The following is a 72089-nucleotide window of genomic DNA, read 5'->3' as shown; positions in this document are numbered from 1 at the left end:
CTTTTCAATTCATGGTACAGTGTTTCAGTGCTTCAGCACATTTTTATTCCATCAAGTTTTAAACTCTGAATCTCTTTGCCAGGGAGCACAGAGAATAATCTGAGGCTTAAAAATTGCTGTAGCCGTGACATGACTCAGTGGATCATTTCTCAAGAAGCTGGAAATCACACACTTTCTCTCTTCTTGTCTTCTAAGACCTACTGGTTTGAATAGCCCCGATGACAACAAAAGCAGCAGCAAAGACAATAAGCTTGACAGTTCCTCAGATTTGACTGGAGTTTTGAGTGTTTGGCCCACACATGTAAGTTATCACAGTTACAGGTGGAAAGAATATGAATTCCTAGACAGCACTTCTGGATTCTGTTTCTCTTTAATAAGAGAATAATTTTTGTTCCATGAGAAATGAAGTTTGTGTAGTAATCGCATCATCAGTTAAAGTCAGGTATCAAGTTACTTGCAGTGAACATTTAATTCTGTGAACTTGTGTTTCATTATTAAAAAGAAGCATCTACAGATTTCTATTAGCATATTTTAAATTATTAAGACATTCTGCGTGGATGTTAGAAAGTGTAAGAAAGTGGAAATTAGGGCTACTCTGGAAATATATAGAGATGGATTTGAGTAAGTAGTGGTGAATGCTGAAGAAGTGTAACTCTTAGGAATTTTTATTTTAAAATAAATTTTAAAATAAATCTCCTAGATTAGATGTTATCTTTCAGTCTTCTCTTAGTTCAAAATACTAACATATATTCCTGCAGAAAAATTATATCTTGAAAACATACACCTGCAAACAAACCAAATAATTCATCAACACAATCCTCATCAGGTTTATCTTAAAAACACGAGACTAATTTGTTTGTTTGCAGACACCATCTTCTAGCCTCCATCACTAATGGGCAACTAGTAGAACTGTTTGTCCTCCTCTTCCTTCTGCACACTAGAGCTTTTAGGTGAAAGACACATTTTAGAACTACTTCCTTCATATCACGTTTATTTCATATAGTGAAAGCCTGAAGTAAAGCCATAGAAGAATTAGCCAGTTAAGGCCACTATAGGTGTTCCTATGAATGTCAGAAAATGTTCATGGTTATGTCAGCCTTTGGGCATGATGCTTTGAAAAATACAGTTCATGAGAAGCATAAGAAGATTGGTGTGCTAAGGTGTAAGTGGCATAAAAACTTAATTGAACTGAGTTGTGCCAAACAATATGTACACTTCACTACAAAAATGGTAAAGGAAATTAAGTCAAAAATAAAGACATCAGAGTTTTGTCATGTGATAAGCAAGATCACGGACCATGAAAATGAGGCAAAGAAATGAAGTGGGTCCTAATTTCTTCTATGAACTGCCGTTATTTTGAGATTACTTTGCACTCTCTTACTAGAAGGATCTCACTCATCATGCAGCAATAAAATGAATGGTCACAAGTATTTTATGTGTCTATTTCGTGGCAGCTGTATTTGCCACTACATATACCTGACAAGTAAATTCAAAGATTTTGGTGAATGCTTGTCAGGGTCATCAACTCAATCTAGAAAAATCTACACACAAATTATCACTTTAAGGATTGAAATAAAGTGTGAGATCATAGTTAGAAGAATTCGTGATGTTATTACCCAAAATTCATAAGCATTTGGGAGGAAAAACATAAATTTTTAGAAACTATATATTAGATACTGATTTCCATGCTACTTTAGAGTCCTATTAATAAAGTAACAATTTTTCAACTCAGAATCATTACACCCATGAGCAGAAGTAAAAATACCTGGTGTCAATTCCTCTTTAACTGTACAAAATAAATATTTTACAAATGAATAATAAAATCAGCAAAATTTAACTTCAATATTTTGAATAGTTACTGTGAATAAATGTGACTAAATACAAAATCTTAGAACTAATTAAAAGGTGTGTAGCCATGTCCCCTTAAGAAAAGTTATCTGTCATCCAACCCCATATGTCTCCAAGACAAGACAGAAACAGCAAGACTGCTAAAGTGAAATCAGCAGGCAAAGAAGACACAACTGAGTGTAATCAGCATAAATGGTGATAACTCAACCCATAACAGAGAAAAATAAAAGGGAAGGCATACAGATTTGGAAGAGCGTCAGCCCCGAGGGACATCATAACACACCTGTGTTAATAAGTCAGAGTACAAAAGATGTGCTTAAATTGACTACCATCTGACAGCTAAGAAACAACTTAAGAATGAGTGGTTTTCAGAAAGCAAAAGGGCAGACCCTGCTTTTAACATACAGGATTATAGCTGAGCCTGTCCTTAATGGAACTGGACTGGCTCTTTCCTGTAAGGAGATAGACCAAGGTGCCATGAAAACCACAGATTTTGCACAGTCAGTAAGACACTTCCTCCGGGAAGATGCAGTAACCATTGAAATGTTCACAGTAGATTCAGCAAAGTTTCAAAGCCTCAGTAAAGAACAGTCCTTTCTCTGGTGACATCTGTAAAATTACCCAAAAAAAGACAATACCAAATAGATAAAAACTCTCCCCCAGTGTAAACTGGTGAAGTTCGCTAGAGTGGAATTATTTTGCACTACAACAGCTTTGCCAAAAAGTTTTTAAAGATTTCAGGATAATCAAGCAACTTGAGTAAAACTGGGAAAAATGAATAAATAATCACAGCATTCTGCAGTTGAAGTGACAGTCTGCATGTTGATGCTTCATTCTTCTGTGGAAATTTCCACCTAATGAAAATGGCTAAAATTGCAACCAGCTAAGAAGTTTTGAAACTCTAAATCCTGAAGATCTCTTTTTATTTCACTTTGAACTGGTGTGAATGGCTATCAAAGGTACAGATATGTTAAAAATTAACCCAATAATCTTGTATATCTTAAAAAAGTAGCCTTGTCATGCAACCCTGAGAAAAAGTAAGTATGAAATGCTTCAAAGTTACAGTGAGAGTAGCAGTGATGCTATCATTTTGTTAGCACTTTGGCCCCAAAAATAATTTTGGCAGAAGTATAGTCAAGATAAATCATCTAAAAGGATGTACTAAATTGAATACTGTCAGAATTAAAGCACAGCCACAGTCCTAAATAAAGCTACGCCTGCCATCATACATCATTTTTGCAATTAGATAGCTAATTGAACTTACTCAAGAGCCAAGTTATTGAACCTCCAAAACATTACTGGGGAAACAAAAGTCATTAACATAACTAATACTTCGCCTGCACACTTTTGGGAGAAAAGGTTTTACATTTTTATCAGCTTTTATTTTCCCCTAAATTAAAGATTACTTTTATTATTTTCTACGGGACTAAAAATGTATTTAGTAACCATAGGAAGAGTTTTGAAGACTGAAATCCTCCAGCAGAGTATAGAATATGGACTGTACCAACTGTGATGGTGAATTTTTCCCCACATTGCTCTGTCACATTTTTTCAAATCCCAACCAGAAGAGATCTCTATGCAGCTCTTATTTAAAGAAAAGCTGTCACTGACTTCAGCAATAGTCTTTGCTCCTCTCCTAGCACATAGGATGTCCTTTGACAATAAAGATAATTAATGTTATGTGAAGAGTCAGTGTAATCTACGATGGAACTCATAGAACATTCCTTGACTACCATGAAAAAAACAAATTATTTTTTCAGAGCAATTAAGTATGGATATAAACAGTCCAGAATGAAAGAAGAGCAAAGCAGTGCTCATGAACTTCTAATGTACTTCTAGTGCACTTCATGCACTGCAATTTTAATCCCTCAAATTCTGGCACTGGTTGCAATCAGATAGTAGTAAAGGATTTCTTAAAACTTGAAACAGGTTAGAAAACAGGTACAGCATAAGCAGATGAAACAGTCTTGTCCAAGAAACAGTTTGCTCTACAGTTTGCTCTACAAAAAATGAAATAGATGAAGAGGCAAAATTGAAAGTGTAAATCACTTCGGTCATTGATCTCTGCTCTAGCAGTTGATTTGATTGCCAACATATTTATTCTTTTCTAATACTAGAGAAGAATCTCATATCCCTTCATAATTGAAGCGCTCAATTTTAAAATGTCATTTTCTGCCAGAACTATATTCAGACAACATATGGACACTAAGTAATCATTCCTATTTCCAAGGCAAATATTAAATGCTAAAAAAGCAAAAGGGTAACAATGATAAAAAACAGGGAATATGTGTTTAAAAGTTTGATTGAAACAAAAGGAGCTTAATATAAATTAAAATGGCATTTTGTTTTTAAAAAATCTATTAATGTCACCAGGCAAAATACAGAATAATGACCCTTAGCAAAAAAAAAAAAAAAAGGGAAAAGCTAGTATTTACTAGAGGTTGACTCCTTCATGGATCACTTCATGCCTTCATGGTTCATGCTCATATTGTCCATGGCTTGGATAATTTTAACATATTTGGATAATATTAACATGTCTTCAGTCACACAACCATGGTGTGAGCATATACTCATTTCTGCTACATACCGAAGTATGCTTTTTGGTCTTTCTCAGGACAGAGACCCAAAATGAGCTGCATCCAGAAGGCACTGTGTTCTGTTTATGATTCCCCGGTAAAGTGCACTGCTGCTGGGTAGGTCGAGGCAGACCAAAAATGTTTACAGACGTTGCGAAGGCTGCAGAGAGACACAAGGTGGTGAACAATGGACTCTTTGCCTTTGCGGCCCTAAGTGTAATCATGGCAAAGCAGAGATTCTGGCCCTAGGACATTTAAGATGGTGATGGCATCTGGCAGCCTCTTAGGGCCAGGCTGGTGGGATGGGATGCCATCCAGAGGGACGAGGACAAGATTGAGAAGTGGGCCCATGTGAATAGCATGAGGTTCAACAAGGCCAAGTAAAAGGTTCTGCACCTGGGTTGAGGCAAACCCTGGTATCAGTACAGACTGGGGGATGAAGGATTAAGAGCAGCCTTGCCGAGAAAGACTTGGGGGTACTGATGGATGAAAGATTGGACAAGAGCTGACAGTGTGTGTTCTCGGTCCAGACATGGACTGTATCAAAAGAAACATGGTCACCCTGGTCGAGGGAGGTGATTCTGCCCCTCTGTTCTGCTCTAGTGAGACCCCACCTAGAGTTCTGCATCCAGTTCTGGAGCCCTCAGTACAGGAAAGACATGGACCCGTTGAAGAGAATCCAGAGGAGGCCACCAAGATGATCAGAGGGATGGAACACTTCTCCTATGAGGACAGGCTGAGAGAGCTGGGGTTTTTCAGCCTGGAGAAGAAAAGGCTCTGGGAAGACCTTATTGTGGCCTTTCAGTACTTAAAAGGGGCCTGTAAGAAAGATGGGGACAGACTTTTTAACAGGGTCTGTTATGACAGGCCAAGGGGTAATGGTTGTACATTAAAAGAGGGGAGTTTAAGACTAGACATGAGGAAGACATTTTTTACAATGAGGGTGGTGAAACACTGGCACAAGTTTCCCAGAGAGGTGGTAGATGCCCCATCCCTGGAGACATTCAAGGCCAGGCTGGACAGGGCTCTGAGCAACCTGATCTAGTTGAAGATGTCACTGCTCATTGCAGGAGTGTTGGACTAGATGACCTTTGCAGACCACTTCCAACCCAAACCATTCCATGAATCTATGATGATTCTACGGTCAGAGCATTCCCAAAGGGGATGCGCACACTAGATTTGTGCTCCAGCAGCCCTGCCCATGCTGCGCGAAGCCTGAGAACCCCCCTTCAGTTCAGTACAATCACCAAAGCTCAGCCCAAGGGCATGACTTGGCAGTGTGACAGGGAGGAAAGTCTGGAATTTAAAGCGAGCTCAGTTCCCTGCTTAACTAGTAGGGTGGATGACCAATAAAAAATTTCTGGCATCAATACCAAGTTTAGTGCTGATAGAAATTGGTACTGGTATGGGCATATGATTCTTCCTGAAATAAATTTGGGAGACCAGACACCAAAGGAGCTTGCCATCGTTGTAAAGCTCCTCTCTTAATTTAAAACTTTTAGGGAGTTATAATTGCAAACCTCTTTTTTTTTTTTCTTTTTCTTTTTCTTTTTCTTTTTCTTTTTCTTTTTCTTTTTCTTTTTCTTTTTCTTTTTCTTTTTCTTTTTCTTTTTCTTTTTCTTTTTCTTTTTCTTTTTCTTTTTCTTTTTCTTTTTCTTTTCCTTTTTCTTTTTTTTCTTTTTTTTTCAAATTATCATTAACAAAAGCACTTTGCTGCTAAGTAGGATCCCTCTTGAGGTTTTGCTTTTTTTGGCATTTATAAAGGACTTCAGCAATACTTGTTACTAGAAACTTCCTCCTCACTAATGGCTTTGGCACTTGTCACCTCCTTATTACAGGCACTGTTTTTCCTTCTCAATCACAAAGTCCTACAGACACTATGGTCTATCTGGACCATTGGAAGTGATCAGAAGGCAAGTGTAGACTTTTAAAAATAGGCTGAATAATGTAGACTACTAATAATGAAACATCAGTCAAATATGTCATCCAGCCTGAGGCAGCTTTTGATTTTTGCATAATAATAATTGGCCCTGTACTCAGCACTGGTGAGGTCCCACGTCAAATCCTGTGTTCAGTTTTGGGCCACTTACTGCAGGAAAGACACTGAGGTGCTGGAGAGAGTTCAGAGAAGGGCAACAAAGCTGGTGAGAGGCAGCAGAGGAAACTGGGGCTGTTTAGCCTGGAGAAAAGGAGGTTGAGGGGAGACCATGTTGTTGTCTACAACTACCTGAAAGGAGGTTGTAATGAGGTCAGTTGTGGTTTCTTTTCCTAAATAACAAGTAACAGGATGAAAGGAAATGGCGTCCAGTTGTGCCAGGGGAGGTTTACATTGGATATTAGGAAAAACTTCACCAAAAGGGTTGTCAGGCATTGGAACAGGCTGCCCAGTGAGTCACCATCCCTGAAGGTGTTTAAAAGACATGTAAATGTGCTGCTTAGAGACATGGTTTATGAGTGGGCTTGGCAGTGTTATGTTAACAGTTGGACTTTATGATCTTAAAGGTCTTTTCCAATCTAAACAATTCTACGTTCTATAATTGTCCCAGAACACTGCTGTTGTATATAACTGGAGAGTGTTGCTAGTTAAAAAGTACCTGGTTAAAAAGAAAAAAACCCTCTTCTTATCTACTTTTAAGTCTCTCTTTGGATCTCACCCAGGTCATGGCTTCTGTAAAATATTAGAAAACACTTAGGCAGCCAATGTACTGTATCTACTGCCTCTTCTAATTCACTCTTCTCTGTGATTCACCTGCTCCTGTTTGCTCTAGTAAAGTAGCTGCTGGGACACAAGCTCTTGTGAGCAGGAATCACCATTGTGCTGCACACTTACACACTGCTCGGTGCAGCTGGTTCTCATGCTCGCACTGATGCAAGCTGGATGCTGGGAACAACAAACTTGGGGTATTTCTCACTGAAAGAAAAAGAAGGGAGAGGAATGGCTACCAGCTTTTATTTTGGAAGTGTGTGTCACTGTGCTGAATGTCATCATCAGAAGAACTTAATTAACAGAAGGATAGTTTGATTTGACAATAACATATATTAAACAAAGACACTGGTCCATATGTAACTAAATCACTGCCAAGACCTCTACAATACAAAAATATCATGTTGCTGAAAGGAAATACTCTTCTATACACCTTGGTAATTGCTCTCAGCTGAACTAGTTTCCATTTTAAGTTTATATCTTTTTCTTGCTCGCTATTTTAATAACAAGTTATTATCAGTCAAACTGCTTAAAAACATAGTAAGAATATTAGAACATGAGAAAAGGATCAGAATATCAGAAAAGGGTGTCACAGAGAGTGAAAGCAGATAGGGACACAATGTTATCCATACTTCGAAAAAAATGTTGTCTTTGGTAGGTCTGAACTACTCAGATCTGAACACTCCCCAAATATTGTTGGGGCTTACATCTAAAACATTAGTTTAGGCTCATCTCTAGTTAGTTGAGTTATTCAGGGTGACAAGATTTACAGACACAGCTTCTCAGCATGAACAGCATGCATGGAAAATTGTATGTTAAGGTGAAGGATTTCTGCAAAATTCATTCATTATTATGCGGACTAGTTATTGACAAAAGAGTTCAATTGTATATGAGGTTCACAATACAGCTATTAAAATAATGTGTAACATTAGATTAATGTAAAGATTCATGTGTGAGGAAACCAGCCGCCACCTGTGGCTTACATGTCATTGCTATTATTATTAATGAGTTTTCAGCTGTACATCGATCACCTCTGTTCTTCACTTAGTATTGGAGTAGTTGAACACAGGAAAGAACTGAAATTGGCAAAGCTATCCCCCCCAAAAAACCCAAAAAGGTGTTTTTCCATTTTTTTGAATGCTAAATGAGAAATTTTAATGAAAAAAGTGTAGTTCCCAGCTTACCTGTCTTCAGTGGCACACAGTTCAGTGCAATATTTAACAAATGTAACACTCCCCCAAAAACCGTAACATTAAGAGTATTACAAATCATTAATAAAGTATAAAATCTGATTATATTTTCATTTTAATTATTTTTTCTTGACTTTCTGATTGTAGTATGACTAGGATTTTCTAAATATTTTATGGAAGTAGAATGTATATGGAAATCTGGAATTTTAAAATAAAAATCCTCTTAGTGAGATACTGAAATCAGATCATGGTGCTGATGCAGTTTAATTGAATTCTACAACTTATTCACGTTAGCTTTTACTTCAATGCATCAGATGCTAACTGTGAATTGTAATTACATAATATTAAAATGTAACAAAATTGTTTCCACAATCACGCAAAAAAGCCTGACTGTTCAAAATTAGAAAACAAGGTTTATAAGAATATGTTACACTGAAGCTGTATCAGCAACACTTCTTTTGCAAGGAATAAGTCTGAAGAAATTTTTCACTTAAGTCTTTTAAAAACCCTTCACTAACGCCATCTGATTATGGTCACTGACTATGGGAAGAGACTGAAAGGGGTGGCTTTACAGACGTATGATACTATAGAACAACACAAAAAGAAGAACATTCAAACTATAGCATATAGTAGCTATTTTCCATTGTAAATATATATATCCAGGGAACAAGTCATAAAGTAAAAAACCATACGTTGCTGGAAAACATTTTTAAATTTCATAAGGCCCACAATGTTGCTTTATAACAAATAAGGGAAAGACTTCATATAACTGAGTGGGGAAGGTATTATACTTCTAAAAAAATTGTCTCATGCTAAAGAAATTAAATATGAAAACAGTGAAAATAACAATATTGTTTACCAGGGAAATTATATTTGCACAAAACAGGTCACAATAACATCTTCTAAAACAACAGAGCAGCGATATTAATGCCACTCTATGTTTCCAGTGTTCATAGCCAATGTATTTATAATAATCTTTTCAAAGGTTTGTGAGAAATAAATCTAATCTCCCCCTTTTTTTCAAACCACGCATGGTATATGTGCTAACTTACTGAATTCATCCTTCATGCAATTCCAGTTTATTAAAGAGGTTAAAAATTTATAAAACTCTGATGGGATATGGTTTTAATGCTTCATCACACTACCCATCATTTGCTTTTCAATCTAGATCGGAATGATCTCGCCGACTTCCCTGCAATCACCTACCTGCACAGCTAATATTTTCTGAGCGTTCTCCTGAGAGGCCGCCTGGAGCCGGGCCAGCCCCGCCTGGATGGAGCGGCCGCGCCGCCTCCGCCGCGCCGCCCGCGCCCCGCGCAGCCTCCGCTGCAGCGCCCGCAGCTGCCGACGGGAACAGGGGGAAGGGGCAGGGGGGTGAGACGAGAAAGGGGGGGAGAATTAAAAACAAAAAAAAAAGAAAAGAAAAGAAAAGAAAAAATATATAAATTCCCAAGTCGGAGTAGGAGAGGAAATTAATGGCAGCGTTCAAGAAGAATGATGGAGGGGAATATAGAAAGCAGTCAATAGCCCATTCTGTGCTGTACGGACCTGACAGGAATTTCACAGTCTCTTGGTTTTTCAGCCCACTCATGTGCATTCGTCAGAAACCAGTCACATCTGGCTGCCAGGATGGGGGGTTAATTTCCTCTAAATGCCTCAGCAGTTTTGTTCTAGCTGAGGCAAACTCTGTGACTGCAAAGCTGATGAGTAAAATATTTCTACTTCACCCAGTTTAACTCAAAACCGATAGCCTCGGGACATATTGAACCTTTCTTAAAAAAATAATCTTTTGAAGCTTTTTGAACGGCACATCAGGTCAGGCCAAAGCTTAAAATGCAAGTTTAAGACTTTGATGGACACAAGGGCTTTTTTTTTTTTTTCCCTGTGTAAAGCTTATCATAGCTTGGCAATGTGTGCTTTAGTGCATGACAAAACTAAAGAGAATTAACTTAGCCATCAACTGCTCAGGGAGAACAATAACAGGAAAGAAATTTCCAGATAGAAGTTCCTATTAATCTACCTAGCCATAACCATGTGACATGAAAGCATCTAACAGCACTAAATTGCACTGAATGTGGCAGCTGAGAATGACACTACTTAAAAAAGGATTTTACGTAGATGTATAGAAAAAATAACACTTATCCTAGGAATCTCATTCAGTGCAAAGGATCCTAACTGAAATGATTCCAAGTGGGAGTGCTTACCTGATAGTTTTTTGCTATTTCCTAGCAGTAATTATTGTTAAAATCTACAGTTCAGACTAGTATCAGTTTTTCCTTAATCTGCAAGTGTTTGGAACTTATAAACACAGTGTAGCAGATCTCAGTCTAGAAAAAAAAAATGTTTTAATGAAATCTGAAAATCTACCAACACTGGATGTTTTTGAAAATGGCTGTGGGTTTTGGTAAATTCCACAAACATTGCTACATACTTTAAACCAGTCATAATTTAGAAAATGGAAATTTAAACCACCTAAATTATTGCGTAGTGGAAATACATGGTTTTGTGTTTCATCAAGTTAATTATTCCAATAAATTCCATAGCTATTGCTAGCATGAGGCCTTCAAGAGTATGCCTGTCAACCAGATTAACACAATGGATTGTACCATTCCTTTGGAAATATTACATTTCATTAAGGTCAATGCCACAGGTCAATAATTGGATCAGTTATAAAGAAGCTTTTACATGATAAGATATGACTGCTCTTTAGGAGCAAGCGCAGTGTACCAGCTGAAAAATATACTTTTTCAAAAGAATGTAGATTATAGTAATATCAAGTGAGCTATTACAGCCTAGAGAATAATTAATGCACATTTTCAAAATTAATGGCCTGATTTTCAGAGATACTGAGTTTCCACAAGTCCCATTAGATTCTATGGAAGCTGTGAGTACTCTGCATGTTTGTAAATGAGGCTGTAAAATACTAAAAAAGATCATTGTACATAATTTTTTTGAGTCCTACCAATGTATATTAAAAATAACATGAGGGAAGGTAGATAAACTCAATGGGAAAATATAAAAACATCAGTCTGAATCACAGCCAAAATCTGAACCCAAAGAGCGAAGGGATATGTTCTCCAGTTTGAAGAACCTTTCCTAAGTACCACTGCTCCTTTCCTCCTATTTTAAGATTTATTTTTTTTTCCCCTGAAATCTATCTCTTTCTGCAGGTCTGCTGTTAACTCAACTATTTTCAAATCTCATGTTGTTTGATACCATTCTGGAGTCTGAAAAAGAATGCAAGTGAGAGAAGAGAGAAACATAACTTATGACATTTTAATAAAACAACCTACTTAAACCCTAGAAAAACAAATTAACTGGAAAACTATTTTTGGATTATCAAAACTGGCATTTTTATAAAAAGGTAAAATAATTGTGAGATATATTGTCATGATGAGGAAAACGGTGATTGGGATTGACGGCTATCCAGTTCAATGGCTATCCAGTTCAGTGGCTATCCAGTTCAATGGCTACCCAGTTTTTTTGTCTTGAGAGAATCAAAAGGCATTAAAAAATTTTCAGGTTTGGTTGTTTGAAGGTTGGTCTAACATTTATTGAAAAACTGCAAGTATATAATGGCTGGTGTCCAATACGACTTTCACTATTGTTTCTCTTTCAAATAACTGAATAAACGTTTGCAAATTACAAGTCCGTGATGGTTGTTGTTACTATTGTAAGTCACCGTGCATCTAATACATCTCATATTTCGAATACATTTTATTGTGCCTAGCATTAACGGAGCCTGAACCAAATATTTATTAATTTCACAACATTAATTGCAACATGAATAACATTATGCACACAATCAGAAATACAGGTCTGTGAGAAAGTAACAGCACCATCAAATACTATTACCTAAAAACTTAAACTGATGGACCCACTAGCCTGGGAAGGGCCATACAGTGTCCTGAGTAGACTGCAGACCTTTAGCTGAGAGAACCATTTAAAACAGAAAAATTGTGAGTAACCTAGCTAAAGAGCACTTCTACTCAATGGCAGACTGTAGATCTCCTAGGTTTTGCCATGATCTCGCTATCCCTACACGCACCAACACCTTTTCTGTAGATCCTCTGCTCGGTTATATAATAGACAGATAAGTTATTTGCTTCTCCTTATCTTTTAAATTTTGATCACATGTAGAGAATTAAGAAGGCATGGCATGTGTGAGTTGCATACACGACATTATTGCTAACTCCTTCATTTTTCATGGCCTTTTTTCAGCATTTGAGAAAATTACTGTTTCCTATGAATTCTCAGCACATCCAGCCAAATGGTGAGAGAGAAGATAACAACATCTCTAGTGCTTAAGGTGTAGGAATATGTACAGCAGACAAATTTTTGTATGAGGTTTATATGAGATTCACTTTGTTTCTGGTGTTTAGTTCTCTGTGGGAGGAGAACTGAAGTAAATAGCTAAATGCAAAAGGGAAGAAAGTGGCAGGATCCTTGTTTCTGTTGTTCTTGCATGTGCCAAGGCTGCAGCTGAGACAGGTCTGCTGCTTGTCCCACAAACAACCTTTTGTTAAAGGAACTGCAGGGCTTTCTGCAAGCATCAAAATGATGGCAATCTTGCAATGGAGGAGCAATAGTTTTCAAAGAGGTGGAAGGGGTTTTTTTTGGTGGGAGGGGACAATTTTTGCAGCGATTTCTCCCAGTCCTCATCCTACAAACAAGGAATCATAGAATCATAGAATGTCCTGAGTTGGAAGGGACCCATATCTGAAAATAACTGTTCCTGTTTTCCACCTGAGAATGCAAAAGAGAATCAGGCCCTCTGTGAATAAAATTCCATTTTATTTTCCAAAATTGTAATTATTCATAATGTAAATGTATTCTGCATTTAGAATTCATACTTACATCTAATATGTCCAGCAAAACTACAAGGTTCTGGATCACACAAAAGAGAGTAGTTATTATTATTGGGAGAACTAGTATGCTACTTGTCTCAAAATAAGATTCTCTTTAAATACTGCCAAACTTCAAACATTTGATGTAAAAATGTACCTGGCAAGTGTTTGCCTTAGGCTGAATTTGTTTGAATAGCCCAAGCAGTTTACTTTTTTTTTTTTTTTTTTTAAGTATTCTAGGCAAAATACATTATTCTGCTCCTGTTACAAAATTATACTGATGTTTCCTTTTCCTTTCCTGAAGTTTCCTTCAGGAACAACCTGAAAATTAGGAAGCACACTCAGCCACACAGCTCAAAGAATGGAAGTTTCTCTGATGACAGGGACTTAAGAACATAGGTATTCTGAGCAAAGGTTGATTTCGGACTGAAAACAATCTAAGGAAATACAAACTGAGACACTTAAAAAGAGTAGCAGCTGATGGTGATGTTGCAGCTGCAGTAGGTAGTTAGAGCTACTTACCAAGTGACTAACCCTATTGTAGATATTAAAATTAAGAAGAATTGGACTAAGTGGCAGCAAGAAAGGAAAATACACGTAGTTGAGGCAGATGAGAGAAACAGATGGGCAGAACACTTCCAAGAAGTCTCACCAGACTCAGCCCACCATCAATACCATATTTTGATGAAATATTATGAACATAAAGCATTTAACATTAACAATAACCGATTGAGATGTCATCAATACACACAGCAATCCAGAACCTAAAAAATGTCAAGGCAGACAGCAATGACCATATCACAGATAAATGATCCCACCATTTAAACAAAACTCAGAATTTTTCAAAGCAAAAAGATCTCTCCCCTTCCTTCTGCAAGAGAAATCATTTACAATGTAGTATCATACAGGATGTAAGATGAAGTTGGGCAGAAATCTTAGTAAACAATGGGCTGCATTCAGCTCAGGTGAACATGAATGAAATAGAGATAGTCATAGTAAGGACCATCATAAAATAATACATCATCAATTCTTAAAAACACTTGGAAAGCTTACATACATCTGCAATCATATACTGAGCATGAGTCATGTTGACACTGTGAACAAGCCAGAGAATAATGGAAGACAAAGTATGTTCTAATCTCAAGGCTTCTGAATGTAACCCTGCAGAAATGTATTATATCTCTGCTACACTGACGTGTTAACCAAATCATTTAAGCTCAGCTTTTCAGAGACAACTGGGAATTTTGTGCTCTTTTTTGAGGGGCATCCAATTGAAGTCTTTAATATCTAGAGCTGATTAGCAATGAAATATTCAACTGAAGACAGTGAGGAGACTTGAAATCGTAGTGTGCCATGAAGAAAGTTGTATTTCTGACATCACTGTACCAGGGCTAGATCTGCAAAAGGCTCTAGGTATCTAATTGCCATGTTAGGCAGCTGGAACCATAGTCATTCTATGGTGTTGACAGTACAAGAAAGTAAGATTATTTCACTGAATTCTTTTATTAAAACATGACTCTGTTTTAAATTCAGTGAATATAACTGTTGCAACACCACTCTTGCCTGACTCTGATACAGTAGGTACCTGACATTCTGGATTCAACATAACATTATTTTGTAATTCTTCAGTAGTCCCTCCTGAGACATCAGTTTATTTCAAAACGTAGCAAACCAAAATGAAACTAACACAAGTATTAACTACTAGTCACTGCTGTCAGTACTAACCTACGATTTTCAGACCTAAGCAAATTACCATTACATGTTGAACAGAGACTAACCTGTCATTTCTAAATCTACACTTTCTTTATTTTCAAACGATGCTAATCTTATATCAGAGGACCCAATGTGTGTGTCATATTAATTCAACAGTGCTCTGTGAATGCTAAATTCTATGTAAATGACATAAGCCTTATCAGTTCCATTCATTGTTACAACTCAAACAACAGCAATTACAACAACTCTACAGATTTTGGTGCTGTAAGAATGGCAGATTTATTAGCAAAATCCAGTTAATATTTATCTTTTTATACTATTCAACTACCAAGTTACACCTGTACAATATACAAAGCTCCTAGGTAATGAGATATTTCTTTATTGTCAAATCTGCTCCACAGACTGCTGGTAAAGATTACATAGCTCATTTAAATAAAGCTCTTTTGTCAACACACTGGATATACTTTAAAAATGAGTAAAAGCCTCATGAAAAAAACAAATCTCAGCTGACGTGCAAGTATACATGAAAAGACGCACTTGTTTTTTGACCTGATTCCAGTTGTCAATGCTTTGGTAAGCAGATTAGCAACATCATGTTTGAAAAAAAGGAAAACTGCATTTCAAGATCCACTGAAAAACAAAGGAAGAAAATTCTACTAAAAATATTGGTGAATACAAACAAAAACATTGGTCTATGGAGGAAATAAAAAAAAATACTGGTATTATTATTTTTAACTTCTGTCAGGAAAAAATAAGAAAAAGAGACAATAGCATAAGATCAGGATGTCTTTCTTCTTATTGTGGCTACTAACTGTAGACATTTTTAATATTAATCTGAAAATGAAAAGTATGCTTTTTCTATTAGGTTCTTGAAAATGCAACCTAGAGTTTGATACTGAGTAGATATAGAATACATGTGATGTTATTTTTTCCTCAAAGGTTTTTAAACTTGCCAATTTCTCCTGCTATACAAGGGAAATATATCTGTACTTATCCAGATGGCTCCCTCTATATCATTTAGTAACACTGATAATCAAATACTGCTATTTCATCCCCTAGAGCCTGAAGCAATGAATGGAAACATCTTGAAAAGGTACAGATAATTCCACTTACTCCAAACCAAAGCTGGTTTTGTTTTATTTTGTTTTGCCTTCGAAGCTGTCATCTGTGGAAGCCTACAGCTTTTCCCAACTCTTATTTGGTATTTGCACAAGGCTGTCAGAGGAACATGTCAGACAGCACAAACTGAAGCATCAAAACCCTGCAAGTAAACAAGATTGCTCCAAAGAAATTCCTGACCTTGCCATTAATTTCTCCTGCTAAAGCAGCCATAATCTCTAATCATTCCTTTTACAGACTCTACTGCTTACTCTGAAAAGAAGAAATTGCACAATAAAATACCATATCTCATCCTCTGTCCCCTCCTAAAGGATTTCTGGAGTATAATTGTTAACACATATTTCAGAAAGTATACTAACATTTTTTTGACATTTAGTGTCGAGAATTTTTTTCATGAACTTGCACTCTTAAAAATAAAACTAATAAACTAACATTAATATGAATATGTTACACTACTTTCCCAAACAATTTAATAGTGAGGTCTTAGATAAGCTCCATCTTTGTGAAGGGTGAATTCATGCCTTTTTTTGCTACCTTTAAATACACTAAGATTAATTTCCAAGAAGTGCTTCAGTTGTAGACCTAGCACAATACAGAGACAGTACCCTGCCTGTCTTGACTACGGAACTTCAAATAGTATGATGATAAAACATTTATATTAAGCAGTTGCTTCTTATTTATATAGAGTATCTCCTGTTTATTGCAAAACAGTAAAATGAAATTCTAAGGAAGACATTTTATTTTTTTTTCTAGATGACGCATTTATCAATTACTCTCTATCACTTCATGAGAACTCAAGAATCATAAATCTTGCTCTCTGGCCAGAAACCAGCCTGTTGTGATGAGGCAGTACTGCCATTTCCTTTGCATTTCCAGGCTTTTGGTACCTTCCTATGATCTCACCAGGACTGTTAGTCACCAGCATATTCCTAGGCTTTGTTCAGCACGACTGCATGACGTGATAGCCCAAGTCGTACAACAGGCACCTCCACAGTCATACACACTACTGGATGCTTGGCTGAATACTCACCAGCATCCCTTTAGCCGTGACAGAAACTTGACTTTCAGCTAACCATTTGAGGAAAAACATGGTCTTCACCTGAGCCATGTCAGACTTCACACAGGAGTTTCCCACGTGGGTTTGCACAATATACTGCCTGAACAGTGAAAGCAGCCCAAAGGCTGGATGTTCTGCAGAGCCAACCTGAGCACAGAGAGGTAAGTGTGCTTCCTGGAAGGCAATGAATCAATCAGAAGAACAGCTGGCCAATTAAGATGTGCATAACTTCTTGCCAGATGTTACCCCTGCGATGATGGCTGACTGCATTTTAGAGATGCACATTGTTTCTCAACCCCCGGGGCTACTTTCATATTGTTAAATAAACAGAACTATGAACTATTCTCTGGCTGTAAAGCTGACACAGGCTGGCTTTGTCTATACTGTGCAGTCCACTAACACTTCTCAATCTTGTGCAATAGCCTCACTGTCCAAAGGCACAAACAGCATTTTAGTGGGAGGAGGTGTTAATGACTGAATGACTGAAATAAAGTGTGGGCTGTGTTTCAGCCTAGGAAGATGAAAGTAAGCGTTGCATACCCTTCGGTATGGTAAGACTTCTTGGGATAGTGGTAGAATTATATTGTGCTGAGGGAACTAAACTAAAGCTGGTGCTGTGCCATCCACATTTCCTGCTTGAAGGAGTCCCTAGTGCATGTTATTCCTTGATTCCTGCTAGACCTTCTCTTGGTAAGTGCTAGCTAGCACAAGGCAAACCAGGACACGCTACCATAAATATACAGCATGGAGGACTACAGAGCTGGTCAAACTAGGTCCCTAACCCTCTTTTATTTTGCAGACTAGATGTCACCTTCATGGCCTGAGCTTCCTGTTGAAAGTGTCTTGGAAAGAGCCAGATGCACATATGGTCTTCATAAACAATAAGTATTGAATTAATAAATTGTAAGAATTCATGGGCAGGATGGGATTAGGAAGGGAACATGAAGTTTGGCGGGAGTCCAACTTCAACAAGTATGAGTAGACAGGCAAAAAATATATGGTTAGAGAGTATTACGATAGGCCAGTTTAAGAGCTACAGTGTGAAGGAAAAAAGGGATATCTTGAAACTCATAAACTGAAGTCTTTAAGTCATCAGCTAACTTGAATTTGACATCCTTAGTCTAACCAAACAGCCTTTTCTTCTTATCTAGCACCAGACATTAGATTTCATAAATCTTATGAGAATTCTTCAACCTCATCAGCCCTTCCTGACTTTGGCTCTTGCTCTGATTTACATCTTTAGGTCAGACAGCAGTTTTACTTCTTGCTTGACCCAGGGGATAACATAAGGTGACAGAATGCTCTTTCTCGCTTACTAAACATAAGCATTTTTTGAGGTTTACAAAGGTAGATTCCCATACCCACCACATGTACACATCAGCTTCTCAGTACGGTCATCCTGTATGATTCTTGGTAGCATTTTAACGGACACCTCTAGAGAGTTACTTAATTCTCTGACCTGAGAACATAGCACTCAAACAGACAGTCCTTGTTAGGATTTGACTGTATTTTCCCACCACCATTACCCACCTGTCTTCAGACAGGATGGACATCGTATTGCAAAAACTAATATTGCAGGGAAGGCAAAAATTAAAATGTTGTTCACAGAATGGATTTAGTTAGATACTTAGCTTCAGTCTGTCATAATATGCATTGTATTAGCTAGCCATTAAGACACTAGGAATAAAATATTGCAGGCCTTGCCAGTACCCTTTGTCCTCAGAATGGCCTAGGGATTCAGCCACATTTCTGTAGGAAGCACAATGTGAGCAGAAGGAAAAGGTGAAATAAAGTCACACACTGTCAGTAATTAAATCACTTAGGAAGTACTATAAGTCCTTCCCGTAAAAGTCTGAAATTATAAGAAATAGCAGAGGTGCCATGTAGACTCAGATATTGTGATGTGGGTTAGGAGCTCATGTAAAGGAGAAGTCTGAATGATATTCCAAAAGCAGTGATTCATTGCACTTTCTTTAGAAATAAATAAAGTGACTGGAATGTTCCTACTTTATCAGGAAACGAAAATTTATTTAGCTTTCGGATTACATTTTTAAGTGGCAAGCAGAATATGATCCTGTGATTAGAGTTTTTATCAGACACTATACCAGACACTTTGGCTAAAGAAATAAAAAAATTACTTGTAGGCATTCCTGTTTTCTGAAGTAACAACTATAAGATTCACACTACTCATTTTTTATTTGCAGGCTATGGGTGCTACTTGGTACAGAGCACAGACAAAGCCTGAAACAACCACAGCTGAATCTTCTATTTCACACCCTGCTTTCAGTAAAAGGTGAAGAGCCAAATTGAACAGTGAAGGCAGTCAAAGAAGACAAACATATTTTCGATTTATGAGAAAATTAAAAACCCAAAAGCAACAATGCTGGTGAAATTAACAGCAATTAAATTCAAATTCACTCAGCAACTGCGATAGCCTCTAGGATTTGTCATTTTTATGTTGCAACAAGGAAACTGGAAGTCCTAGGAGGCCAGGCTCTAGCCCAGATAGATCCATGTCTCATCCCTTAGCACCACAACAGGAAGCCTATTAACACTGACAAGGCTGACTGCCCTGAAATTGCACACTTTTAAAACGCTGACATTCTTGGCCCCAAGGGCACAAGGCCTCAGGACCTGTGCCCCAGATTTTGGGGAACACCTCCTGACCTCCAGGTGTCAAGTGTCTGGCTCTGGTGTAAGCCAACAGAGTCCTCGCTGGGACTGGGACAGCAGTCTCTCTTACAGGGGGACACGCAGATGCAGACAAGCTACCCAGACCTCAGGCAGTGTGCCGGGAGGAACCATGCCGGAGTCACAGACCTCAGCCCAGTAAGAGGAATTCAGCATCTCTCTTCAACTTTGAGCAATTTACTTTCTATTAATGATGAATTAATCAAACACAAGATTTTAAATGAATTGTCAGCTCATTCTTTTTTGTTTCTTTAATGTTGCTGGCAGATTTTCGCTTACTTGTTGCTATCAGGTGTGTTTCTCAAAAAAATAATTACACACATCTTAAGTATGACGTGATCAAAAGGGTTTTATATATACCAATTACAATCCTTATTATAAAGGTATTGTATTCACAAGGTAAATACATTAAATAGAAAGCATGAAGATAAAAAGATATGACAAAAATTGTTGAACACTGCTTCCAAAGATGTATGGATTTAAAGGACTCCAGCTTAAAATTGGTGACTATGTTCACTTTTCTTCTTAGCAAGGATTACGACTGTGTAGTCGTCTTTTCTTAACTCATGAAAAATTCTTCAGAACTGATGAAAATTCAACCTTGTATGAAAACAAGGAAGTCATTACTAGCATGTAAGCTTCAGATTGATTTTCACTGTTTGTCAAGAAGTTTTGGCTTTTTAATCCTTCTTTGAAATGCAGTCTGTATAAACCCTTTAAAATAGCAGTTTTCGTAGGTAAGAGCTGACGGCAGTAATAAACAGGACAGAAAACACATCTTTGGTTAAACTATTTTAATGAGGAGGTACTTAAATCATTAATGACCTGAGTCAGGGACTTTGGTAACCATGAGTTAGTTGGCAGGTTCCACCTATCTTGATTTCCAAGAGTAACAATTACACAAATAGATTCAGTATTATGTTCCTGATTACCAGATAAATGAAAGATGCAAAAAGGAATCTAGTTAATGCCTTTATAATCACACACAATTACCTTAAAAGGATAATAAAAAGGAAAGAGAAATGTTCAGAAGTTAAGCAATGCTAGACTTACAGTTGCTTTTGCAATGTTCATTTAAGACCCTATGTATTATGACACAGTCTTAGTCATATGGCTGATAGTCTTTTTCATATCTTTTTCAAAGCAGTGGGTGGACTCACATTGTGAACAGATCAACAACTGCAGTAGAAGACTGTATTTCTGGGGGAAAATATTTCTGCGAAATATAACAATATTCCATGTGAGACAGAGCTAAAAGAGGGTAAAGCACTACCCCGAAGATTTTCACAGATGTTGTTGAGAGTCAATGACAGTTGAGATTTAGGAATCTTTAATTTCTTCTCAGTCTCTGAAAGGAGAGTGACCTTAGTAGACAGAGGTTTGTCCAGCTCTCCATGGACTGACTCAGACTTACTGGAAAATTCCAGTATCTCCCTGCAGCACTTTTTTTTTTCCAAATCACAGCTTGTCTATCCTTAGTCTGTTTCCCTGTCCTGCCACTGCCATTCTCCAGTCCACAAATGTTTAATCTAATTCTAGAAAGTCTTAATCTCACATTCCCAGTACTCCCTAAGAGAAAATAAAAACTATGTCTTAAGTAGCATGGAACTGTGAATTAATAGAGCACTGAGGGGAGTTTTATGCATGCTACAAGCATGTGTCAACATTGCAAAATAAAGGACAACTATGGAGCAAACGAACAAACTCTACCGCTAGACATCTGATCATCAACACTGTTAGTTCACTCTCTGGTTTTATTTCAGGCCAACTAATGTGCTCTCTTACAAACAAAGCCTGCATATGATTCACTCCAGGGACAGCTCCCAGAAAGCTTTATATATCTGGACAGCCTGCATGTTATCATGTCACATCTCAGGCACATTATACATAATTTCACTTTAATACTATTAAAAAAACCAAACAAAACCAACCACAAAAACTACTGTAGTGGATGCACATGATTCCGAATGAGCAAAACTGAAACAAAGCGGTACATATTAAAGTATTAACCACCAGCTGAGGCTGCAAGGTCCCTCCTGAGGTCCAGAGGACAGAAATCCGCAGCCAGGTACTATGTAGAGTGGGCAAGTCAGTGGTACTGACAAAGTCAGCCTTGGTGCTGTGGAAAACAAGAAGAAACACCATTTGGGCTTGAGCCCAAGGAGGTCTTCTTGGCCTCCTTTTTTATGTATCAGAAGTGCCTGAAAAGCAATTCTGCCAGTCTTTGTCACAATGACTATGCTGAGAAATGAAAACTATAAATGTCAGAACTGAATTTTCTGTTCTTGGAGATCTTTTTTTCCTTCACTGTTGCGTGTGTTTCTCTTCTACATTTCAGGGCAGAGGTTCAGCTTCTAACAGCAGAAGTAAGAATACTTACACCTCATCTTAATAACTTTTTCCTTTCTGCAAAAAGGAAAAAGCAAGCAAAAAAACCTCTGCACTCCACATGCACCTTGCTTTCTTCCAAAAGAAAATTTGGATGCATAAACAAGGAGGAAAACATTGTGCTTCCAACACTTCCCAGTTTGGATGATCCGGAGGGCAGGACTGCAGAGCACACAGGAGACACAGCTACTGTATCCTAGATAACAAAATTAGTAAGTCTTTTTCAGATTAAAAACTAGGTTCACGAGTCTACCGTTTTTCACTCCTCTAGTGCAAAATAAGTGCTTATTTGGATGCTTTACACTATTCCAGAGTTTGGAAATGCAGTAAAGCATATATCAATAAGTTAAGCTTTGCAAATTGAATTTATTAAAAAACAAAACAAAACAACAACAACCAAAACAAACAAAAAACACCAAAACAAAACAAAAAAAACCCACAAACCAACATACAGCCCCCATAAGCCCAGACTGAGATCACTTTTCTTTAACATATCTTTAAGTATTTCATTCAAAAGCTGTAAAGGCCTCTTAACCCTGACCCCTTCTGAGGTCAATCATATGTGCTATATAGAATATTTTTTTACAATGTGAAACATATGCATAAAATAAATCCACCACAAGTCCAAATCATGCAGAAAAATACATCTTCAGTGCCAAAATTACCTCATGTAGAGGCAACCACTTCAGTATAAATACAAAGCTTTTATCTTGTATGGAGGCTAGACAACAGAAGATAACATTTGTCTGCAAAGCCAGCTATCATGCTGCAAAGAAATGCAGAAATTTTAAAGATATGCTGAAAATCCATATAAGTACAAAGCTCTGAGCTTGGTCAATAGCCTAGAAAAGCCAGTTTTTGGCAACTACAAAATAGCTAAAAGGCTGATAACTAAAAAGCTGCATGTCATTGAACATAGCAAGATTTATAATATAGAGCTCGCTGAAATACATCCAGGAATGTAGAAAAAAGTAGTTTATTATATCGTATAATCTGATAAATATTTATTGTATAGTATGAGAATGCATCTTAACAAGACTTAAAGACTCTCCTAATTCAGATTCCCCAACAGAGTACGCATGTTTGTTACTAGTGCTTTTTCACTGCAGGACATGTCTCTTTAGATAAAACAAAACAAAAAAAGAAGTACCGTTTCTCCCCAAAACTGCAAGGGGACAGCCTCACAAACATTAAAATAGCTAAAATAAGTAAAAAGATTTTGGGATTGTATGTAAGATTGTGAATACAATAACTGATAGTGAACATCTGTTTATAGTACTATTACATCTACTAATTTGATTATAATACTCTATGTAGGAAACGAAACAATTGCATTTGCATGCCTGCAGCTCAAGTCTGTTTTATTTCCCGTGGATCATCTATGTATCTAGTCAGGTGTGTTGGCCTCAGGCTATTTTTACTGCAAAACATCTGAAATCACAACTGTGAACCAGTTCTGCAGGTGAGAATTTTCCTGACAGAGTATTTACATTTGAATTTGAAAAGTCATCTGCAATTGAAAGAAAGATTGTGTTACTTAATGAACCACTATGGCCATTGGTTTTAGAGTTAGCTTCCTAACTGACACCTCTCCTTATAATCCTGTCATTCAGAAAGACTGACATTTCCCAGTAAATACCAGGCTACTATTACCTAGGTGCTAAAATACAAAGATTTAGGTACCTAGCATGAGACACTGGAGTTCGAAAGCTTTGCCCAACATCTAAATTAAATAGTATTGTGCCACAAGCTGGTAAGAACAAGAACTGCAAGATCTCACATCAAAAACTGCACCCACACTGGCTGACCACCCTGAGGCTTTACTTGAAAACTCCTCTTGCACCTATTAAGAAATTACTGCTTGAGGGACAACATGAAGTTCCTACGTGTGCAATATCTAACTTCAATTCAGTATAACTTTCTGATCTGTCAGTTTTTTAACTATTCCTTTTCTTAGCTTCAGAAAACGAAACAAAGCAAAACATTTTCTAATGGGCTGATGATCAGAACTGTTATTCTGATGGTGAAATCCCAAAGGGAAACGTTTCAGATATGAAGTATTCCCTCCAGAGTCCCTGGCAGTCATGGAAAGAAGAACTTCTTGATGTATAAAGACGGTGTCACCACTGTCAAAGAATACTACAGCATGAAATGAACCACAAATAAAAGCAATGTCTTTCTTCCTTGGAATCAAAATAGTTGTTTTTTTCACCTACAATAATTTTGGAGAATAAAATCCTAGTGAAAGCTTGCACACATTATGAGAAAAATCACTTATCTCTTAGTTTTTTTAAATGTGAATATACTTAGGCGATTATTCATGCTCATAATTTATAGAACGTAAGCTCGTACACAACATACAGCAACAGTCTCCATGAAGAAATCAAAATATGATTTTATAGAAGGTGAAATAATGTACAGTTCACAGCCAACTTAACTTTTCCAACAAATGGAGCCATAAATGCAATTTTCTGTCCTTTGCTCTGAAGAATTAATTTTAAGGTATTCATATTTTTCTTCAAGTACATCTTAAGTCTCAATTAAACCACAAAAAGCTACAATAAAGTAACATTAAGAACCAACTTAAACCCACCATAGCAAGGAAATTCAGACATCGGCTAAAAATTTTGTCTCAGTCTTCATCTTTAAATCACTCTGTTGTGGTTAGGAATTGTGTGGCTTGGAGAAGTGTGTGATTTTTCATACTGCACAGTACATACGTTCCAGTACTTAGATTAAAGGAAAGTTAGAATTTTTAGACTTAACTCTGAATTTCTTTCTCCTTGAAGGCTTAACTCAAGCATCTATAATTACTTTAACACAATCTTTTTACATTTAAATCTTTTCAGTCTGGGATAGAAAGTGGAATTCTGAAATCTCCTATTTTGCTGTGTACTTCAATGGCTCTTTCTAAATTTAAAAGATTGAGCACTGCTTGCTACATGAAACTGAATATATGCATTTTTAAATGGCACTTAGACATGAGTGGATTAAATGTGGTAAAAAAGGCTTACGTATTCCCAATATAAGTTACAAATTCAAACATTCGGGCATGAAAATCCTTTGCCTAAGTTATTTTCAAGCTTCATCCTTTTTCCTGCAATAACTAAAGCAAAGCCACAGTAGCTGCAGCCATTTGCATCTAAGGAAGAGATGTTTTGCTTTGGTGATATAGTTAATGAGTCTAAAAATATTCAGTATAATAATTCTGTCAAAGCCCCCACAGTCTCCTCAATGAGCAGAAGCCTGCAGGATTCCAATGGGGAGCCAAGTAATGAGCTCTCAGCATTCGCTCCCACACCGTCCAGACGAAAAATACTCGGGCCTCGAAGGTTCCACATCATTAGCAACATGAAACAAAGACACATGCTTGACTTTAATAAGCGACTAAAGTTGCTGGCTTATTAGGCTGTCACTGCACATAAACTCTATTTCAGTGTGACAAAACAGTTGCCTGCAAACAACAACAACCAAAAAAAAAAAAAAAAAAAAAAAAGGAAAAAAGGACAGGAGCACTTTTACAAACAGAGGTCAGTATAATTTAGTGCAGTAAGTGATTGAATGGAGTTGCACGGAGGCACAGAGGAAGTGATGGGTTTCTGACACTGACTCTCACGGGCACGCTGCAGACCACAGTTTCGCTGCTGGAGACGATGGTTACGGTGGACTGCAGTGATCAGACTATGGGCATATGTGACTGAGTTTTAGTTGATATTCCTGCAAGACAGGAAGTGAGGAAGCTTATTTCCCACTGGGAAAGGGTTCAGGCATGATTAACTTGGGCATGACCAAATAGGTCAATGATATGACAATGAGTGTCTAGTGCAATAATTAAGTGGGAAAATGTGTGTGGTTTGTTTCTTCTTGTTCTTCACATACCGATAATGAATTAGCAAGGATTCATTTAATCTCTTTCATTATAGAAAAATTGATAGCAATGCTGTATGATAGCCTTCATTTGAATATATTCCTTTAAATTATATTTATCACTGATGAATACTCTTCAGTATTTAAACTCTAATGTTTGACTTGCAGAGTTACTGAGGATCTTTTTAAATGTTAATTTCTGCTAAAAGTATATGTATATAGACAGGAGAAAATACAATAATATTTACATCTAAAGAAGGGTAGAACTTGGTATTAAGGATAAGCACCAAAGAACCCTCCTGTGCCACAAGATTTTCCCAGTTTCAAACGTTCTCCTGTTTCAACTGAGCTAAGATTTTTCATGTGTGAAAAAAATAGTGAGTGAGATTAACAGATGTGTTCACTTATGCCATAAAAGTCAACCACCAGGTGGCTGTGGGACTCATCTGAATGTTGAAGATCAAAGCTCAGATTCTGTGTTCTGCATTAAGTCAGAGCAGGCATGGAGATTTTCATGCTCTACAGTCACAAGTATAGCCTCAGCAGAAGAGAACAGAAAAAAAATCTAACCATACACATTTAAAAACTCCATCTAGATTTGTTCAGACAGATGCTAAAGTCTTCAGTCCAAACTGGGCCAAAGTAACCCAAGATGACTAGAAATATTGTCCTAGGCCCCAAGAGCAGGTTCATGGTTAAAATTCCTAAATAATTCCTATGATGAATTCAGTTCTGAAAACCTGCCATTTGTTTAAGAAAAAACATTTCTTATCCAGCTACACTCGGCTTGTTTAAATATTTATTTCATCCAGAAAAAATTTCACAAAAGTAATTTGCTTTGTGAGCTCATTCTCAGACTCTTTCAACAACATTAACATGTTTTTAGGAGGCAGCCATCTTAAATTATATTATTGACATGTTTATATATACAATGGTGGGCATGTTTAGGAGAATAACATATAGATCAAAGAGTAACAAAGATCTGTATTTGGTGGGAGTTCTATTACAGTGTTTTTAATTTTTTTGTTGTTTGGAAAATGCTGTAAAAGAGGGAGGGGGTTTTGTAGGCATTAAATTAACACCTTTACACTTCTAGCTGAGGCGACACAATTTAGAAAGATCTCTGAAGACAAAAGCTCATTGTTGGTTATCTTTTGACAACATGAATTTTAATATAAAAACAGTGGTTAATCACAGCTTTTAAAAATGAGGAAGTGCAAGCATCAAAAGCCCAGGAAAAGAAGTAATGAGTTAATCTCTTCTTAGTACCTAAACAAAAAAGAGGTAATACATAAATTACGATAGGTTACATTATAGCAAAAACTTTAAACACCTACTATTTCAGACATAATCTTAGGGTACTTCACCAGCCACTGGTTTGAACAGATAGCAACCTTCGCCATCAGCACTGGTGAGGCTGCATCTTAAATATTGTGCTCTGTTTTGGGCCCCTCGTTACAAGAAACACACTGAGGTGTTGGAGCAAATTCGGAGAAGGGCAACAAAGCTGGTGAGGGGTCTGGAGCACAAGTCTGATGAGGAGCAGCTGAGGGAACTGGGGCTGTTTAGCATGGAGAAAAGGAGGCTGAGGGGAGACCTTATTGCTGTCTGCAACTGCCTGAAAGGAGGCTGTAGCATGGAGGGGGTTGGTCTGTTCTCCCAAGTAGCAAGTGAAAGACAGGCCAGCCAGGCATGGTGGTGGAGTTGCTCTTTACATGAGAGAGCAACCACAGTGTATTGAGTATTGTCCAGGCACGGATGAGGAGCAAGTTGAGAGTCTATGGGTAAGAATTAAGGGGCAGGCTGGCAGGGGTGATGCTGTTGTGGGTGTCTATTACAGGCCACCAGATCAGGGTGAGGAAGTTGATGAGGCCTTCTACAGACAGCTGGGAGCAGCCTCACAGTCACAGGCCCTGGTTGTTGTGGGGGATTTTAACTTCCCTGATGTTTGCTGGAAGGACTACTCAGCCAGCCAGCCACAGTCCAGGAGGTTCCTACAGTGCATTGATGATAACTTTCTGATGCAAATGGTGGAGGAGCTGACTAGGAGAGGAGCACTGCTGGACCTCATCCTCACTAACAAGGAGGGACTGGCTGAAGCAGTAGAAGTTGAGGGCTGCCTTGATATTAGGGAGCAAACATGAAATGGTAGAGTTCAGGATCTTGTGTGGCAGGAACAGAATAGCAAGCAGAATTGCAACCCTGGACTTCAGCAGGGCAAAATTTGGCCTTTTCAAACAATTGCTAGGGGAAATCCCATGGGCAAGGCTGCTTGAAGGTAAAGGGGCCCAAGATGGCTGGTTAGTGTTCAGGGATTGCTTCTAGCAGGCTCAAGATCAGAGCATCCTGACGTGTAGGAAGTCAAGGAAGGTTAAAAGGGGAACTGCTGGGTAAGCTCAAGTGGAAGAGGAATGTTTATAGATCATGGAAGGAGGGGCTGGCCACTTGGGAAGAGTATAAGGCTGTTGTCAGAGTGTGTAGGGAGGCAACTAGGAAAGCTAAGGCTTCCTTAGAATTAAAACTGGCGAGAGGGATCAAGGACAACAGAAAGAGCTTCTTCAAATACGTGGCAAATAAAACTAACACCAGAGGCAATGTAGGCCCTCTGATGAACGAGGTGGGTGCCCTGGTGACAGAAGATACAGAGAAGACAGAGTTACTGAATGCCTTCTTTGTCTGTGTCTACTCTGCCGGAGGCTGTCCTGAGGAGCCCCGTACCCCTGAGGCCCCAGAGGATGTCAGGACAATGGAGGGATTTGCCTCAGTTGATGAGGACTGGGTTAGGGAGAAATTAAGCAATCTGGACATCCATAAATCCATGGGTCCAGATGGGATGCACCCACGGGTGCTGAGGGAGCTGGCTGAGGTCATTGCTGGACCACTCTCCATCATCTTTGCTAAGTCTTGGGAAATGGGAGAGATGCCTGAGGACTGGAGGAAAACAAATGTCACTCCAGTCTTCAAAAAGGGTAGGAAGGAAGACCCAGGTAACTATAGACGGGTCAGCCTCACCTCCACCCCTGGAAAGGTGATGGAACAACTTATCCTTGGTGCCATTTCAATGCATTTCAAGGATAAGAGGGTCATTAGGGGCAGTCAACATGGCTTCACCAAGGAGAAGTCATGCTTAGCCAACCTCATAGCCTTTTATGATGACATGACCAGGTGGACAGATGATGGCAAAGCAGTGAATGTGGTCTACCTTGACTTCAGTAAAGCATTTGACACAGTCTCCCACAGCATCCTCGCTGCTAAACTGAGGAAGTGTGGACTGGAGGATCGGGTAGTGAGGTGGACTGTGAACTGGCTGAAGGAAAGAAACCAGAGAGTTGTGGTCAATGGGACAGAGTCAAGTTGGAGACCTGTATCTAGTGGAGCCCCTAAAGGGTTAGTACTGGAACCAGTATTATTCAATATATTCATCAGTTACTTGGATGAGGGGATAGAGTGCACTGTCAGCAAGTTTGCTGATGACACCAAGCTGGGAGGAGTGGCTGACATGCCAGAAGGCTGTGCTGCCATCCAGTGAGACCTGGACAGGCTGGAGAGTTGAACGGGGAAAAAATTTAATGAAATATAACAAGGGCAGGTGTAGAATCTTGTATCTGGGCAGAAATAACCCCAGGTTCCACTGTAAGCTGGGGAATGACCTGCTGGAGAGCAGTGTAGGGGAAAGGGACCTGGGAGTCCTGGTGGACTGCAGGATGACCATGAGCCAGCACTGTGCCCTTATGGCCAGGAAGGCCAATGGCATCCTGGGGTGTATTAGAAGGGGCGTGATTAGTAGGTCAAGAGACGTTCTCCTTCCCCTCTACTCTGCCCTGGTGAGACCGCATCTGGAACATTGTGTTCAGTTCTGGGTCCCTCAGTTCAAGAAGGACAGGGAACTGCTAGAGAGAGTCCAGTGCAGGGGAACAAAGATGATTAAGGGAGTAGAGCATCTTCCTTATGAGGAAAGGCTGAGGGAGCTGGATCTCTTTAGCTTGGAGGAGTGACCTTATTAACGTTTAGAAATATATAAAGGGTGAGTGTCACGAGGATGGAGCCAGGCTCTTCTTGGTGACAACCAACGGTAGGACACGGGGTAATGGGTTCAAACTGGAACACAAGAGGTTCCACTTAAATTTGAGAAGAAACTTATTCTCAATGAGGGTATCAGAACACTGGAACTGGCTGCTCAGGGAGGTTTTGGAGTCTCCTACTCTAGAGACATTCTAAACCCACCTGGCCACATTCCTGTGTAACCTCATCTTAGCGTTCCTGTTCTGGCAGGGGGATTGAACTAGGTGATCTTTCGAGGTCCCTTCCAATCCCTAACATTCTGTGATTCTGTGATAGGACAAGAGAAAACAGCCTCAAGTTGCACCAAGAGAGGTTTAGATTGGATATTAGGAAATATTTCTTCCAAGAAAGGGGTTTCAGGCATTGAAACAGGCTGCCCAGGCAAGTGGTTGAGTCACCATCCTTGGAGGTGTTTAAAAGACACATAGATGAGGTTCTTAGGGACATAGTTTGGAGGTGGACTTATCAGTGTTATGTTAGAGTTGGACTCAATGATCTTAAAGGTCTTTTCCAACCAAAATGATTCTATGATTTTATGAAACTCAGGCACAAAGTCTGGAACATAACCAGGTCAAACTCTGTACTTACCAATATACACAACACCACAAGAGTTTACATGCTTATGGGAACATAATCTTGGAATGCTACATGTGGCAAGGAGGACCTACATCAAGCTCTCCATCATTATATACAACTACAACTGGCTGCCTTTCCCCAGAAGGCTGAGAAAGACATCCAGTTCACCTAGAGCTTTCTCAGAGGCGTGGAAAAAGGAGGACTAAGTGTGTATGCGAAACCTGAAAACTCCTCAGTTCTGCAAGCAACTAGCTCTTGCTAACCATTTCACAAGGAACATGTGACTATGTATTCAGACACAATGAAGACAGCAGATACAACAGATACAAGTAAAGCTAACAAATTTTGGAGACATTTCAAAACTTTGAAGGGAAAATTATCTGTAGAAGAAAATGTCATTATGAAATCTTGCATCTATGTAGTTATTTTGCTCTTACCTAGATCCAGCTAGTAAATACTAAACACCAAGATACTGCTGGAGTTACCTTCGGAAGTTCAATAAAGCACAAAGCTGATCTAGGCAGGCTAGGCAGGCTCATATGTTTCTCTTAATAATCTCAGACATTTTTTCTAAATTATGTAATTCATTCTGAACACATGAAAAGTTTCTATTATTTATATGAAATTATAAAGAAGTACATGAAAGAAAAAGAAAACCTCAAAAATTTTCCTTCAGCAATAATACACTCACAATCCATAACTAACAGGAAGACAAACAATCCATATTTGGCACAAAGTACTGGAACTCTATTTATACCCTAGTTCCCAGTTGATTTAAACCTTCATTAGAAAATATACAACTGTTAGTGCAGAAAAATAGAAATATCTCATGTAATAAGAGTAAATTATGTATGAATGAGAGCCAGACACCCTTTGACACGCTGCTGATAAAACCTCTGGCTTCAGGCACACTACTGAACTGGAAACTCTGTTGGGGTAGCACCCCATACAGAATAATGTGAGAATAAAATCATACAATTTATCTTAGTGACAATTTTATGCACCATTCACTACTGTTAATTTAATAAAATACCCTTGCAGGGTAGCTGCCCCAGTGTCCCAGGTTGCATGTTCCAATATCGGACTTAAATCAGCAGCTGGACTTCACTGAACTGATTGCCAGTCACTATTCAGTGACTGACAGTACTTTTAATGATCATGGGCAACACTTTAGAAAATTACAGTATTCTAGCTGTAATTATGAACTAGAACTGTCCATTTAATTCTGGAAGGAAATTATGGCTGCAGGAATCTGGATTTCACGCAGAGGTTCAGGATAGCTTAAGATCTTTCAAGTACCATAGAGATTCTCTCAATGGCTTGTTTGCTGTACTTTGATTACCTTGCATCTAAATAGGAGAAAATGGATGAAGAAGGGAAGTGGAACATATTTTATGTTATGTACATTGGCTTAGTATCTTTAACTCCCCTTCATGTTCCTAATTGTTTCTGTGTAGGTATGTCAGAAGTGCAGCAGATGAAGCAATTTTGCAAGGAGGCATAGGCTTATCTCTTTCTTTGTGGTCTCTGTTGTTTTTCACAACACCTCCTTTCTGGGAACAAAACATGTTCACAAAATATTGAGTAAGGAAACTGAAGATAATCCCTTTTAAAGAATGGTCCCCATGGCAGTAGGGAGAAATTATTATCCTAAGCTTTTGTTCCTCCCCTATGAAAGAAAAAATACAATTTGAAGTATCTGGTGGGTATAGAACCTTCAAAATGGTAGAAAGGAATGTCAAACCTCTCAAAGAATGTCAAAATGTTAACATGAAAGAAAGCTGGTTTTCTGCATTCTGCCTGTGTGTCTCTGATCTGCTCCCTGATATCAAGGCTGTCATTGCTGCCCGGCTTCCCAGTACATTTGAGCAAACAGTACATACACACTGGCATTGGGGAGTGCACACATCCTAAGTGCTTCAGAGAACTTAAAAGGGTGTGGCTGCCTTAGTTATTCCAACATTTATTACCATATACAAAACCTGCTACTACTAAACCAGCAGGGAAGCAGGCAGACTGGATTTAAAGAGTTAAACATACATATATAACTTCAGATTGCTCAGGAAAGTTATCAAAGTAGACCAAGTTCTTGTTGAATGAGCAATTGTTTTCAAAAATGCATGTATCAATGGCATCACCATAGTATCTGGTGCAGAATGAAGCTCCGTTAGCTATTCTTCATGAAAAAGGCAGATCCATCTTTAATTCTTTCCCTGAAGTCTCAAATAAATCTAAGGAATTTCCAGAAATGTTAATTCTTCCCCAGAGGGCTTTGACACATGAAAAGGTTATCACGCATCTGCTGCTCCGTTGTTTAGTCGCTGTGCATTTTGTTACTCTGTAATAAGTATTCAATCTGAGATAATTTAAGGCAGGCATACAAATACCATGACACATCTTAAAAGCCTATATATACCTATCAATAGCATCACAAGGTATGGTATTTATGCCTCTAGTTTGATGGTTTGTATATCTGCATAACTTCTCTCTGTTTATCTATATTGCAGGTGTATCCACACCTGATGCAACTTCCTGCTTCTAACCAACTTTAGCAGATGATAATTTAGATTTTCATGGCATGGTAATATATCCTTTTCTTGACAATGTAGTGCACCAGACCAACTACAACAAACTCAGGTATACACGTCGGTACAAGAGGCTGGAATTTTCAGTCCCAGCCAAGGGGCTTCATAAAATACAGACCACTGGTGCACCTGTTGCCCAGAATAAAAGCTTAAGGACATATCTCTAACGTGGCATTTTGAAATCTGGTTTCACTGGAGCTAGATAATTTTTAAAAGTACTGCTGTTGAGTGTAAGAAAAGGAAAACACCAATTCCAAATGAAGGAGGGAGAATTCTCTGTCTTGCCAGCCCAGATGTATATAACACAAATGATCAGACTGCATCTCTTGAATGACATGTAGCTATTGAGCAGCCCAAACACATCTCCACTGCCAGAACTATACCTCATGACCAGGGCTATGCTGAGCTGGAAATTGCAGAGCAATGCAAAAGGCCAGGTGTGAGAAGAGGTGAGCCAGCAAGGACTGCAGAGGTCAATATTGCTTGGTTGTTTTGGACCCCATCTGACCACCTTGACCTGAGCTATCCTGAAATCAAAAGGTGGTAATGTGGGGAGCTTCATGTTCTCTAGCTTGCAGACATACTTCACCACAAGGGTTGCTATGGCAAAAAAGTTTGGACATGTCTGCACTAAGAGGAGAATCTCCTCTAAGAGGGAAAATATTAAAATACGTACCTTCTGCCATCTCTCTTATAAAAGTGAAATAAATAGAAATCCACAAAGACTTATTGCAACATCATCATCTAGATCAAGAATTAAGGCATTAAGCTGGTAGAGTGAAGGGAAAAGAAGGTGAGATGACTATTGACAATGCTTATTTCTATCAGCTGAGAAAGAAATACAGTGAATCCTGGTCTGGCTCCTCTTTTCTTCATTCTCTTGCCACCGCAGCTCCCTATTTTAGGCAAGGTGTTCCTGACAGGAAACCAAAAGTAATGCAATTACTTCTTAATTATTCTTTCAAGGAAAACCTAGTTACACAAGCAACTTGTAAAGATGTTAAGATTTTCTGCCTAAAATTAAAATTGCCCTGAATTTATGCAAAGCTCTCCCCTCAAATAAATGTTTCTAGTGATGTGAAGATTCAGAAAATGCTTCAACAGCAATAACTGGGATGGACGCTGTGTTGTAATAATTTGGATACACTTGACTAATGCAGTTATTCGCAATGAGGTTGGCACAGTGCCCAAAGCATTGAGCAAACAAATACAGCAAGACATTCAGTTTAGCATCTTCTAATACCACATTGAGATCTTTGTTCAGTCCAGGGGTGTTGTGGACAGTACAGTGTACTCTATCATCAAAATTGCTAAAATATATTTATGTTTCTTTGTTAAATTCACCAGTGTGTTTTATGTAAAAAATGCTGGTGAGGCACAAGCATTTTTAATCAAATTAGTATGCAACATAAGGCAGCTGTGTATTCAAATGGGTTTTTAAGCAATTTGGTTGTTTTCTTTATAATAACAGGAAAGAACATTTTGATTTTGAAGGTGACAGAGGCAATATTACCAGAATTAAACAATCTGAATTAGCTTTTTCATGAAATGTAATATGTTTTATGCTTTTAGATGGGATGCTTCACTGCTTTCAGATGAGCCTTTCACTGTCACAGTCAATGGCCAGGAACAGAATAAGCTCTGGAGGTAGGATTATCCTCAAATTTAATTTTTTTAGAAGAAGCTAATGGCAAATGTTTCTAGCGAACTTTAGGTGCATCTACGTTATAACTAGAGAACCAAGACAGGATATAAAAAGAAAAGATAATTACAAAATTAGTAAACAAAGTTTGGCATTTTGCTTAGCTTGAATTTGTTGTCTGAAATTAATATAATATCTAGAAAGCTTATATATATAAAAATATTCTTGTATATATATAATATTATATAGTATATACTTTTGTTTTCAGTTATACATAGGAAGAAAATAATATAAATCATTTACATTTATAATATGGTGACAAAGAAATGTATCTTCCAAACACATATTAGCTTGTGCAACATGAAAGAGATTTCTGCAAGGAGTGGATGTGAATTTGTTTTTGTTATATCTCAGGATGAGGAAGTTTTCCTCTGTTCTATAAAACTGCAGTTTGAATTAGATCCACAAAGGACACAAGTTCACTAAGACTGTAAAAAATAATTTTCTACAAAATATCATGGCGAGTCAATATTTTATATAATTCATTGACTTTGGGGTTAACTGTCCTGCATATACAAAGTACTTTTTTTTAAAATTAGCTGTTAACAACAATGGTTGTGCAACAAATCACACTGGGTTCTTTAGATCTGACACTTCATCGCATCCGCCTTAGATCCCCTAAAGGTCTTTCTGCTGCATCTCTGCAAACTCACTTCTCTAGAGAAGCCTACACAGAGGTATCTGTGTATGCTGTACATGATTGTCATGTACTCAGCTGGCCTAAGGAAAGCAGAAGAGGGAGATCAGGAATCACAAAGAGGAATATAGATTGCCTACAGAACATTTTTGGTGTGCCTAAGATCTTGGTGTAGTGAACTATTAGTGTAGCATAAGTCTAAACAATTCCTGACATATGCCTTGCAGTAGAATGAAAACTTGGTGACAGAATTTCCAGTAGGATGGTAAAATTTTCAGCACTGTTCTAAAGCAACTAGCCTGGACTTTGCACTGAAATGGTGCAGTGTTCGCAGTTATTTAAGGCTGAGAGATTTACAATGCTACTCCTTGATTTAGGAACCTCTTCCAGAGTCCTGGGTGCCCTCTGAAAGTGTGAAAGATGAGTACCCAGGAAGGTGATTCCCTTGCAGAGTGGACTCTGGGAAGCATTTCCAGACCTTGCCAAGAGTTGTGACGGAGCTCATAGGTCTAAAAATACATTTTTCCAAGTTATGCAGCTTTAATGAAGTCAACACATTCATGGCCACAGAATGAGAGAGACAGTAAGAGGTTTGATGCCTGGCTGTGTCACATTATTGCTAGAAGTAACTCAGAATGGAGTACTGCTGGGATCCTGGTATGCAGAGGAAACACAGGAGTCATAGAGTACCCTAGGGAGTGCTGGGAAAGGAGACTGCTCGTGTGGATGACAAAAAGTAGTCATTATTTCAGTAGATATGGAGAAAGATGCACATCCAAGACGACATTTCAAGAAGGGAAATTTTTCTTGCCGTCTTTCTTATTGTTTTTGTACAGCCATTTTGAGAAACAAGAATCACACATCTGGAATCAATTAAAGCAAACAAGTGGGATCATAGAGGGATCAACACTAGGCTTCTCAATAGACGAACAAGAGGAAACTCTTGTATTATCTGCTAGTTCACCAATGCAGAAATCAGATTGCTATTCTTTAAAATTATGTTTGGGTTTCTTTCTGATGTGTTACTTCAGCCAATTTTCTTTCGTTGGCTGAAGGAAGTCAGGCATGCAGCCCCGATGTCAGAAAGGTAAGTACCACCATATCACCATTCCTAAAATTACAAAAATATTTTCCGAAAGCAACTTCTGAAATACAAGGAAAAAAGCTTCATAAAGGAAAGCAACAGTCTGTAATTAGATAGCCTGCCTTATAATACTATAATGTCCAAGAATTGAGATAAAGACTCTAGTAATGTAAGAACTGTAATGGCCTAAGAATAGAAGTAGAACATTCTGCACTATGTCAAGACAAAAGTAATTATTCAGAAAATTTCAGGCCATTAGTGTTAGTCGGAATTCTTTTTGCAAGAATATTACTAGAAATAATGGTATGGGACAAGATTACAAGACATTTAGAAATGGGTGATTTAGTTAGGGACAGACAGCATATATTCACTAAAGGTAAATTATGTTTGACAAACTAGCTTGAATCTGATTATTTTAATGTTCTATTGTTGAAGGAATGAATTAGTGTCTGCAATTTATCTGATTTACAAAACTATATTTGATATTTGCCATGAAAGAGACCTAGCTTACAAAGGGGGAATTTCAGGCAGTTATTCAGAGTGAAAATTATGTCAGGAAAATGAAAGAGCATGTCAATTAACAATAACACTTCAGGTGGAAAAGCATATACAATCCGCAGTCAATAAGCACCACTTTACTTGACCTATTACACAAATTGCACTGAAATCAATGTCAAGAATGGCTAGATTTAGTGGTAAAACATATTAAGACTAATAAACTTACATTGGGTAACTGGAAAATGGATAGTAAAGCTGCATCAACACTGTTTATATGTGAAAATTAGAAGAGTTCTGGTGCTTTTTCATTCTATAATTCCTCATTTCCACCCTCTTTCTTACACTCTGTCATTCACTCTTCAATTCAGAAAATCCTCTTTTTTTTCAGAAACTGTGACTACTTTTTTTTTTTTTTTTAAAGGCTAGATAACTTAAAAATTTTTATATGGCACATTTATTTCATTGGATCGCAAAACCTGAATTTATCTCTAGTGGTTTGCAGGGATTCGTACCTGAGAGCGTGAATCAACGTGCTACAGCTACTCCCCAGAGAAGTGAATTTCCAGCCTAGGTCATTGTTTCATTTCTATCTTTGTCTCACATCAAGAACACATCACACTTCTATCTTACAGACCTCTTTGATCAGGGCACTAGACATAATTCCTTCACTCAAGCATGGAAAAGTGGTTTGCCTTATACTCCCTTGGTTTAATTTCTAATAAAACATTTATCTTAATACAACCCCAAAATTCTTCAGGGAGCACTCAGACTCAGAACTAAGATTATTCATTTTAGGACAGATTGACGTATGTTTTAATCCCACATTACGTTTATAACCAAGACACACAAAGAGATCTTTGAGCCTTCTTTCAGAATTGATGGAATTATACTTTTTGAGTGTACTTAGTAGGTCAGATTGAAAATTTTTACCAACACTGCTCTATGTTAAAGACTATACAAGTGCTTTTTTGAAAAGATCTATGACAGAATGTGAAGTTTCAGCTCCACTGTAGTATGTGAATGTATTAACCAGAGTGGCAATGGTTCCACCATCCCCCCAATGCACAACAGTGCATCCCTCGCCTGTCTCACTCAAGGGACATGCAGGTAAGCGACATGGCAAAGCCATCATTTATGGTTAAATGTGGATGCAGGTAAACCTGGTTTGCCAGGTTAATGTTTTGACACATCAGCTTTCCAAGCTGGTACCCAGTGCAGGCAGCATGCCAGCCAGAGGGAGCAACCAGACAGCAGGTGCAATAATTTAATTTGCTGAAGTTTTCGTGGAACCATGCTCCGAATGGCCCCATGAATGGTGGCAAATATCTACAGTTTGGAGTATTTTCAGTGGGCCACTTATTGTGATGGAATTCTGCAGACTCCCTGAGTCCTTTCTGACCTCAAGTAGGTGTTACCACTTCAAATTCACATTCTCACTGTCTCAAATCTCAGCAGAGATTTGAAAGAAAATGTCATCCCCTTCAGTAGCATGCTCAGATTCTGGCGGTGCTTCCTTCAGCATCATTGATGAAACTACTTCTTTTAGTATAATTTACTCAAAGTTTCTTTCAGAGCAAGGTTTCTACTCTTAGACGAACGCCTTAACGACTATTTCATCCTTTTTGTCTCCTTCAAAACTAATTATTCACAGTGTGTGACAATACAGTGAGAAACTGAGACAGACTTAGCCACGGATAATTTGTAACCTGGTCATTCAGGCAGGTGTTCTTGGGAAAGGAGGGAATTCTATTTCCAATCATATTAGCAGAATACTTGAACCTAGAAGGATATCGAGCATCTGAATTACTGGCATTTAAGTGGGGAAGTACTCCATCTTCCATTGCTGAAAAATATCCAATGACCTCTCTAGATCTACCCATTGGTTTCCAAATATCTTTTTATTTGATCAAAACAAACTGATAATTTTCAGAAACTAAATGTTATTTTTCTCCAGCCTACATTTCTTTTTCCTTTGTGCCCAGTTCTGAAATTTGAAGACTGATTGGTATTTGTTTCTAACTAAAAATTGACTGGTGTGGGTCTGCTACAACTGTCGGTGGTACAGCTAGATTGCAAAAGACTGCCTGAATCTTTTCTAGCATAATCTTTTATTCTAACCTCTTCTACAGTTTACTTGGAAATCATTACAGTTGATGTAGTGTAATAGTGCAGGTGACTCACTAATTCTGCAGTCCAGATACTTTAACCTCAGACATAGCATCGTTAGATACTATTTTTAAATCTCCCAAGGAAGCAGAAACAAAATTCCTAGCATGGCAAATAATTGCCAGTGACAAAGCCTGCTAAAACTGAAGAGTAATTTGATACACTGTCATCAAGAGACAGTAGAGGAATCAGAACAGCATAGTAAGTCCCCTCATTCCCACTGCTGATTTACTGTCAGAAATCAGTATCAGCAATACTGATAATTTTATATTTTTCCTCCATGGACTCATGCCGTCTTCTGCCTCAAGCCTTTACTGTTCTTGGGAGACATTGGTACTTGGATACTTTGGCATAAGTCTCTCTAACAAAGGCTTGGACTAGTTCTGCATTGGTAACAGCAGCACATCAAGCTCCTCTTTGCTTTTCTGCCACTTCAAAATCAGGTTTTTTAGACACCTTTCAGACTTCCTTGTTCTCTAGATCTGTGATTTCCTATTTTATTGGCCAACCACATTTTTAAAAATAATGCTTAAAAGATCTTAATGGCTGATCTTCCACGTGGTAAGAAAAGCACTGTCAGTAAAGGGTTGACTGGGAGACCCTAACACAGTGAACTCCTTTCTGGTTTTATACCTTTTCTGCTTCTTTCCTTAGGTCATGTGTTTTCATCAGAAAGATGAGGAGGCACATATGATAGAAAAAATATATAGATACTTTTTCTGATCTATTCCTTCCAGACCAAGCTGTATGCTCTTTCTGTGTGCCCCCCAGCTTGTAAATGTGATGTTTTCCAAGAGCTATTGCCTACTTTCCTCTTTATTTTCAAGGGAAACCCCCCTGATTCTGCCATATGTCCTATGGGGAGTGATTTGTTTGAATCTCAATATCAATAATTTCAGACTGCTGGAACAGCAGAATGGGAAATCTTGTCTTAGCATGTTCCTTTCTCAATTCCATGGGTGCTTGCAAGGGTGGGTGGTTCAATACCTTACAGGGGGAAATGTTGTCCATCTCCATCAGCTATTCAAGCTATTCAGGTCTGCACCAGCCCTTCATTCTTACACTCAGATGTGAAGCTGAACAGCTCTTAATGAACAACGGGGATAATATTATCTCCAAAACAGGCCATGGTTGTGATACACGAGGAACGTGTATCACTCTGAAGTGGAGCACTGAATGCCAGAACAGGTTAAGGTATGACATATAGCAAAAGTATAATCTGTGTAGTTACTATTTGTGTGAGGCAGGTCTTTTCCATAAGATCTTGATCCTGTCATAATGCAAATGAGGCCTTTAACCAAATCTGTATTAGGCTATTTTCTGTGTCTTTGTGAAAATGACTGATTTGGAAAGCTAATGTAATTCATATTGTGCAACAGTTTATTTCCACATCATGATTCAAAGGATAAAGTAGTTCTGTTTCCTCACTCCAAATTTTTATTTAAGTCATCTCTCACTTCTTAAGTTAATTTTAAGATTACTCATTAACATATCTGGTAGTAATGCTGCCGCTTTTCACAGCATTTCTTATCCTCACAAGACGGATTGTTATCTACAGGGACAAACTTGAATAAAAAAAAGCTTGCTGACAACTATAATAGTTTCCTTGAGATGGTTGCTTGCATAGAATGTTATTCTCCACATAAATTCCTTCTTATACAAATCCTCTAGTAAATGAATCAGGTAATTACTGTAAAATATATAGTGGGTAGTAGGACTGGAGATACCTAGCACATTTTTAGCATTTTTTTGCCATTCCAGATTAAAAGACAATTAAAAAAAGGTGACCGTAAAAACTTAGAATTTGACAGACCTTTTCCAGTTAATTCTAGGTGAGACCATTCCAATTGACTTATACTATTTTAAGCCTTTCTGAGCAGAAAGGCTTAAGAAGGCACAATACAAAATTTCTAGTAGTTTCTAGAATAACAGTTTGCATAACAAGATGCATTAATCTTATATGTTAAACTCTTAAGAATTTTTTCGTTTTTCAAGCATACAAGCATTGAAAATATAGTCCTTATAAGATTTTAACATAAGTACCCCTGTTAAGGCATTTGGGATGAGTTACACTGTAGGTGTGCTTTATAATCCTGAAAGATTCTAATAATTTTGTCTATGAGTTAAAAAGAAAAGCAAAAGTATGATTTTTATTAATTTAGAGCATTTTGTTTGTTGTTTGCTGCAAGTTTTTTGGTCAGTTATTAAATACTAAGTCAAACTATTTTGACACCAAATATTTTTATAAGTATTTCCAAGATGAAGCTATAACACTGTGACCTTAATGATGCTCTTAATGTAAATTTGAAGTAAATGTGAATGAACATGAATTTATGTAGCTAATAAGAATGTAAATTTCAAACTATTAATCCATGTGGTTAAAAATGAACACACAAAGGAGATAAAATAAGATACGGGTATCTTTTGAACTTTTCCTCAGGAAATTGTTTACTACTGTGCAACTTTTCAATTTGCCTACTTTATGTGTAAATAAAAAAAAAAAAAACACTTTAAAAACTTTAAACAAAAAAGGAGGGAGTTAAATTAAAAAATTGAAGCTATTCTGCCTGTTAATTCTGCCTTTTTTTTATTGAATAATTTTATGACTCAGTAATAATTTTGACATCTCTGTAAAGAGTTACAGAAAAAGCCAGTGTTATCTTAGGGGCACATCAGCATACGTACGTAGATCTCCCAGTACATGAATCTCAGAACACTGGGATCAGAGCAAGGTTTACTTCCTAAGGCAAGTGTGTTGCAAAACTTCTTCAAAACTGTCTCCTAGTTAAACTATATTTTCATGGATACATGAAACAAGAGAGAAGATCTCACCCACCCGTTGACTAAGGACAGGTCGGTTTTAGACCAGGTCTTTCCTGCAGTTTATGGGTACAAGGACATTAATGTTTATGTACATGTTGGAAGGAAATGTCTAGTAGAAGTGCTAACTACGTCCACTTCTTTCTACTTCTGTTAGTAAAAGGGAGCTGCTACCTGTTTTCCCATTCTCTTCACCCTGTTGTGTGGAATAAGCACACAGATGGGGGGACAGGGGCGGCAAATTGTTAATTAAAGGTGGGATCTATTAGGAAATGATGAAAAAGAAGCTTATGCTTTAAGGTAAAAAGCTGCTAGTGGAAGAACTGAGCTCACACAAGTTTCTTTGATCTTTTGTCTCTAAGTGAAGCTACTGACAGGCAGCAATCCAACACACAAAAAAACCCTCTACTCATTAAATTATTTGATGTTTTATAAAAGATAATTTTTGTTTATTGCCTGATACCTTTAAACTGAAAAGCTGACATGACAACCTCCTTAGCATCAACTCCTGTTTATGGAAGAATATTTTATCTACAATCAAACTTGCTGGCTTTGTGAAATCAAGGTTTGTGCATAATGGCGTTGCCATCCATGACCTCTTATTTAGAGATTGTCTGCTGTAAGAAATCTGAGCCATTACAGCTACTTGGAATATTCTGATCCATCTTGTTTGTCCTGATACCACAGGTGGCACTGAGGCAAACAGAGTGGAAAGTATCCTGAAAACATCTAAGAATATGCAGGAGAAAAAATACGGTTTTTCTTCGTCTTTTCTCTCCAGGTATTAGATAACACTCAATTTTAAAAATAAATGCCTACATGAGTTATCAAATGTCTAGATTTCTTTTAGAAAAAAACAAAACCAAACCATCCAACCAAACCAACCAACCGACCACACAGAGGCCACAAACAAAAAACCCACAAACAAAAACCAAAAAGATATTTCACTTCCTCTAATGGGACCCCTTCTTTTGGGTGACAGTAGGATTTTACCCTGAAGTCCTACAGACACCATTGTGTTCTGTGGCTTCCTCCATCCTATGCAACAGAACTGTAACTCGATTAGTCGCTGACATGGCATATGGAAAGGAGACTGACTTCTCTGTGAATTATCTCAATAACTTCCTTTTGCTATCAAACTAATGATTTGATTTGGCTGCTTGTTGCCTATTGTATTAATTTTCTGATCGAGTTATCTGAATTTATTGAGTTATTGATTCAAATTTAATTATAACATTAACTTGATGCTTACATTGTTTAAGTAGAATTAGCTGAAAGAGAGTTTAGTAAATTTGCATAATAAAAAGTTTAATGAAGATACATTTTTTCCTCATGTTTTCATATGACACTTGCTATTTTCTCACCCTACCATAGTTTCAAAAGTCTGAAGGTAGAAAGAACCTCAGCTGAAAATACAGTAAATGACACATATTTGCTTACTAGCTACTGTCTAGTCTTGGTCTGCCAGCAAAAAGCAAATGTTGGCTCCATTACCCATTTCTGTTCCTAAACAAAACAGCTCTGAAATCTGGTTAAAATTTAATTTAATAACAAATAAAATTTCTTATATTTCTTATATGACAATTTTAATTTCTGTCACACTGAATCCTTGGCAGTTTTATTTTTCCTTTAGGATTTGCAAGGAAATGGGGATGAGGAGTCATTTTTTGTCATATTCTTATCTGTGCTTTCACTATTCATCTTCTGAAGACAGGAAGCAATCCAAGATCTCCAGATAAGTGAACTGACTAAGCAAAAACCACAGTTTAGGGAAACAAATTATTTTTTGTTTATGTGAAAATAGATTTTTTTTTTCAACTAGGTCAATAAATGAGAACTATAAAATCAGAAGAAATAAGTTGCTCAAACTGACACATGCCCCTTGTTAGTGTTACTTTATATTTAATTTGGTCTTTCTAAACATCAGGGACACTGTTTTTAAAACAATTATATCCCAGATGAGTAATATACTAAAGGCAGAAAAGCTCAGAGTCAGATACATGCATGAGAAAGACATGAAAATATGTTATCCATAAAAGCATAAAAGAACTTCACTTGACTTGCATGACTTTTTCTATCAAGTATGCTACAGCAGTCTTTTGATTCTAATATGAAACTATAGTAAGGATCATTGCACTAATGCATGAGGATTTGTGATAATGTTGCAGAAATTTTACTGTCAAAACTGAACTGCAGTGTAATGACTTTTGTTATCATGGTTTCTAATAACTATTCAGCATGAATTGACCCTACATATGTTTTACTGCAATAATATGTCAGTTATCCAAAAAGTAAAAAAAAAAAAAAAAAACAGAAATCAATAGATCCTTCCCCCCACAACTCTTAATATAATATGGGCACCTGAAGATAGCAGATTGTGAATATGAGAATGAATATTTTACTTCCATTTCAAAACAATTATAGTTTGCATGGAGACTATTTTTAAGTAAAAGTTATGTCTACAAAAATAATTATCAAAGTTCTGTAAGACTGTTCCAGTTGCAGTGTTAACGACAGATTCAAATAAATAGGTTCTTAATATATAATCACATGACATACCTCTATATTCAGGAATAAACTTTAATTTCATGATGAGAAAAAATGCCAGCATCTGTTAGTATGATACATCACAGGTATCAAATTTTTCGCGTGGAATAGATATTCTAAGATTGTTCAGTACAAAAAAATAAATATATAGTAAATAACTAGATTTCTTTCTAAAGCATGATCACATTCCTGGTGCTAATATGCTAGCCCATAGAGATTTCCAGAAGAAACTTGTGTTACATATTTGCAGGGAAGAAGCTGTATTAGGCAAGATGTTTTTACTGTAGGTCTACCACATAGAGACCAACCTACAAATCTTTCACACACAAAATTTTGCCACACCAAAATATGCACATAAAAACTGATAATCTATCAACATTATTAAAAAAAAAAAATGTATTTAATGTATTTAAAGACAATGTCTGGATCCACCACAATTAATTCTGATGTCATCTAGAAAAGATGGAAATGTGTCATTCACGTTATGATGAAGCTAGCATACCCAACATGACAGGCATGTCATTGATCGGTTGAAGATATATATAAGCAAAAAAATTAAAGAATGTATTTGCCAAGGGAAGTGTTTTTCTCAAGAAGAGTAAACTATTCAGAAAAAAAAAAAAAAGAGAGAGAGAATAAGAGTATCTCAGGATGAAGAACTAGAGAGGAATATTTTTCTTGCCCAGAGTGATATTTGATCACTTTGATATTTGATTAAATTAAACATTAGGATAAATATAAAAGCTTCATGGTACTGATTACATACGTAATAAAGAATCTTTGCAGACAGAAATATATTTTTTGTAGTTAGTGAAAGTAAGTATTATGTATTTATGTTCTGGCCGGCAACTATAAAAATAAAATAAAATTAATTATGTAAGCAAAACGTTATCTCAAAGTCATATAACTATGAAATCTTTACGGTAATCTGAAATCTCTACAAAGTACTGTCAAGAGACAAGATTACAAATTAACATTAGCAGATTCTAAAGTCTTTGGCACAGAGTAAGAATATGGTTTAGAAACAGTCAAATGCTTGAATGTGATATAAAAATTAAGTCAAAGAAACATAATGGTAGCTCAGAATTTTTGAAATACCTGCATTTAGGAGCTTAGTTTTCAGACGCACCAGGGTGAAAATCACCGTTTGAGCTTAATTTGCTTGGTTTTGCTAACACAAAACCTGGTGGCTCCAAACACTGAGAAAAGTAATACTGAAAAACTGAACCTCAGTGCTGCAAATAGGAATGGAGCTAGAAAAGCTTTCTCACATGTGTTACGCTGGGCCTATATATATGTCCACAATGCATTTCTGAAATGCTTGTCTTTAAGAACCAAGGTCTTCTGATTCATATCAGAAACAAAGAAAATAGACTTTTTATGTAACATGAACAGTATAAAAGTAATAAAAACTTACTGTAGCTTTTCAGTTTTTGAAAATTTTTCATGAAAACAATGAATCATCACCCCTTGCATTTGTCATATGTATTCCTTTCTACTTCACAGAAACTTTATACTCTATTCAGATAACTTCATCTAATTTCTTCCCTTCAGTAGGACACTATCAACAATCTGAGACAATTCTGAGAACACATATCTGTCATTTTTTAATTTACTAGGTTTTTGCCTTCCCTGTACATCTTATAATACTTCATTTGGCATTCACTCTTCCCTACACATATTTCTCCTTTCTTCTACAAAGCTTCTTTCTCTTGTCCATAATACACCATCCCATCCTCCCTGCTTCTGCCCTTTTCCTCTCTGTTCTTCAGGATAATTCTCACTCTTCTTCACAGAGTCTCCTGGAACTTCTTTTAAGCCCCTGGATTTTGATCCTGGAGAGTGATCCTGGAATCACTTCTTGAAACTTCTTACATAAAAAAGAACTCTAGAAACTTCAGCTCCTCTTAGTTAAACCTGAGATCCTCACCTGTCTTTTTGATTTCAGAAGCTTAACAAAACCATAAAATCTCATGAGATTGGTTAGAATTAAAGAATTTATAATAAATAATGGGACAGAGTTTAGAAGACAAAAGCAGAAGCAGAATTACACACACACAAAAGCATCATTCTACCAATGCTATAGAGTAACTTTGCGTTAATCACAGGAATTTATAAAAGCAAGGATGTATGTGTGTTATCCACCAGACTACTATCTGCTATAGCATGCTGGACTCTCCTTAAATACAGAGAAGAAAAGTTACCAACATTGAGAAAATGTCAGTGGGAGAAGAAATCCTCTTCTCATCCACCTTCTCCGTAGAGAAATAGGAAGAAAACAATCATCTCCTCCCAAAAGCATGCCTTTGTATTCCACACATGGAATAAGGTATTACGCTTTTTATGGGCATGGACCCTCTATCCAGCAATGTATATCCCCTCCACTCGATAAGTGCACCTTCCTCAGTGCAAACAAGTTACGCAGTCATGACAAAATACTTCATCATACCCAAGCACTATTTCACCCCTCATCGAGATGGAGCCTTTTCTGGAGTTCAGCAAAGCAGCTACTTAGGAGCTCAAGGCAAACCTACTTTGTTAGTCAGGGCAGTTACTATATCCAGTTAAAATTATGCAGAAATAAAATAAAAATAGCAATTTGCCTTTTACATTAGTATTTGCAAAAATTGTCTTCTGATTTTGAATAATTATACATGTAGGGAAGACAGTTCTCAGGATTTAGGAAAGGATGAACATTCTGTTGAATGTTCATGTCACTGTAATGCATACATATAGCACAGAAAAAATCATTACTATGACACCACTCCAGAACTGATTTTCTGTTGCAATTTTAATTCGCTTATTAGCAAAACCCTAAGAAGAAAATACAGCTTCTTTTTGCAGGAGCTGTATGTAATCAAAATTTTCTCCTTTTGTCATAATTTCTAATTACTTTATTTATGTGATAATGGTAGAAATATTTTGTTTTAATAGTTGGACTAGTTATTTGTTTAACAAAGTGAAGAATTATCAGAAAGCAAATTGGATTAGTTGTCTCTGTAATCCTCATATTAATATTGTGAAGAGAATTTCTCATCTTCGTACACGTACCACTGCTGAATGGCACAGAGGACTGTCAGAAATTCTAAACATTGTCATCACTAATTTCTAACACAAGCTAGGTATATGTATTGTAATGCTGATTATAGCAATAAACTCATAACCATTTACTTCATAAACAAGATTTTAAAAAGCCAAACAAATGATTATATAGCACTGCTAATGAAACCAGATCCTGTTGGTATTGCATTGCTATTTTGCTGTATTTTACTATGTTTATTTTATTGTATTCAAATTGAGAATGAAAAAAGCAATAATATATGCCAACTCATTTGCAATTTTCTTTGCTTCCAGACTACATCGAGATGCATGATAATATCATCCATACTATGTCCAGAAGAGCTATACTGTTGAGTGGGAAATCGAATATTACCAAGAACTATTATATTCTGAGAATGTAGAAGACAGATATTCTCATATCCAAAGAAGCAAAGGTTCCAGACCATAACATAACATTGATAAATTTTTCTGGAGAGACTCTTGAAGAGAGTATGCCCTGATTCTGCATTCAGAAAAAAAATACTTTAAATTCCTTCTAGAATCCAGTCCTTTTAAGAAATAATTTCCATGCTGATAGAATTGTCTCTGCTATTATATCAACATAAAAAAATTGACACTCACTTGGTAAGGAAAGATAGGCACTGATTTCTTCTGCTTTTTATGTTTTAAATCTCCAACTTGTTCTCCACATCTGGTTATCCCTAAGAATATACGACTTAAACCCAGTTTTATTCTTGAAATGTATAAGGGCTATGTAGTTAACAAGAATATTTTGGAAAGGATTTTCTTATTTATATTTGTCTGGAACAAACTGAATACACTGAATATTAAAATAAGAGATTAACTGAGGTAGTATATTAGGAAACGAGCAATGGATGAAGATATGGGTGTAAGATAAAATGGATTGATAAGAGTAAAGTACTGACAAATAATCTGAATTTCACACTTTGACACTGTACTTTTACAAAATTGACTGAAATATAAACATATCAGGACCTGATTTCTGCATAAATGACCTGAGTTAATAGATTCTTACCTGAAAATGTTGATATCAGTGAGCATGATGACTTAAATGCATATTCATTTTCAGAAATATAGGCAGGTGAGGTCAGCATGGAATAACCTGACTAACATGTCTGAAGAGTATCTCTTAATTGATTATAGTTGGTATTGATAGGCTTCTATTTTGAAAGCTATATATAAATACAAAGAATTACATTACATTTCCAAAACAAAGTTTTACAGCGTCACTTGACTCAGGTTCCATAGGTTTCATTGTTATATTAAAAAACAAAAACCTCTATCCTTTTAAACGTAACTAATTAGTCAATAAAACATTACACCTGACCATTATACTGCCATCATGGAAGTTCTTCAAACAACATTTTACCTTTTTTCACATCCATTTGACTTTTCTCTAGATTAAAGGCTTACAGAACCTGATTGCAGCTGTCATAAAACTCACAATTTCCAGAAAAAAAGTGTTTATGAAGAAGGTAAGGTGCATTATAATTATTACATAATATATTTATATACATAATATATTTATATACAAAGATAAATACATTTCAGGTGCAAAACCTGAATATATGATAACGAATTTGAATACCTCACATGAACTGCTCTTTAAAAATAAAATAAAAAGAAATAGCAGCAAGCAAGTAAAGAAAAAAAAATACAAAAAGTGTGAAATAGGCAAGAAGAAAATAAGAATACAGGTGATTGGTATTACTAGCAAGTATTCTATTAACTAGATGCATTGATCAAATTAATTTTAGAGATGAGATGAATCAATTGAATGAACAATACTAGCACTTTACCTGCTGATGATCTCTAACAGCAGTTTCCACCCTGATTTTCTTGCCATAGAGTTCAATGAGGTCTTCTTTAATGTTGAAGTAGTAGTTCTGAATGATTTGATATTCTTGAGCTAACCACAGATTTTCTTTGATGAGTTGATCCAGAGTAGCCTAAAGAGAAAAATAACTAATTACACTTACTCTAAAATCACTTTCTAAAAAATAAAATTTCAAGTCACTTCCACATTTTCCTTGACTCATTCACTTACAAACATCTGAAAAATATTGATGACAAGATTATGGTCTTAGCTAAACAAATGGAAAAACTGCAAATGAATTTCAAGCGGTTAGGATTTTGCTGAATATATTTATAATGAAGTAAAAGCTATTAAAAATTAATTTGTACAGAAAATTATGTTGTAAATAATTACAATAGAAAATATTGAAAGAACACATCCTCTACCTTATTACGTAAGACATTTCTGCATAGAAATTATCTTAATTGCCAGAGAATAATTCAAATTCTTAACCCACATTTTACTTTCCCAAACTCTCATTTTCCAACTTATTTACAAGACTGACACAATGCAATACTCATGTATTTTCTTAATAACTTTTTATATTTCCAATTTGATTAACATTATTTTAAAGACTCATATAATTTTTTACTCTCAGTTTGCTACTAGGCGAAGCAGAAGTTGTTTGAAATGTATGCTTCTGTAAGAAGAAACATTTCCATTAATTTAAATCTGATTTTGACTGAACTGCTTTTGATTGTAAGGCATAACCTTGCAACAGTCACATAATTTTCTAAGATGTTTTTTAGGTTACAAAGATACAATCTGATTTCATTTAGTTTTAAACTGATTTCTGACAAGGAATGCTATTTAAATTTTCATTATTTTTCCATTAAAAAGTACTTGGGCAAGAAGAACTTTTACCCATAGACTTAGTTGAATATTGAAATTTCAGAGACTTCTGACATTCAGAATTTCTTTTAATTTCGTAACTATAAAACAGGATGGACAATTCCCACATTTCAAAATATTACTTCAAATAGATTTTAAAAGTATATTTTTAAAACCGATTTTTAAAACATCATGGCTAGTGATGACAGTCCCTCCAAGCAGAGAGGAGAGGTGCACCAAGAAAACCCTAATGAGGAAGCTTGAAACTTCCTAATTTTACATATAGAATCATAGAATAGTTTGGGTTGGAAGGCACTTTCAAAGGTCATCTAGTCCACCCCCCTACAAGAAGGGACATCTTCAACTAGAACAGGTTGCTCAGGGCCCTGTCCAGTCTGACCTTGAATGTCTCCAGGGATGGGGTATCTACCACCTCTATGGGCAGCCTGATCCAATATTTTACGAGCCTCATTGTAAAAAATTTCTTCCTTATATCTATCCTGAATCTCCCCTTTCTTAGTTGAAAACCCTTACCCCTATCACAACAGGACATGTTGTTGCCTGTTGTATTTGGAAGGTATTTCTGTTAAAAATGCATGCACATTATAAAGTGGAGTGGAGAAGAGTTTACAGTTTCAAGAATGCGTAGAAACCTTGGCCAACTAATTATGCCCAAATGTCCATGTGATGAGTGGCTGCCATAATCTAAGGTGAGATTTTTAATTCTTATAATGCAAAAGTTATAGTCTAAAAGTTTTTAAAGGTAGAAAAATCCACTTACGAGTCTAGTTTGTACAAGAGGACTATTTGTAATGCCATGTGCTGTGGGCACCCTTGCAGAAAAGCAGAGCTAGCAGAAAGGTTAGAGCAGCTGGAGCGAATGTCACCATCAGCTGCTTCCTGGATGAAGCCTGTCTACCCAGCAGCAGGGCAACCCTCTGCCTTGGCAGTCCCAAACTGTGGTGGAAATGTTACCACTGCAGATGGGGAGCAATCACCTGTCTTAATAATTGCCCCACTGAAATCAAAGAAAGCAATCATAAATAATTCTGATTTTATTCTTCAGAGAGGAATATTAAATGTTATTCTGTTTACCTCTCTGCTGCTCTTCTCCCCTTCAACAGACTATTTTTAAGTCAAAAGATGCATGTTCGAGGCAGGAAAAATATATTTTGAGTACAAAGGAATTTAGGTTAGTTTTCCTAGGTCACTGGTTGAAAGTTCAAGCCAACATTTATGTGTGAATCCTAAAAGAACCAGACCTTGTTGATGTTAGTTCGAGCTCTGCTTGGAAGGGCAACATGAATAAATGTTGGGGCCACTTCTGCAACAAATGTTTTAGCCATGTATTACAGCTACAAATCTGCCCAGAACCCTGGAGACCTAGGGAACTTTTGTAAAATTCAAACCTTGCTTTGGTATCTCCTGTGTCTCTAAAAAAAATCCTGTGAATTAGGAGACTAACAAAGTCTAAGTTCTCTGGGTCACAGTGCATAATGCTGAAGAATCCACGTTTTTGGAATCTGTTCCCAAGTGGATAATTTAGGGCCTCACCTTTTAAAGACAAAACTATCCAAGGGAAATTGCAGCATGCCTGAACAAGTTCCTAGCCATCTCTTGGAACTACTTGAATTTTGGGAGTTCCCATGACAGTTAGCATGTTAACAATGATTTTACTCATTTTTCTATGCAATGTCTTAATCAAGATATATCCACTTTTGTATCTGTATTTATATGTAATTTCTGAAAACTTTGGCTAGAAGCTTGCTGTGCTTATGCAACTAAATCTAAAAATTCTTCCTGTACAGAACTGTCACTCTCTACATCATTACAATATTAAAATGCTATGTTTTTTGAGAAATTTTGAAATAATAAAGATGTAGAATGTAGTGGAGATGTGATTATCTCTTTTATTAATCTTTGGATAGAGATAAAACCTGTTTTTCATGTGGATGCCTTCATTAACAAATATGCAATGCTTGATATTTATATGTTAACATTCGATACCTGCAAACGAGTAAAGTTTTCAACATAGCAGTACTTTCACATACATAAGGAACACGGGAAAATGACAGAAAAAATTGCTTGTGGAAAACAAACATCAATATAGTAATTTTCACCAATATAAATGCCTGAGTACAAAGCAAGTGAAATTAGGCTATTTCATGTAATTTAAAATGGTCCAGACATTGTAACAAAGATTAATAACACACTAAAGAAAAGAAAATTACCTTCTACTATTTTATAAGATTCAGTGGCTATGTATATATGACCAGTTATACCAGTTGCCCAGTCCCAAAAATTGCCTCACCACACAGCTTATGTCAGCTGAGACAGATAAAGTGAAATGGTTCTTTTTCTCTAATTTACTCCTCTGAACAATGAGATGAGGTTCAGAAAGTAAAAAGCATACATCATTTAAATACCTGACTGTCACTCGCTGATATTTCTACAAAGGATTTCCCAGAATGTAAGCAAGGGAAAAAGTCTTAAAGGGCATTCTATCTTTATGAAAGAGAAGAATAGTCAAACTGACCAAACTCAGCATGCCAGAATGTATTTGTTTGACTTCTCCACACATTCTGGAACTAACATCTGAAATATGGGAAGAAATTTTCTATATTTCTACATTCAAATAAAGTTATTTTCTTCAGTGGAAAAAAAGTATAATTGAAGGCTCTTATGTTAAATGAAACTTTGGTCACAAAGCAGAGAAATCAAATTAAACTAGCAAGCACTGTATTAAAAACAGATGAAAGAAGATTTTTTTTGCACCACGCGTAGCTCAGATGTATGGATTCTTGTGGATATGAAAAACTTACAGACATTTAAAAGGGACATAGAGTTTCCAGGAGGAAATATCCACTGGGGTTTATTAAATAATAAAAAAAAACAAATGGAGCTTAAGAGACTGGAAAGCCGGGTGATTAATCTGGAGAAGTATCACAACGGTTGCTCAGTTATGCTTTACCTGGACATCTGGTATCAGAGGTAGAACACCAGGCTAGAGGAAATTTCCACCTGATTCAGCACATACACGCTTTTGTTTTTATGTTCTCTGATTCAGCACAGCAGCTACGGAAGTGTCTCACTTTGCCTGGAACAGCAGCACTTCTTCGTGTGTTTGCTGAACACTTTGAATCGCAGTTGTGTATGCCATAATACAACCTCATACTGACATAATAAAATACGCGGAGGCAAGAAAAAATAAAAATACCAAAAGCCTTCCCCAAAACTTTCAACAAATTGTTAGCACAACTGCTGAACTAGCCAATAGGAAAGCAGATGCAACACTATGCAACACAACAATGAATTATCAGTCCACTAGCTCAGGCCATGCAGAATTTCTTGTAATAACTGAATTTCAGTCCTTTTAGGCTGCAAACAGAGATCACCACTAGCATAGCCATGACTGTTACAGACAAGTAAGGGATGCTTGGTGTCTGCAGCACAGAGAAAATGTGTTTCATGTTATCCTTCTATCCTTTTATGGACACCAATACCAATCACTTTGTGTTGCAAGTGATCCAAGAATAATTTTATGGTTTCATGTTTGTGTAACAAATGTTTGTGAAGAATTGCAGAGGCAAATCGTAGGATCAATGATTTTGTCTAGATAACGGTATACCTATAAACATGATATAAATCCCTGTGGTTTACAGGACAAATAGTAATTTTGAATCATCACACTCACACCAGAGTTTTATTTGAAAGAACAATTGATTTCGACAATCAAGTGCATCAGCACAATAAACTAATTATTAAAGGGTCTATATTAATTGGTTATACTACTTAAACTTGATGTTGTGAGGAGTGAAATTGGTTTCCCCAGGCAGGAATGACTGTTCATAATTCAAACAGCAAAATAAGAAATAACTTATCTTAAAGTTACTGTTTGTGTGCATCTGTCCCTCCCACTCCAGAGCTTCCCCAGCACAGTTCAGCAACGTTTTTGCAGTAGCATCTGTTACACATCATCTGTGTGCCTTCCCAGGACATAGAGAGCACAGGATACCACGTGCCACAAAGCTGTTGCAATGTAGTTCACAACTCCCTCAGCTACGGAAAAGAAAGTTACTGCAAAGCAAGCATAAGGCGTTGGGGTTTTTTCCCCCTATCTGAGGATTGTGTGATGCAACTAATGCTTATTAGCAAATAGTTTGGCCTCTACAAGTGACAGAAGCTGCAACACATAATAACCAATTCACTCTCTTGGGATTTTTTGTTGCTGCTGCCACCAGCATTTGACGTTTGGTAACTTATGCACTTGATAAATCTCTAGAACTGCAATCCTTTTAAGGCACACAGTGGAAACAGCTCAGCCTTGCTTGAACAAGATCTAACATGAGTGAGAGGACAACATTGTTGATATTATATACCGATCTAATACAGATTTTGATGGGCTCTAAGCTGAACAGGTCTTTCCCTGCATCCACAACCAAAAGAAAACAAATACATAGCCCAGAGTTATTGAAACTATCTCCTTATCTGCAAGACAATATTTTTTTTACATTCGTATCGTGAATTTTTACTTTATTATATTTGAGAAGAAGTTTAGAAAATGCACAGACTGACAGAGGGAGGTGAGAGACCATATTTTTGAATAATTTGCTGGAGACCATTTGGAACAAATTAGCTACTCTTTCAGTAGGAATATGGTGTAAAATGTTTTCTGGCAAATTGCATATTTCCTATCTGCAAACTAAAGTAACAATAGCTACAAGCAGCCTTTCACTGACAACACAACACTCCAAATGGCAGTTCCAACAGTTTTGAAAAGAACAAGTTCAATTCTTATAAGGACTCAACTGGAGAATTAATATAGGGAATAAAACCAGATAAGCATTAAATGTTTGGGAAAAAAATTCTGTGAATGGCAATTTAAACAAATAATAAATACTGCTAAGATAATTATTTTAAAAAATGCTAGCAAAATAATACAGCTACTCCAACAATATCAGCAAATATAAACACAGACCTGTCTGATTTAATACTATAGGTATTCCAAAATAAATAGCATATAATACATTTTTGTTCATAATTCTTCACATCAGCCAAAGCTGAAAAATATTTTTGTTCTTTCATATAAAGTATTTTCCACGTATGGAATATCCTTGACCTCTCTGAAGTTATTTTTGGCACATGAACTACATTGTATTGACACTAAAAAGAGACTGTGGTTGTAGAATAAGATCTGAATGCTCTAAGACTATTTTATGTTGATGTGCCCTTTTTCCCTTATTATACTGTTGCAGAAGATAAAAAAAAAAAAAATTAAAGGATGCAAAAATTAGAAATACTAGAAATATTTAAGTTCATCCCACTTAAACCTTCTTTAGACACCTGGAAATGAAGTAAGGGAATAATGTAGTGACACTGATTTTTCAGATGTAAAAGGAAAAAAATTAGTATCTAGTTGGTTTCTTTCCCATGAAGGTGTCTACCTTCTAAACTGTAAAGCAGAGAATCAACAGCATATGTGCAGTCTACCTTATGATGACCTGCTATAATACTACGGACAAAATTTTGGGGTCTCAACTTGTGATCAAAACATCTGTAAAAGAACCACAATGGCTCTGGCTAAAGAGCAGTGTTTTAAATTGTTTGGCTAAATAGCAGTGTGTAAAATTGACCAGTGTTAAAGAAAGATTTGAACAAACATCATAACTGATTCAGTATTTTTAGTCTTATCTGCAGTCAAGAAACCCTGATTATTGGGAGAAAATTGTTGCTGTGTGGAGTGCAATCTCTTTGAAAGTCAAGAAGTGGGTTTTTTTGAATTCTTCTTCTAATGGTTTTAATGAAAGTACAGACCTTTTTACATGTGCTCCAGTATCAGGACTGTGAATAACTACATTTAAAAAATTTTTGAACCAGAACTAGTCATCTTTCAGAACATCAAGACTTAAGTATCTCTCTCACGTTTATCAAAAGTTTGAAATGTTTGTCCCTGCTCTGCTGAACAGAAATGTACCTTAATGGTGCTGCTTGACAATTAACTAATTTCTATGAGTATAAGAGACAAACACAATTTTCTTATTGAAAAAAATCAAGGGCAGGAGAGCTTCTCCTAGTGCTAAGGTTTTCCTCTGCTTCAATTTTGTGATCAGTCATGATCACAAACATTCAGAAAGATAAAAGCAATATTCAAGATCCTTAGAAATCAACCATATATTTTCTGTGTTCATGTTACAAACCATAATTCAGCACTGCTTATATATGTTAAGCATGTGTACCTTATGCATGGGCAAATTCAAGGGACATATGGGAGACTGTAAAGTTCTTAAGTCTGAAACCAACATGAGATCAATGTCAAGTTCTCTCCAGTATCGCCTGAAAAAAAATGTAACATTGTGTTGGGAAGCACACTAAAGAATTTGCAGTGTGTAAGAAGATAAAGAAAATGAACTGATGAAAACAGATCTTCATGAGATCTGGTGTCACCACTGTGTTAGGGCTCAGTACTGATTTGCTGACAGTGACTTGGATATGTCCCTTAAACCACAGTCATTTTCTTTCTTGAAATCATGGAAACAGATTGGTATCAAAGTATGGAACTGGAAGTAGAAGCATGATGCCATCAGGTAGTAGGGGTCACTGACTCCACCAGTGGTCGATATACAGTAAATCAGGGATGGATTGAAGAGGATCTCATCAGATCCACTGGTTCTGAATGCTAATGGAAGACAACATCTATCATTTAAAGCCCAGAAAAGATAAAAAGCCAATTATTTAGAGATATGCAGTGGTAGCAAAATGCCTCTACATTAAAACAGATGCTTACATTTCTTGAAAATATGTTTGCTTTAAAACTAATATTTGTGTTTATTGAGAATAATGTGGAAACAAGAAATATAAAATCTTTCTTAGAAGTCTGTTATGTACTCTAAAACCTTAACACTGAATTTAGGTTCATTGTAGCAGACAGAAAGTTTGTATTTCAGGAAAAGCAAAAGCTACTTGTTTGGAATCAAGTCAATCTATAAATATAATTGAATGCAATTCAGTAAAACCTCAGATTAAAGTTGATATTAGTATCAAAAAGATTTTGAAATTACATAGAATAAAGAACTTCTCTAATCCTACATCCTTCTCCATACCTTAAGCTTATATGCTTTGTCTGAAAAGAAAAAAGAGTTTATGATTTCATTATTGGTTTCTGCATAACATAGTTTTAGACTGTTAAACACAAACTTATTTGCTTATTATTGCATCATTAACTTTTCTTCGATATCATCGCAGTTTGATTATATATACCTGTCAATATTTTTAGAGCATATTATGAGAGAGAACTTCACTTGCAAATCTGTTCTGGAAACAGTGCAACTGCATTGGAGTGTCCATTTATTTACTTCCTTATGACCAGTTGAATATTTCTAAAGGTTCTCAATTGTCTTATATATTTAGAGACGGACAATTCTGCAAAACTATGGGAAAAGGCTAATTACTCACAGTAAGGTCATTAGATACACACTTTCTTTTTGTCATTACAAAGACTAATATTTTCGCGTTAATGGCACTATGTAGAGTAGATGAAGCAAATAAATAATAAACATCCTTATTCACATGCTAATGCAAACCCAAATGTTATTTCATTTGTACAACTGTTAAAAATAAAGGTATCAAAAAAATAAACAGTAATATTGAACACAATATCTATTACCTACACGCCTCCCGTATGACTACAGTGTCTCTGAAGTGACAGAAAGATGCAAATAAAGAGATTCATGGGATAATTGTGACTTTTTAAAATTAAATTAATTGGAAAATTAAAAATCTTTTGTTGCTTCATTAAGGAAACATGGAAATATATACTGGATTTTACTGAATAATATATTTTATTCAGACAAACACCATAGCTAGTGATAAAAATATTAGTATGCAATTCCAGTTTAGTGATTTCATCCATTTTAATTTCCACACAGTTAGGGGGAACAGCCTTCTGACTTTGCATCCAGATTTTTTTATAATTCTTTGAAAAATTAATGCCACTAATCCCTTGATGGTAATCAACATTGATATTTTGCTCTAAAGTGGTGTTCTAAATGGAATTATGTAGAACTGTATTTTGGCTAATCTCAGTTACGTACTTTGGTGCACTGACAAGCCATTTGGCTTGCGTGAAGTTTGCCATAGTGATAATGCACATGACTGACACCCAGTGGTCTTCTTGGCTGAAATTTTTTTGACCACTGCATTTATTGTAGTCATGTCCATCCAAACATTTTCCTAGGGCCTCCGTTATGAGCATATAGTTTGATCTTAATCACTGTTGCTCATGGAATTCTGAAATCCAGTAACTGATGTTGGAGAGTTGTTGATGTATTTACTTTTATTATTTTCATAGGCAATATTGAGATAACTAAGAAGATTAGACTCAATTTTGCCTTTTAAAGCACTTACTGAAATATTTATAATGAATAGATTTACTTCAAATATTTTAAAAAATCTTTTCCAATGAAGAAAACCATTCTTTAATTTCAAAAGGGAGCAGAAAAAAAAATCTGTTCTCCTTACTGTAATTTTTCCAGATTTTTTTAATTAACAAAAAATGCAGCTGGTGTCCTCTCTACTCCAATCAAAAGAAACTGTTCTAAAATTTTGAAAAATGCAGTTTAGAAAATCTTCATTGAACAAAGCTAAACATATCATGAAAAACTGAAGAAAACCTATTTTTTTTATTTTAATGGGCAGTTTAAAAAGTAATTTTTATGTCAACTCTGTCACCTTTCTCAATAAAAAACTCAGAAGTATCCTGTACCCTTAAATATTAAGGAAATTAAATTTTAAACATTGAATATATTATGGCTATAATATAATAGAATACCAGAACTTCAGTTAATCAGTTAAATCATGTCTGCATTCTAGGTAAAACAGATCAATAATAGCATAGTTTGTCTCTTTGTTAATGCTATATTGTGGTTGTCTGTACAATTATATTTGCACCTCAGGTGGTCTCTACTGTATTAAATCCTGCTAACTGGAAACCCGAGAGATTACTTTATTCTCATTTCCCTACCCTACAGAGAATCCTTGGCAGAAATTCCTTGTTTATGAAACAGAGAGATTAGTTTTCCTTTCAGTTGTTCTCTTTGGGGTGTAATCTAAGATCTGTCTTTTTATGCAAACCTTCACTGTCTAAAACCTACATTGTATATTATGATGGCCCCAACATATAAAGAACAGAAGTGAGGCAGCACACACAAATCAGATCAGTCACATAAAGACAGCAAGAAATGCAGAATGCCAAGAAACAAGACATTAAATTGTTGGGAATAAAAACACAAAAAATAATCTAACAGGTTTGGAGTGGAGCTGCTATACACTGGAGACTCTGTCTGCCTTCAGTGTAAGAATTCTGAGGCCAGTGTGGAGGGGTTAACTTCTAGAAACAAACTGAAAATGCAGATAAGGGGTTCAGTGAAACAAAAGACAAATGTCCTTAAAAGTATCTGCACATGCAATTGCTCACAATGCAGTGGAATGTTAGACAAAAAATATTGAGCATTTCCCTACCTGGTAACATCAAATCTAAGGTAGAACATGGTTAAGCTTCATGAGAAGAAATCTTCCAAAACACTTCTGTCATTTGTCACTGCGTGTAATGATATCATTTACTGGAGAAAAAAATAGCTAAGAGATACCACAATCAGAGACTAATCACTGGGACATAGAAGATTGTAACAACTTCTGCTGCATGTTCACTGAATAGCATATGTCACCATTTAAATGAAGCTTCAGAGAAGGCAAACTTCAAATCATAAATGGTCTCATAAAGTCTAGTGCAGTAACTGTGTAAAATGAAAATATAATAATAGTTTATGTAAATTGCAACATTTTATGCAAACTATTTACATGGGACTGTTAAAGAATTAATAGTGAGGCCTCTTTATTAAACACTCGTTTTAAAAAAGTGGTAATGCTCAGAAAAGAAATATACTTTCCCACATAATGGTAAAAGTATATTCACTGGAACTTTTCAAATCAGAATAACATTTTACAGTAACTCCTATAAACAAACAAGGACAACTATGGAAAATACTTTAAACTGAGTGTAGCTATTTTTCCTCATTAGAATTTCACAGAATCCTATCAGCTCTACAGATGTGTGAAATGTGACATTTTCTGCATGAAACAGGTTATCTAAAAATATCTTCTAAGCAAGTAACTAACATGCATACAGACACACAGTCTTTCTGCATTTTTATCCATATACTTATTTTACCAGCAGTTCAGAAAGTATTTAAATAATGAGGTATGTCTTATTATTATTTCCATAGATAACCTATATTATCTTTGTAATATAGTATAGAAAACATTCATATAATAGTCCATTCAAACTAATTGTAATTGGATTTTGGTATATATTTAGATGCAATAAGAACATTATAGTAATTCTAAAGAAAACTTTTTTCTCATACCAAAGTCCCTGCTTTTCTGCAGCTGTTTCGTTTTTAATACTGCTTATTCATTTCAGAACTTTCATTTTCTACAGTAACAGTACAGCAGTTGTTCTACATAAAAGCAGTAACCCATTTTAATTTGCTCATTCCTGTACTTTCAAATGTAGTTAACACAACTGAAGTCACAGGCATGGCCACTGAGAAAGCACCTACATTCTTGTGTTTTGGATAAGCCAAAATTGAGTTTTATGAATGTCAACCTAAAAGCACAAACCAGCATGTCCTGTAAAGAATCTCAGAACCAAACCCACCAGGATAAAAAAAGGTAACTATCAGCAAGTAAAGTTCTTTGAGAAATACCTTCTAAATGTACTTTTACTTTTTTCTGTGTATGGATCCACTCTACTACAAAATCCACACAACAAAAAAAAAAATACAAAAACCAAAAAAAAAAGAGATTGTTCAAGGATAGGATAAAAGGACGAGAATAATTTATATGTGGATTACAAAACCTGAAGAACTTCAGTGATCAGAAAGTAGTACCTTTTCCTATTTTTGAGTGATGTACATATTCGTAATGTGAATGCTCCAAGCAGTAAGTTCCCATATCCACAATCATCCCAGGAGCAGTTGCTGAGTTCTTGAAGCAAATAGAATCACTCTATCACATGCTGCATTAGCTTTGAGTCTTCCTCAGTATTACTGCAGTGGTTGATAAGAATATAGATAAATCTTTGGCAGACATTAAGAATGGAGGCATTTTTCAGCAAAGCCACTGTTACAGCTTCAGCTCTGATGGGCGCATTCCAGTGACAGCAAAAGGCTGTATTTCGGTGGTTTCATAATGCACCTTGACATATTTCATATTCAGTTTATGGCTAATGCAGAGAAAGCCATGTCCATATCATTAATTAATATGAACCGCTTTGCACACCGTCTTAAGAATTTAGTTTTCGTAGTACAAAAGGGAAGAATACTCTAGATGTCAAAGTGGAAAACACTCTCAGTTTCTATGTATGACGTATGGAAAAGTAAGTAGAAATACTGACTCTGTGACTAAAGTAAAAGTCAGGAACCATGAAAAAGTGTAGGACAGCTACTTCCTATCTGGAAGGAACATCGTCTGTGGTAGGTGAGTCATCAAGGCTTGAAGTGTTCATCCCCTCGCTCCCTATCAGCAAACTGTCACACATGACTATTTCAGGAGGAGTTAGATTTGCTGGCTTTGGAAGAACTGTTTCTTCTACATGCCAGGGGGAAAAGATATTACTGCCATGTTCTGTAGTACTATAATAAAAATGAGAATAGTAATTCATACTGTACCTAAGTATGAATGCTTTCATCTGTGGGTTCAAGCTGAAGATAGTCATATTAGTCTCCCTTCCTCCAGCTATCAAACCGGAAAGCTTTTCCTATGTCCTTCAATCAGGCGAGTTGAAACAATCCCTGTTTCACAGTGGATCAGGACCAGGTCAAGTTTTGCTTCTTTGATCTCTTTATAAACCCAATAACCTTCAACAAGATGCTGACCCATCTGATTGCTCCTCTTGGATATTAGGTGCTCCTGTTCTTCCCTCCGGACAAAAGCGGATCATCAAAATATTAGATTGCTCAGTACTACAGTGCAGTTTTTTCAAAGTCTGTTTTTAATGGTGAATGGTCAAAATCTCATGTCACCTCCCTCCCACAAGTGAGAGAGAAGGTCTCGGAACAGTACATTATCTGTAATAACTAGAGGTTAATAAAATTCTGATATTTGATCACAGAATAACTGATGCCAGCGAATACAGACATTGAAAATCTCTAGTGCTCATGGAATGATAATCATTACCAGATTTGAAACAGGATATGATACAATTCATATAATGTATGAAGAAATCAATATTTGGTACCCATGTCAGGTGAGGAGGTCAGACAAGATAAAAAGTGAGGAAAAAAAAGGAATCTTGGGCATGAAATTAAAGGAATTCTTGGTCATGAAATTAAAACTTTGGCTTGCAACAGATCACTATATTTTTTCATATTCTAAACAACTGTTACAATCTCTAACACTGATATCTCAAGTACCATGTATTTGGTGACATACTTTATTTGATAACATAGTACAGACTGTACAAACAGCCCAAGAAAAGTGCTAAAAAATCAAAGGGATAAACTGAATTTTTTATGACCATTGTCTGCAGAGAGTACTTTTAAATGCATAGGTTGGTATGTGCTTATCTTAGAGAACATTATTTCTACAATATACTACTACTGTGCAAATGTATAAGAGAAATGTGTTGTGTTTTATATTAATACCACATCAAAACAATGACATTGAAAAAAAATTAATAACAGAATTATGACCTAACTATTTATTAGCTCTTTTCAGTGCAACTAAGGAGTTGTCTAATGGCTTATTCCTTCCATGCCATTCAAAGTCCACTAATTAATTCTGGTTCTATCTACATTACCTAATGAAGATTATATACTCAGCTTTTCTATTTTCGAACTCTTACTTGCCATTGTCTCATATTTTGTTTTAACCTTTGAAAATACACCCATGGGTTTTGCTGTGCAATTCATTTTATGTGAACTTCAGAGTAAAGCCAGCAATTATTTGTAATTTACAGACTATATTGTCTTTGAAAATTTATATATATACTTGAGGTATGATTACATGTCTGGAACTTAAAAGGAACACTTAATGCATAGTATTATTTAGCATGGTATCCCATAAAAATGCTCATATGTCTCTTGTCCCCAGTTCTGTTCCAATGGCACTTGATGAAAATAATAACTATATTTGAAGGAACAGAGTAGAAGTGAGGAGGAAAGTCTAAAAGCCATAGGTTTCATAAAACAGTTTGGGTTGGAAGGGACCTTCGAAATGCACCTAGTCCAACCCCCATGCAATGAACAGGGACATCTTCAACTAGATATGCTCATAAACACTACTACAGGCAAATAACATCCTGCCCTTCCAAAACTGCCTTTGCATTTTAAAGAACAATGATAATTAAAAAAACCCTCTGCAAAACAGTAGCGTTGCACTTTCTTGAAAAGTACATACAGTCGCATGCTACAGTTTTTGCATGAGTCATACAATTCTACTGTCAGGCACAGGACATACCAAGAAGTGCAGCAGATTGAGCTTCTGAGTTTAGAGAAAGTGCCGTGAAATTTTCTAATACCAGCATATCTACAAGATTTCAGGAAACTTACCACCATTTTCTGATCTACTTCCACAGTGCTTAACTGTCCTCTCATTAGCAACAAACCATTAAAGGAGATATGCAAATAATTCTGATCAATTCCAGCATGAATTTATAACCCTTTTGAAACCTACAACTGTTCTTGGCATATGCTGAGATGCAGAGAAAAATAAAACTGTGAGGATGAAGTTCAGTTCTTGTTTTAGCATATATTTCATGAGATCAACAGACTTTCTTGCCTTTATGGAAGACTGTAAAATAATAGAATGGCAGAGGACTTACCAATAAAATAAAGATTTTGGTGTCAAGACCTCCCTCTGAAACAAGTAAGTATTATTTTTCCATTTTTCAAATGTGAATCAAATCACAATACAACTAATGTTTATACATTAAGTACAGTTGAGAACGAAACTTGTGTACCTTAGGTGTCCATGCAGTGCCTGAATCACAAAACCAGAACAAAAGAGGATATATATTGACATGGATCACAACAAAGAAGCTACATCTAAGCATTAAATCCACACTGAATTTCCAAGGAGACACAAGTGAATGTGGTATTTTCTCTAACCTGTAAGCAGGTTAAACACAACATATTTTGTATTGCATCATTTCTTCCTCTTAAGAGAAGTCTCACATATTAGTAAACCGAAACCTATGAATCTGTGCAGTGCATGATTTGGAGCTAAATATTCAGGGTACAGATAACCGAAATAACTAATTCAACAGAGGGATAATATTGTCTTTCACGTTTTTTTAGCTCATACCTCATCACTATTGACCAAATATAATTATGCCAGTTACTACTTTAGATTGGGAAGCCTCTATAGTTGCCTATTATATAAACTGAAACACAGTGTACAAAATGTCTTTAATATAAAGCTTCACAAACTACATTGAAAATAAAAAGAGATATAATGATGACAATTACGTAAACCTAATCTTTTCTAGCTCTCAGCCAAAAGTGTAAGAAATATGTCTTTCTTACAAAAAGCCTTACAGATACACAAATGTTCCATCATTCTTGCATTATACATCTCTTCTCTTATGGTACCTAACTAACCCTACTCACACAAAAAATTTTAAAAAAGAAAATAAAAGTCTTAAATGAATAATGTATTTTGTGAGTTTTGTAACTGCTAATCCCAAGCCCATGTCACACTGTTATATGATCACACAATAACTCTGTTCATTCCTTCGTATCGGTGCAATAGCTATACACAAGAGAAGTGTTGGGGTAATTGTATTCCTGTAGGAGTTTTCTTCTGGATGAGACATAAATGGAAGGCCCTACCCAAACTGGTCATTAGCAATCCCAGGGAACCCTTCATAAGAGTAGGTGTGTTAACTTTAGTCTCCTGGCCAAATTCCAGCTCAGGTAATTACATTCAGCCTACCTAATTTCCCACTGCAATTACAAATACAGAGAGATCCTTAATTTCCAGTCCCAAGCCCTTGTGCAATGTTGAATAGTTGCTACGTTTCACCCAGGGTGGTTGCACATCAGCAGCAGATAAAGCAAGTGCTGTATAAATTGTGACAGTTTGTAAAGCATTTTGGAATCATTTGAGATAAAAGTACTATATAGTTAAGATCATTCTAATTGAAATAGTTGCCTGCCAATTATGTAAATATTGCTTGCAAAAAAAAACTTTAGAAGTAAACCTTCCTGGTGCTCTGGACAAATCAGCTAGTAAACATTTAATCATTGAATCAGTCTAAAATGTAAGTATTAGAATTTGAAACTGTATATATGCAAGAGCGAGCAAGATTAAAACTGTCAAACTTCACTCTTAACATCCCAACAAAAACCTTAGACATGCACAAGTGTACCACTGTGTCAAAGCTGTCTATAAAGCAACGATAAGAAGGTTAGCAGATACCATTAGACAGGAACTGTTTCTAAAACGGTCTACTTAGAACTCACATTCAATTCATACATCTCCATGAAGTAAATGTGTAAATTTTTAGTTTCCTCAAAGTCTCTGTCTTGGGTTTCATGTCCAAAGACTAACTAGATAACCACTGAACTGAAAACTCTTTCTCCATAAAATTCAGGATGATCTGACCTTTTAATTTAGAAAACTGAGGAAAAGAAGAAAAAGAATATCCAAGAGAACTGAAGGAGCATAGGTATGAATAGCTGTAATAAACTGAACAAAAACAGTCAAGTCCATTTTACTCCAAATGAACTACAAACCTTGTATGTAAACCAAGGCTTGGAACTGCTCTCATGGAACTAGTACACTAGTTCATTTTTACTAGTTCAGTGCAGTATCCTGTGACTGGAGTAAAGTTATGTTCTGTATCAACTTATATACAATTTTAGCGCTGCCTACATTGCCACTGTTGGACAATGGGAATGTATTATCCCAGGACATGAAGGATTCCATAAAGGGCAGGTGGAAGAAAATGGAAATCCAACACCGTTTAAGGAAATCAGTGAATAAATTACAAAAACTGTCCACTTGCCTGCCCCTTTTAATCTTACTGCCGTATTCAAACTATTGGGCATGTAACTGAATATCTCAACTGTACCTGAAGAAATAATGGAGCGTGTCTCTGCAGTAAAACAGAACGGCACTAAACTGATGAGTTTAACCCAGCAGAAAGAGCGGCTGTAAACATGACAAATGCCTGCTATTGATTTCAGGTTTAATTACTCTGTGCAGCACTGACAAAGCCCATCAGATGTTGTTGTGAAGTGTAAATGGAACAAACTACACTTCACTGCCCATAGGAAACTGATGGTGTCTGCAGTTTGCATTGTTTACTTTATCCTCCGTAAACTTCAGCCTTGATCAAATTAACAAGTGCTACTAACCTCCAACAAACTACAATGCACTATGATTTTACAGCAACAGCCTTGGAACAATAGTTCTGCAGCATTTCATTGATAACAAATGTCTGACTAATGACAGCATAATGGCAGCTGCTGAACCTTACTGTCCAGCCTGCATGTCCCCTAACCAGCATAGGGAGAATTTTCAAACACACCCTCTTGCATTTCCTTCTATTTTGGGGGAAAGGACAGATTATTCACTTAATATTCTGATAAAACTTCCAGTGAAAATATATTGCCCAGGCTATCCAGGAAGTGTCTGTTTTCACTGATAACAGCAGAACAGTGCAAACAGACCATGTCTAGCATGTTGCAGCTACGTCTTCAAATGTTCTCTGAAAAAAACCCTTTTTTTTTTATTTCCAGACACATACAACCCTACTTATCCATGCTTGTAGCTTTTCAGTTCTTCCTCCATTCACCTCTTCTTCCTTTTCTCTTTACATTGTGCTTATTTAGCATTCTACCAATCAAAAAATGTACTGTACAAAGTCTAAAAAATTAATAAATTTTGCAACAACCTATGGAGAAAACCACCCTTTTTTTTTACAATTTTCTTTTGGTTCATATGCAAATTTCTCAGCTTCCACCTCATTGAGACTGACTGTTACTTTACAAATGACTGCTGTTGTTCATCTTGTGCATCTTTCTGGGATAAGATTCTACTGTCAGCATAACAACAAACGGCATTGTGGGGAATGTCTTCATTGTTTTTAATGTATTCTATATACAAAGGGGCTTTGACACAAGTGAACAGTTCAGGAAACAGAAGACCTAAGTGTCTGTCATATTTAACCTATTTAGGTAAATCAATAATTGTTTCTTCTAACTGCTGCTTTGCAGATCCACAGCTCTATGGTGTTGCCTCCCATTCCTCAAATAAAGACCTTAAGACACACAATCCGTTACTGTTTACAACTGTGTGAACACAGCACATGGACACAAATAGGCCAAGTAATCCAGACAGTCTTATTTCTTTCCAATAATCAGCAGAATCTAGAGGACTCTTAAGAGATGGGGAAAGAAAAGGGTGAGATGTGTATGCCAACACAAATAATTACTGGTAAGCAACCATTTTCCTCATCATGCACTGACTTTGAGGGGAATAGCATACCATATAATCCCCAGGAGATCTGATGAAGTAAACAATGAGTGCAGAGTTGCTCTCCCAAGATAAGCACCAGCACAAGATTCCAAAACAATAGACTAGTGCTGTGCACAGGTAAGATGAAGAAAGAATGATTTCCCATGAGCAATAGTTATAGCCACTCTTGCAGTATGAAGAACTACCCTGGCCTCACGGTTGATGCTGGAAGACTTGTATTGTCCAAATAAAAAAAGTTTAAACAGTTTTTAGTGATATGACTGAGAACAGGAAGTGTCCCCTTATGAAAAGGAAAGACAGCGTTGTAAATGGGGTTTTTTTAAATTAAGTTGCACATTTGTTTAGAGAGCTGTTGTGTCATACTGACATGTAGGAAGGGCTAGACTTGCTCCTAAAACATGCTACTTGCAGGTCCAGGTTTGACCTGAAAAAAGAAAACAGTGATGAATTTGTGGTTCTTTGTAGTCAACGTGGCAAAACAATTGGTCTTCACATGAAATCCAGAAATTCTTCTTACAAAGCAGTTGGAAGGTGGAGTGGTCAGTTTGACCCACCTGTTTTCCTAACATACAGCTTTGCATGAGAAATATGGGATAGAATCAGATTGGAAATCCAATGTTTGAATCAGAACTGATGCTTAGTACTGATTTTGTTGGCATCATCTGCCTGCCAGTCTCATTAAGTGCATACAGTCTTATTTGCAACAGAGGATATTTTCTTTTACCAACTTTAATTATTCTCTTTCTGGAGTTCCAAAATTTATTAAAGAACATTAAATAGGGACATTAATACTGTTGATTTTTATAGTTTTTTGAGTCTTTTATAAAAGCCACTTTGACCTTTTCTTTCGGAGGGCCTTTTTTAAGGAATCCATCTACAAAAATTTGCTTACTGAGAATACACGTTCCATCAACCTTAGAACGTAAAAGAATTCAGGGCTTCCTGAATGATTTGGCTTCTCAAACAAGTCTCCTTCTCTTGTTAGTAGAGGCAACCCAAAATGTTGATAAAACATTGATACTTTCAAGAAACATTAAAATGTATTAAAAACCCCAGTTTGGATATGTTATTTTTACCTGCCTTCTTGTCTTGAAGTGTTTACTATTGATGAATTTAAGTATCCTCAAAGACTGAGTTGTTATGGGTGAATTTGACTGAGGAGATCATGAGTCCCCAGAGCTGGAAATGTCCCAGTCACTACCTGAAAACTTCTTTTCTTGGAGTACTGACTGCCTTAGATCTATGATTATGGGGCTATACCTAGTCTATGGTATAGACCAACCAAATTTGTCAAGGAACACAGGATCCTCTCAACCTTGCCTTTGAAAAAAAAAATAATAAAATAATTAAAAAAAAAAAAAAGTGTTCTTCCAGCATGTCTTTCATCTATATGAGAAAGGATAATTAAACATTGAGACTAACAGTAGCCATGCAGAGAAAAGGTTTTTATGACACCAAGCTCTGTCTGTTGCCTACCTTTTTCCTAAGATAACAACTAAACCAGGATCTTGCTATTTCAGGAAAAAAACATCTTTTGAGATAGCACAGGCACTTTTTTCCTATTCTCAATAATCCTGATACTTAGATCTGTACAACAATATCCTGAAAAGGAGAAATCTGTGTAAAGATATGTGTAGCTACAAGTAGTTAACTCTTCCATCACAGTCATTGGGATGCTAGGGAACCAAATATCTATATATCAGAAATACTTGAGTCTCCAGCTTGCAGAATTTGGAAAATGGCTGAATAGCTGACTCTATAGCTATTTTACTGATTCATCGAAATGAAAGATACAATACTTCTATGATTTTGATGTGATGAATGATATGTTTTTGAAAGAACAAAGATTTTATTGCATAATTCCAAAAACTTGGAGTCTGAAGGCACTATTTGTAAAGTGTGAAAGAATTACTAGGACTCTAAGAACTCAGCAGAAGTTCAAAACCTGTCAAAATTCCCCCTTGCATTGCAATAAACCTGATCAGAGTGGCAGAAGAACAAATTTTAAATTTTTTTTCTTCTGGAGTTAATCTTCAGCATAAAAATATAGTTCTTAGTCTTGTTTCATGTTCAAGAAAATTAATTATCAATATTTCAGGGAAATAGTTTTCAATTCAATAATTCTTATAGCTAAAAGTGATAATTATCTCAAAAACCACTATACTAAATGGAGTTGTACTCATGGGTGGGTCTAAAGTAGGACACATAGTGATACTAACTGGAAAGTTAAAATTCTGCAGGAAAAAAAAAAGAAAAAGATGAAACTTGTCTTTTGCCAGCAATTCTAGATTACACATATCAATCAAGATTGTGGATATCTCAGCTGCTTTAGAAGGCTAGCAGTTTAGTCTCTCCTTCTTCTCCCATGGTCAATGCACTTCTAAAACTGCACTTGTCTCGATCCTGTTGTTTAAGATGATCAACTTTCTGGACTCCATGGGAGATTTATCTTCTACTCAGCGTGAATTTCCTATTTCCAGTCTCTAACACTCATTCTATTCATGGTGACTGGACCTAGTATATCATAGTGATGCTGGAGATGAGGCAATTTTTTTCTCTCTTCCTTCAGGTTTCTTATTGAACATGTCTAGTAGGTCTTAGCACTTCTTTTTTTTTTTTTTTTAATTTTGTCTACATGACTTCTCCTTATTCTATCTAAAAAGAAAATGGTGAACCTCAATAAATTAATTGCTAAGAAACATTCATTTTAAAATAAATAGATTCAACTTACAACATTCACCTCACCTTCCCGTTAAATTCAAACATAACACTGTAATTGTGATATTGAGTGAAGGATTCAACCCCACCTCCTTTGTGTACACTCTTCCAAACTCAAACATCTTTTAGATAGCCATCACTTAATGCTCAGAACTTTTGAATCTGAAGAATCCATCATACTGAAGTGGATGAATGGGTGAAACTGTACACTTTATGTGGAAATCTCAGTCAAGCCTTTTAATATATGGGGTCAGCAGGTTTCTTTTGGAGATGCAACATGCTGAAATCCTTATTCCAAATAATTTGACTTCAGAAGCTTTTTGAAGAGGTTGGCAAGCTGAAACTCTCTGTAATTCATGGCTAGCCTTTCCAACAACAACTATAATTTGAATTGAGTGCATGTCAGTCTTCACAGGAATGGGTAACTAGAATTAGTGTTGCTTCTCCACATGGTATCTATTCTAATGAGAAAAGGAAGGGGAGAAAAGGCACACAGAGCTCTGCCTGGCAACATGGCATCCATTAAGGTGAAAGAAAACAATAGTAGAACCTTCTAATTCATGTGGTCAGAGAAGAGATTTATTATTTGAGACCAATTGTCTGAAGTTGGAGCAAATCTAGATACCCTCACTGATCTCCTACACATATATAAAGTTTGATTGCAAATTTTCATATTCCAAAGTCATCAGGATATTAACTCCTTTTAAGAATCTCAAGTCTTACTTTTATCATATGACGTGGTCTGCTATGATTTATATATTAAGAAGAATCCAAAACCAATGTTAACAGGCTATGATGGACAGGACTGCTTTGTGTTATAGCCAGATTATTCCCTGTTTATCCTCTTGTTATGACAAGATCCCTTGAACAGTCGTTCACTCTCTGTAAATATTCTGGTGTTCCTGGCTGAAATCTGCAATGATAACTGCATTGAGTGGTTTAGCTATTAGAAAGACCACCTTGATTCTGCATCCAAATGTCCTGAGAATTCTCCTGAGGAGAGCTATGCTTATTACACCAAGGATTGAACAGGAACTTGCCACAAAAAGCATAATGGTAGGGATAGGATAATCCTTGTAGAGTTCTAAGGTATAAATATCCTAAAGAGATTTATTATTAAGGATGGTTATCCTAAGAATACTTACAGAAACATTATCCTAAGCAAAATTATTTTTTTAGAGCTCCATATGAATTTGAATAGTCAGATTGAAAGCAGTAAACCAAAATACTGGAATTGGAGTAGTTGATAAGAGGAAATTTATAACTGAGTGGTACACACTCCTAGTCGTTTTGGTATTTTCAAGAAGCTGGTCAGATCAGCTATTGCAGATAATATATGCAATCATGGAACCATAAAATGGTTTGCATTGGAAAGGACCATCGAAG

General features: G+C 36.4%; 1 long non-coding RNA gene across 1 annotated transcript; it reads left to right on the top strand.

Annotated features, from left to right (window-relative positions):
• Positions 1-33151: 33151 nt before the first annotated feature.
• LOC139827163 (uncharacterized) lies at positions 33152-52254 on the top strand. Its single transcript, XR_011737443.1, has 4 exons — positions 33152-33275; positions 34796-34870; positions 42818-42911; positions 48032-52254. It is a non-coding gene; the product is annotated as an uncharacterized lncRNA (long non-coding RNA).
• The last annotated feature ends 19835 nt before the right edge of the window (positions 52255-72089 follow it).

Source organism: Patagioenas fasciata, chromosome 2, assembly GCF_037038585.1.
Source record: "Patagioenas fasciata isolate bPatFas1 chromosome 2, bPatFas1.hap1, whole genome shotgun sequence".
Lineage (NCBI taxonomy): Eukaryota > Metazoa > Chordata > Aves > Columbiformes > Columbidae > Patagioenas > Patagioenas fasciata.
Note: the sequence above shows the minus strand (reverse complement) of the source record. Positions and strands in the feature narration are given on the sequence as shown.